Source organism: Uloborus diversus, chromosome 4 (assembly GCF_026930045.1).
Source record: "Uloborus diversus isolate 005 chromosome 4, Udiv.v.3.1, whole genome shotgun sequence".
Lineage (NCBI taxonomy): Eukaryota > Metazoa > Arthropoda > Arachnida > Araneae > Uloboridae > Uloborus > Uloborus diversus.
The window spans coordinates 78,052,625-78,124,713 of NC_072734.1; the positions used below are offsets into that span (position 1 = coordinate 78,052,625).

The 72,089-nt window shown below is 33.6% G+C and overlaps 1 protein-coding gene across 2 annotated transcripts; it reads right to left on the reverse strand.

The window, feature by feature from the left end:
• Window positions 1-4,685: 4,685 nt before the first annotated feature.
• Window positions 4,686-40,019, reverse strand: LOC129220163 (vesicle-associated membrane protein 1-like). Of its 2 annotated transcripts, none has more exons than XM_054854517.1 (7): window positions 39,896-40,019; window positions 27,595-27,727; window positions 24,292-24,370; window positions 17,119-17,198; window positions 9,595-9,646; window positions 5,566-5,676; window positions 4,686-4,820 (listed from the first exon to the last, which is right to left on the reverse strand). In XM_054854517.1, coding segments are annotated over exons 1-6 (363 nt in total). In that variant the 5' UTR covers window positions 39,898-40,019; the 3' UTR covers window positions 4,686-4,820; window positions 5,566-5,659. The 2 variants fall into 2 exon arrangements, with proteins under 2 accessions (XP_054710492.1, XP_054710493.1); XM_054854518.1 differs by having other exon boundaries at window positions 4,711-4,820; window positions 5,562-5,676.
• Window positions 40,020-72,089: the final 32,070 nt, after the last annotated feature.

Genomic DNA, 72,089 nt, shown 5'->3' on the forward strand with positions numbered 1-72,089 from the left:
TTGTTCAGCATCTGAGCACTTCCATGCTCTGATGGAAAGGTTCCTTCTTCCTCCAAAACATTTAATTCCAAATTAGTGAATTATAACATTTTTTTCCCATGGTAAGATTGAATGAAAGCACTTACCTGCTATTTTAATCAATTATAAAAATTAAATTAGAGCAGGGAATGAACAAAACATTGAAACTTTATAGACAAATCAGTCTGCAAAAGCATACTTGCAACCAGAAATTGTTACATCATTTTACCACCCGAATTAGCACAAAGTGTTTAATGCAAAAATACTTAAAAACTTCTTGCAGTTCAGTAAATGCAATAATTCCTTGATGAATTTTAAATGTTTCACTCATAAGTTTAAAGATTGTATAAATAAAAGGACAAAATTGATAGTGTAAAGAAATAAAAAATCATGTTTTCCTTTAAAAAAGTCAATATACTAATTTTAATTAATAACATTTTCCAGAAGAAAACAAACTAACAAAATAAAAACAAGTACAATCTGATAGCGGAAAATGAACAAAAGATAAGTCTTTTGAACATTAAATGTGCACAATTAGTGTCATATCATAAAACCTGAGATTCTATATAAAACTTCCAAGCTACAAAATTTTCCACTAGGAGAATTTCAGAAATTATCTCCTAACAAGAACAAACATGGCACAAATTATGACAAGGTGTCAAATTACCTAAATTAGGGACAAATGTAGTTGCTCTGGCTTAAAGTATGCAAATTATAAGGCATAAAAACTAAACACTCTGTTATCAAAATAAATAAAAAGCTAAATTTTTCCACCAAAAGTTACTATTCAATTTCCTTTTGAAAAGTACGTTTTTATTGGAAAGAGCTTTCAAACAGTAAAATTTTTATAATAACTTTTCAGGTAATAGAGGGATTTATTAGAAATAAAAATAATCATCCTCGCTATCACTTTCCTAGCCAACTGCATTAGTTTTCTCATAACTTACAAAAATTACAAGAAGAGAAATATATCAATTTCTATGCAGGGAAGGCATTTTGACAAATTTTCTTATTTTTAACACGCTTTTGTTAGATTCACTTGTATGTATGCATATATGTGTCGGAATCTTGCAATTCAATTATCATTAACTTCCTCTGATCGGATTCTTTTGAAATTTTGTATGTAACCGCAGACCCGATGATAATCACTATTCTGTAAGAAAATTGATTAGTTAACTATTAATTACTAGTTTATTTCAATGTTAATCAACATTTTCCCAGAAACCCTCTAATGTGAGGACGAAAAAAAGCTGGCACAAACTAGAATTTCATGTTCTTGTCTCAGAGATATGAGTCTCAAATAGTTACGCAGCTAATTGTGTTTTCTTTATAATTTTTAGATAACATATCCATGCATAAAATATGTTATGTTAAGCCTAGGAAAACACGTGCATACATAGATTTATATGTACATTAGACATATAATCGAACACTCATACACTTAAATGAACTCGCACATACTATCAGTAAAGAAAGAATCACAACAAATAAATAAAGTAAATTAAAAACTAACAAACATGCAGGCTACAAACACACATGATGAATTTTACATCACTAAGTTCTTACGAAAGAACAAATTTACATGATGTTTTCACAAAAACAAAAAGCTACATCACATCTAAAATACGAGGCGTGTTTCTAAAGTAAGTTCCGTTTTTATATAAAAAAAGAACGAGTACAGATAGAGCTAAGTAATTTAGTGCACAAAAATCTACCACCCTTACGCTATTTTTCGACATTGCTCCCGTGATTTTCCAAGCATTTGTCATAGCGTGGTGCAGGTTTTTGTATACCTATTCGTAAAAAGTTACTGCCCGTTTAGTCAACCATGAGGACTCTTACAGGGCTTTGGCTGGAGCGTTTTTGAACATCCTCTGGTCTGCCCTCACCTCGCTCGCAGCATCTTTCATTTGTTTCGGCATCTAAAGTCTTTCCTAGGTGGTCTGTGGCACAACAGCAATAATGAGCTCAGAGAACATGTTATCCCATGGCTGACTACACAGGCGGCAATTTTCTATGAATAGGTATACAAAAACCTGTACCTCGCTATGACAAATGCTTGGAAAATCACGGGAGCAATGTCAAAAAATAGCGTAAGGATGGTAGATTTTTGTGCAATAAATTTCTTTGCTCTATCTGTACTCGTTCTTTTTTTATATCAAAACGGAACTTATTTTAAAAACACGCCTCGTAAGTAAAAGAACAGCCAAATTTGTCCCAAACTTAAGTTTGTCATTTTTAAATTATGCCAGAGATGAAAAGCAATGAGTCCTCAACCCCCCCCCTTCAAGTAAATTATTAAGTTTTATTTAAACTCATAAAACAATTATTACATTTTTTAAAAATGTAATATTATAATATGTGTCAAATAAAACTTCAAGAAATTTAAATTCTCAAATAATTCAAAAATGTAAAAGAAAATCACCTCTGGCAAACACTTCTAGTTCTCATTTTATTATGTATAAATGTTAAGAACACTTCATATTTATACATAAGAATGCAAATGAATCAATGGACATAATTCTAAATAATTGCAAAGTGCTACCACTGCACTAAATATTCTTTTCAGAGCTTTAAGTGAATAATTAACATTTTAAAGTTGCATTTAACAATACTCAATATACATTTATACCTAGTTAAAAAAAAAAAAAAAAAACAGAAAATAAGAAACATTTTCACAAATGTAATAAAAGATAAAGAGGAAGGATTTTTAAAATTTAATAATTTGACTTACTGAAAAAGTAAATTATATGAATATTTATGAATAGGTGGATTTTTAAATCACATTACAGAATGTTTAATGTGGTCCCTAAATTCCCAGAAGTTCATTTAAAAATAAATACATATAAAGGATCCAAAGCAATAGGAGCCACACTAAAACTCACAAAATTTTCTGTTTCATATTTAGATTCTTGTTATACAGTCTCGCCCATTTTCATGAAATCAAAGGGGCCAAATGAAAAAATTTCATTATAGTCATAATTTCTAATAAAAAGTTAAATAGCACACAGTGAAACATAAAGAGGAAATTGAAGCTATTATGTTATAGTCATAAATTCACTATATATGGCTTCAATGAAAAACTGGCATGAATCTCCTGCAAACCAACAAAGTATACATATTAAAAGCAAAACTTCTTTCAAATTAACTGATGATGATGTCCCAGTTTCGTAAATGAGCTTTCAAAAATTTTCTTTCTCAGCTGAGAGTGTTCTTCAAAAAAACTTCCCAATTGTAACTGATGAATATTTTTTCAGTGGTAGTACTCCAAACGCTGTTAAAACATGGTGAAGAGAATGGCACCAATGACAATTTTTAAAATACATTTACAAATGAAGTAGCACTATTAATACAACTTCTATATAAGAGTATACTGTAATTTCTAATTAAGCACAAAACTGCATGACTCTCGTGTGCACTTCATCCACTTTTATGGCATACAAGATACAATCACAACACATAAAGCACTTCAATATTTTTCCTACAGCTAAAACAATACTAAACATCTAAACTTTAATTCAAAGACAGTCTCATTAATATATACATGATATTACAATTGTAACCAATGTTTAATTTTAAAACTCTAATGTTTAGGTATTAACCTCTTCAGATCAACTCTATTTGAAAGGGTAAACAAAATAAAGGGTCAAAAACCAGCAGCACAAAATGGCTGCCTTTCTGAACATTATTAAAAAGACGATTTAACAAGAGAGGAGTCTAAAAATTATCTTTTCTGATTAATGATTAGAGCTCGGATTATATGTGAATGAATATGTAATTGCATAAAAACAGCATTTTTAAAAAAATAACTGCAGTTGAATGTGTTTTTCACTATTTCTTTTTTATAAAAGAAGGATTACAAAAAACTATTTTGTTCTTCATTAATTACAAAAAATCGGGCAACCTATGGGTTTTTCTTGGGTAGTCTGATTTTTCGGGCATATTTTTAATTTGCAGGCAATTTTTAGTTCATATTACATTTTAAAATTAAAACTTATCATCAAAAATAATGGACGAACATTAGTATTTTTATTCAAATGTGAAAACTTATTTGTGTGAATAAAATTTTTTTAGCGCAGTTTAAAAAAAAATTTTAGCTCATATTTTGATTATATTACCGTGCATATAATCCAGGCTCTATTAATGGTATATAAAATTTGAATGCTATTTTTTTAGTTTAAATTTTCAAAGTTATGAACATAATTTGCAACACTGTCTCTCATTTTTCAAAATCGATACAAACATGACATTTTGATACTTTAAAGACTTTTTCAAATCCTAACCTTTCTGGAAAAATATAAAAATACACATTTCTATGAATATCATCAACTACAGCACTTGGGAAAATTTTTATTGCATCCGAGAAATCAAAGTTTTCTTTTATAGAAATGACTTTTTTTTCTCAGGGGTCTTTTTTTAAGTAAGCTTTCAGAAGAGGTTAATTAAATACAAATGCATTTATTTTAGCATTTGCAATTGCTCAATCTCATCTTGAAGAAAAATAATTTCAAGATTTTTGTGTATTTCAATATTTTGGTAGCTAAAATGAGACTTGAAGTGTGCAAATGAAACTGGTATCTTGTCTGCCAAAAAACTGGAACAGTGCTTGTTTTTAGAATGTTTGTCCTCTTGGTAATTTCTAGTGTTGCTCAAAAAAGTAAAACTGGCTCAAAGATTGAACACCAATAATCATGCAAATACTGAAGATTTGGAAAGTCTTGAGCACATGTGCAAGCTTGCGAGGGTTGAAGGTTGGACTACTATGTCTTGAATCTAACTACAGTACTTTGAATAAAAGTAATCTGCAAAGAGATAAAATTTCACATCAGTCATGGGGCTTGTATTTCTTATAAGTATAAATTAATCTTGCATTTCTTAATATTTCTTTCTAAAAATTAAAGATTTCTTTTTTCTAAAAGATAAAGATTTCTTTTTTCTAAAAAATAAAGATTTCTGTCCGAAATTGTAATAAAAGGTTGGTAGGTCAATTTACCTTAAGAAATGAGCAAAGGCAAGTGTGCTAAGTCAGTATAGTGCAAATAAAGACATTCTTTTTTTTTTTTTTGCAGCATGAACAATGTGAAAGGAAAATTCAAGCTACATAAAATAAACAACCCTTCAAGCAAAGAAGCAGTCTTTGTAAGTAAATTTTGCTGTAAATTAAGGTTTAAAAATACTTTGACGTGGAGGGAAAAAAAAACAAATAATCCAAGGCAGTGTATAAATCCAAATCTCATTAAACATTTTTAACAGATAATCCCCAGATAATGTACAAAAAACTACAGTACTTAATTTTGCATAGCAAAAATGATATATTTTTTCTTCATTTATCAACTTTTCCAAAATTTTCGTTAGCTTTTCAAAATTCACAGACATTTCCCTGATCGATAAAATTCCTCAACTTCCTGGCTCTGTTGTTACCCCTGTTATCATAATTTCTATTGTAATTGTTATTAACCAATTTAGGAATGTATTTAAAATAAATAAAATAAATGTATAAAAAGAAAAATGTAGAAAATGTTAAATAAGAAGAAAAAACATACCTACTTTTTCTAGTTCAAAGTCCCATTGTAGATAATATTACAAATTTTGTAAAGGTGAAACCACGAGAGACAGCAAGGAAATAAAATTTTTGCAGGCATCACATGTAAAGATAGGCTAAAAGAAAATAAAGAAACAATATTCAATAATTTAAGCATTAAATACAAACAGGCCCGTGTCCAGATTTTCATAAAGGGAGGGGTTTTAATCTTACCATTAGGGGGGGGGGAGAATTCAACCCCCTTACAGCTTTTAGTTTTACGACAAATTGCTGATCCCAGTATGGCGTTTATTCACATGTAAGGACTGCTGTATTCTTGAAGGATACCTCTAGCTGTACAAGTTACCAAAGTATTCCTTCGTTTCACAGATTCGCTTTAATCAAACATTGCTTGCTTCTTTTTAATTAAATCTGTTTACTATGTAGTATATTGCAATGAGTATTAAAAACTCTTCACAAATTCTTTTATAATATAGAATGTATATCAGGTTGTTATGTTCTGAAATAATGCTTAATAAACTAAACAAGAAAGAACTCTTTGCAGATGCAAATTACATAGCCAAGCACAATCACTAACGCATCTTCATAGATGTAACATATGTCAAATTCACCATAAGCTCCTTACAATAAGCAATATTCTTTCTTTGCATTGTTAGATCATTCAGCGGTTTATCCGCCATACTTTTTCCGAAATATTACATCAGTTTGTAAGGCTTTAGCAGTTGTAAATCGCAAAAACCTTAGAGATAAAATTAAAATAAAATAAAAACGCTGAACGCAAACTTTCTCATTAAAGTAAATTTAAGTCAAATATACATTTTCTTCATTTGGCTTATTTTTTCAACAAGGGAGGGGTTTAACCCCTAAAACCCTCCCCTTGGACACGGCACTGAATACAAATGTAAATACAGTTATGTAGTTAACCTTGTTAAACATAGAATGTTAAACATAGTAAACATCTTTCCTATTTTTTTAACTGTAACATTGTAGGTCTTAAGGTATAAGTATGAATCTTCTATTAATATTTTAAATATTTATAGAACAGGAAGCACACAAAATATCCCTGCCGAGATACATCACCAAATGCCAACAAATATCTTCAATTGTTAATAGATAATCACACATAATATCCCTGATGAGATACATCACCAGCAGTAATAAGCATCTACATTTTCTACTAGTTCTTTTTATTTTTAAATCTGTAGATCATGCTCTGTCAAATTTTTTAGTTTATTGCTTTTAAATAATTCAACTGTTCTTCTACTGGTTTTTGTATCCACTGCTGTTAGTTTTAGTTGAACCTTACATAATACATAAATTTAAATGAGTATAAGTGTTCCTTTTTAAAAAATATAAAAAATTGTAAAATTAGAAGGGAAAAAAAAATAAGCTTCAGCTCATTTCAGTACACTTTATTATTCTGCTACAGATTTTTTGGGACAATTTGTTTGAGATATTTGAAGAAACGACATCAGAAAGTCAAAAAGTTAATAAAAGTAAACACAAAATACAATGCAAAAAGTTGAAATTTTACTACTTGTAAGAATACAATAGAAAAGTGTTTACCAAGTTTATATGCAATTAAATATCACATTTGAAGTCAGAGATAAGATAGATAACAACTATCTTATTATTTAGGGTTTAAGAGGTAATCTATGTATATATATATTAAAAAAGAGTAATGTGAAAGAAATTGTGAAAGGAAGTCTGTGGCGGGCCTGTGTCCAGGAGACCCCATAAGCACCTACAGCCTTGAAATTTGGTGCAAAATTCCTTCGAGCCCTGGAGGTTTGCACCTGGGGTTTTTTATTTTAAATTTTGAATGCGTTTAATTAAATTTTCAAGCCAAAGTTTCCTGAAAATTTAAAGGGATGAAAGATGTTCCAAAAAGATTTTTTTCTGCATAAAATAAACTTTTTTCCAACTTTCTCATTAATTAGAACAGCATGTTAAAGGGTTTCTATTTTAATGTGAAATGTTTAGGCTCAACTCAATTCAAGCCCTTAGCTAAAGCGCAAAATATATTACAAGAGACCACAAACTTTAAAGCGACTTTTTAAACGTACAAAACCGTGGTTCTGCAATGCTCAGGAGCCTCTTAGAACCCAATGTTATGCGCGTTAGTACAAGTTAGTTTAAAATCCGGGAAAGGGTGCTTTTTGTTCCAAACGGAACTTGTAACACGTTTTCAATCTGCTTCTTTCTAACTGACGATTAAAATTTGCATGAATCAAATAAGATTGCGAAGCAATATTCAGAGGTCGGCGAGCAGGGGGGCCGAGCCCATTTGTAAATTTTTTAAAAAAAATGTGTCATGCACTGATTTTCTTTTCATATATACTTGAATGATCAAAAACTATTCATGATCCAAAAATGTTAAAAAGTCATTTTTGAAAAGTTTACTAATTTTGTATGCTTTTCATTTTCCCTAATATTTGTTTCAATGCTTGTACAAAACAGGACAGATTTAGCAAAAGCAGCTAACCCAAGAATTTAAGCTATGATGCTTTTGAAAAGAACAGTTGTAAACAGTCAAAGTTAAGGTAAATTTGCTTTCTGTGGCTTGAAATTTAAATAAAAATTGATTAATAACATTCCAAGTACATTTTATTGAAAACTTTACACTCTAAATCTTTATATTGTTACAAATTTTGATTACATAGACAAAACTTATCAGATAAAATACATGATAGAATTGGAGATGTTCAACTCAAATGCAATATTAAAAGATATCTAATTTGCTGAAACAATAAGAACCAGAGATAAAACTGCAAAATAAAGTTCTAAGACAAAAAAATGATCACGGTTAATGTTATCATTCGCTTAATGTTATCAGAATCACGAAGTCCCGGAACACTTGTATGTTAACACACATTAAAAAAGTCGGATATTGTAATCAGCGTCTTCGTTTATTGTTATCAATTTTTCATAAACTTTCAATTTTTTCCCCGTTTTTGTTCCTCAATTAACAGAAATACATAGGCAAACCCTGATGAGACTAACTTTCTGTGTAGCATTTTGTGGTTTTCAATAGCAGTTCAAAATTTTTCTAGGAATGAAGCTACAGAAAGTTCGCCCCCAGTGACCACAGACTCCCCTTAAGAAAACTTTCTTTTGCAACTAAAAAATTTCAGTTGCTGGACATGTTGCAGGCATTGATGTAGGACCTCCATTGTTGCCATTACTTTGTAAACTATTAAAGAATTGTGTCAAGATTAAAAAAGAAGCGAAGTTAAATTAAATTTTAAACAACAAGCAAAACCATGCTAGGAAAGATAGAAAGGCTGAATTTGCTTTGAAACTGGTTTACGAATGTCAGGGAAAACGGTCATATTTTACTTCACCTATTACTATGTGATTAAAAATTGTATAATTTAGCTTTAACTTTTTATAATTCAGATATTTCCATTTGGTTAATTCAATAATTTATAACTTCAAAACTGCGTTCAGTTGAGTCATTGTGATTTTAATTTAAGGTTGCCAAAAGAAATGCACCTTAATTGGAAAAGAATCATTATTTTGTGTCTCCTGGATTCTTTTTGGTTATTGTTATCAAATTATATTTGCCCCAAAGTGATCACATTAAGCAACGCCTACTGTAAATTTTTTTTTTTTTTTGTTATTTTGGGAAGAGAAAATTAATTTTGCACAGCAGTCTTAGAATGGCTTACTTTTTTTTTTTAAAGCACAAGAGAAAATGGACCTCCCTCCCCCCAAAGAAAAATGCCTTTGAACTCAATAATAAAAATAAATAAAGATACAAAGATAAAAATATCAGCTTTTATTTCACCCCATTAAAAATTGCTTTGAGGACAAGGAACTCTTTGGATTCTGACAGTTTTAAGGATGTAGTTAATATACATCATGAACAATCAACTACAAATCTACATGAACAGTTAAAACTTAAGAAAGTAGAGTCAATATGCATTTTTTTCAATTCTTAAAAACATATAAATGAATTTATAATTCACTAATGAGCTATATGAAAAACTACTTCAACAAATATAATGAAATTTTAGTCACAAAATACATACCTCCAATAACACCAACAATGACCACTCCAATTACAACCATGATGATAATCATCTGCAAATTTAGGTAAGAGACAAATTAGATACCTTAAGAACAAATTGTGAAAGGTAATAAAATGTAATAAAAAGCCAACATGGCAAATTACAAAATTTTCAATCATATTACTCAAAGCAGTAAAAATATAAATACGTAGTTCTGGTAGAGAAAATCAAGCTAAATTAAATAAAAACCCCTTTGTACTCAAGTGGCGCAATCAAAATTTCAGCTTCAAAAAGGGCAGATACTTTTTTTTCTTTTATCCCTTTAAAATTTTGTGTGTATATATCAGAAATAAAAATTACAACCATGAGGCTAATAATCTGAAAATGTGGTAAGAGACAAATGAGCTAAAACTTAAGAACGTAGTGTCATAGGTACAAAAGTGTAATCAACATGGAAAATTTTTGAATCATATTACTCAAAGCATCAGCAATATTGTCGCCTTAGAACAAGAGTAAGACATCGAAGCCTAAAAATAACAATAAGATATCCTACTTTTCCTCTGATGCTACGATATGTACTTGCAGTGGAGAAAAAGTAAGCCATTATCCTTAAGTAACAGTAAAACCTATATACTCAAGTGACACGATTTAAATTTTAGCTCAAGCGTCAAACAAGGGTTTACTTTAAAATTCAAACAAGGCAATATATTTAATTTTACTTTTATCCTTTTGAAATTTATTCTGGTAGACATTAGGGCATAGTGGTAAGGCATTGGCCTCTAACACCCAAAGGTGTAGATTTGAACCTGGCTCTAGTTGATGGAGTTTTGGATGCAAAAAATTGATAGCATCCCTGTCCTATGATTATGTGGCATGTATAAGATCCCTCGAATATTGGCTTGGCATTGAATACTCTTGACATAATTAAAGTCCTAGTTCAGTCTTGCACCGTAAGAGCTCAAGTTCTACCATCTGATTGCAAAACTGGGCATCAAAATTCTTACGGTAATGGCATTCACCAATAGTGGTGCCTCATAAAAGAATGGTTAACAGTCTCTGGAGAATGCAATAGGTCTTTAAATGGTTAGTAGCCACTGTGCAGTGCCATTGAAAACAACAACAGTCCTCAGAAAATAAAATTCAGCGGTCTAAAGAAGACCATCTATGTTCTAAAAAATTTCAAATATAAATCAGGGGTGATTGTGATACCATGAAAAAATACCTGAACTTTTTTTCCAAAAAGAAAAAGTCTTTTGATGGGCATATATATATACACATTACATGTATGTACACATTTTTTATATACATAATATTTGTTGGGGCTAAAACTCGAAGTTTTAATTGGACTTAATACGTCCATGTGCATGGAGGGAATTAAATTCTTTTAGTTTTTCTCATTTCTTAAAATTTTACAAAGAATCTTTTATTTTCCTCCACTGTATCTGAATCCTTAACCATTAATTACATTCATTTACTAAAAGTGCATAAAGATTTCAGAATTAAATAAGTTTGGGGCAAAAGGGGCAGCATGTATTATGATCACTGTGCAATAGGGCTGGGCGATATCCAAATTTTAATACCACGATATATCGCTCTCCAAATATCGATATTTTCGATATATAGAGATCGTTAAATTCAACATTTTATGGGGGGGGGGACTGCAAAACCTGTTACATAAGCATCTGCAACAGAGAAAAGCTATAGGCTATCTTGGTGAATAAATATTTTATCAATTTATTCTAATAATATAGCTACAGCAAGGATTTTCATGTGTTTGTGTCGGGGGGGGGGGAATCATGAGGCAGATTATACAACAAACTTTTGAAAAAATTAATTTAGAATAATTTAAGTCTCTTTATTAGTGGGTAGCAATTCTTGAGGGAAAAGGGGGCTTGGTAAAATTGAGGGCTGCCAACGTAGTCGGGGGAATGGGCACCCCTAGTTACATCATCTGCATATTAAGATATGCAACAGAGAAACGCTACTAGACATCTTGAAAAGAAAATATTAAGGGGAAAAATATCAAGAAACCCTCCTTCCTCTTCTTATCTAGCCTTTATTCCATCTCCCACCCCAGCTGTTCTTCAATAAATACCATAGAGATTGCAAAACATGACGGTAGCTTACGCTTTATACCAAATGAAACGTCTTCAATTTGGACTTTCGGCGTTTCATTAAACATCGACCTAAATTTTACAAAAGTGGGTTTTTCTGAAAATATAGGAGTTCTGGTATTTTGGAAGATGAAGATACCGGAAACCAAGATGAAAATACCGAAACACAATCACCCCTGAATAAATGTAAGACAAAGGTAAAAAATCCGACAAACACACCTCATAACTTCTTTTTATGTATATTAAACTATATAGATATAGTTAATAACTAAAAATTGAATTCAATTGCTGTCAATTGTTGTATTAATTGACAATAATTAATTTTTAAATAACTTTGGCAAAATAAATAATTATAATGTCACAGAAAAAACACTAAAATGGTACTACAGTAAAACCTGTAAAGTTGACCATCTGTCTAAGTTGACCGCTATTTTCAGGCATGGAATTAGATCTATATCATATAATTCAACCTCTATAAGTTGACCACTAAAATAGTGCACCACAAGTGGTCAACTTACAGGTTTCACTGTACTTCTTTAGGATAATTCACTTCAGTTCTCTTTTTGGCACATCATACATTGTATTTTAGTATGATTGATGCTATGACCTCTTATAGTCAAACACTGGAGTATTTTTAATCACCACTGTGGCGATTGGTACCATAAATTTTTGGTCGCTGTTTAAAATTTCTGGTAGCTAATTGGGGAGTAGAGACAGCAAATCCACACCTTGGTGTATTTATAATCATGACTTTTAGCTTTTCAAGTAACCGAAGTCAAATCTTACAAGCAATTCCTGGACAATAATGGAGTCTGATCTATTGCTACCCAACGGTTGCAATCTCAGCCAGCAATGGGCTTCAACAAGAGTGTACTATATCTCGTGCTATGCTGTGATAAACCCTCAAAAAAAGTGGTACCTATGTCGTCCAAAATACTCTTAGTATTCATCTGAATTATTTAATCAAGGTTAGTTTCAAATGGGTGATTCCGTTTTTTCATTGCTGCAATAAGAACCTTCTTGATGGATAGCCTGGTATTTGTTGCTTTTGCTTGAATTGATCTAAATAATTAATCTAAGCCAGATAAAGCTCACTAGATAGGTTTTAAGCACATGTAAAGAAATAATTTCATATTATACTAGTGGTACCCGCACGGCTTTGCCCGTAATAGAAAAATTAAAAGGTTTTTTGGTTCGCCTGTATATTTACAAATAATGTATGGTGAATTTTCTCGCTAATTGGCTTGTATCCATGTTACGGTTTCACGTTATGATAATTTCGTATCTCACCAATTCGCTTATGCCCATGTTACGGTTCCACGTTATGATAATTTTGCAATTTACTCGTCCATCTTATGATATTTTTGTTCTTAAAATTGGAATAGAAAAAGAACCACATTGAATTTTCGAAAAATCGCTTCCAGATGCACACCCCCATGCTACAAACTTTGTGCCAAATTTCATGAAAATCGGCCAAACGGTCCAGGCGCTATGCCTCACAGAGATCCAGACATCCTCCGGACAGAGAGACGTTCAGCTTTATTATTAGTAAAGATAAAGAAAAAGCAAATGTTTTAAGCTGCTTGGTGTCAGAATGCGTTTGATTTATCTATTGCTCATTGAGCAGTTGTTTGCAGCGCCAGATTTCCAATTATTCAAATATCCCCAAAAATAGTTCCCTGAATCAGCAAAAGTCACTCAATCCTCCCCCCCCCCCTCCCGATGTAAAATAAACATTCTTCAACTAAAGTGACTAAACACTCTTTAAAAACCAAAAACAATTCTTTGCAATTTAAAATATTTCGCCAGATAAACAATAAATTACATTAACAGTAGCTTTAAAATGTAAATAAATAATCCTGCAAATCTATTGTTTATGGCCAAAGTCGCCAAGCCACCACGTTACTGTAATCCAACCGATCAGTGAGCGAAGCGAACTCCGACCGATTATCGGTCCGATCTTATGACCGAAAACTTTTAAATCCCACTCTTTCGCTAAGCATTTATCTCACTTACTATCTTTTCTGGCGTACTTGAATGATTTTCATATATTGCCTAATTTGTTGTTTCCACCCAAGATTAAAATCTTACACTGCACTGATCTTTTGTGTACATCTGGACGGAAATTTTTTTTTATTCTTTAAATTCCACCATCTTTTACTTTAATAATGTACTAATTAGTTTAAAAATCCTTAAAGACTTCTTCCAGCGGAGCAAAAACTCAGACGGAATTGAGCCGAGAAACAAATGTGGATAGGTACAGTACTTTCTGAGTATTTGGTTATTAAAAGACACGTTTTGCGTGAACTTTCCAGAAAACAGCTGCTTTTTGAAAAGGAGAAATAAAACGGTCTGATCACTTTGCAATGTCAACCTCAAAATAAGATGTTAATAGATCAAGCATTTCACACTATCAACTATGTTTATTAAAACAATAATGTCAATTGGAGTTGAAAGCTTGTATAGTACATGGAGTATGATTTCTGAAAGGATTTTTCTCCAAATATACAGTAAAGATTGCAATATGTTTGAATTCACTTTCTATAGATCATAAATAGGAAACACGGATAAGTAAAATATTTTAGGAAACACATTGTTGCTCACGTATATGAAATGTGATTTAGCAACCCTTGCTAATGACTGGGTGACAACTGTTGACACAAACCCTAGTTATAACAGGTCATGGATTAATAGTTACTTTTAAAAGATCAAAATGCAACCATTCATAAGAATGTACTAATTAAACAATCTTTTGGTACAACTTACAATGGATAAAATGTATAGCTACACAAAAACAAATCTTTTACGTCTAAAGTTAATTATTCCTTAAAGAAATCAATCATTGATTAAAATCCCCCCCCCCCCGGTGACCCTTCCTAATAAAACCCACATTATTAATACATATTTAAAAAAGGCACTTTTCTGTTACAGGCACTCTAGTGCTTGCAGCTTCTGTTACTAGCAGCTTTAATGGTGCCTGGTGACTTTCTAAGTTGATGAAAACAGAAAAATAGCAGTTTTCATTGATGTTTTCTCATTATTGTTTAATTTAACATTAAGATGGAACATTCATCGTTTTTTAATGGGTTGATATATTTATTTGGTAGATTGCTTTAGATTTTAATGGAGCTTTTAATTTTGTTTGATTTAGTAGGTGTTTTATTTTAATAAATAAAACTCTTCACATACTTAAACAGCTTGTTTCCCTTACCTATATAGCACATTATTTTACTTTTTAATAGCTTAATTAACTAAATGAGCTTTTTTTATTTTAGGCTCTGTTTAAGATCTTGTTTTGTTTAAGAGTCCACCAAATGAACAAAATAATGTATTGTATTGCCAAACAAGTAGTTTCTATGTAACATTCACCAAAGCAATTCGCCTTAATTTGATCAAGAATGTGTTCAAAGCGGAGACAAATGGTGTAGTGTTAAGAGCTCTTGCTGTCGAAACAATAGAATCCTGTTACCCCAGAGAGAAATGGTTGAGAATATATACTGATGGCTCTAAAGTGAATGGATGTGTTAATAATGGTGCTGGTGTTTACTGTGAACTTTTTTCCTTTTACACCCCCATTGGCAACCATAGATCAGCTTTCAATGGCGAGATTGCTGCCATTTGCCAGGCCCTGTCACAGCTCCAGCCTCATTTAGACTCTTTTTCAAAAGCAGTTGTATTAACGGACTCAAAGGCTGCACTCCAAGCTATCAATACACCTAACCACTCCCAAACTTTAACCACCGATAATTGTTTGAAGCTCCTTAACCAGATTGCCAGAAATAATAAGACAGTTGTTCTTCAGTGAATTCCGGCCCACTGTGGAATCCAAGGTAATGAGATGGCCGATTTTTTGGCCAAAAAGGGAGCATCGGTTCTTCAGAGAACCAATCTTAAGCTTCCATTTAGTAACATCAAAAGCTTAATAAAGAAAATCTTTAAAGACACTTTTCACGAAGAACTCGAAAATCGCAACAGCAATAAACCATGGTTTGAGCTGATTCTGAATGTCCCTAATTGGCCTAGGATGAAATCTGTCGCCATGTTTCGTTTATTATCTGGCCATGATTGCCTACGAAAACATCTCTGTCATATCAACGTGGTTCTTGACCCTTTCTGCACTTTCTGTGATCTCCACGAAGTAATGGACATGCCTCATTTGTCCAGATGTCCTGCTCTCCCTCGGACATCCATCTGGGAACGCTATTGGATTGCTTGTTTTCATTTATAGTTTTGTTGTTATCCTTTTGATATTCAACTGTCTTTAAATGTGCCATTGGAAATAAAAACATTCACCAAACCAAACATGGAGACAATAAATGAACTGAGCAAGTAAATTAAGATAAAAATGTTTAAAAAACCCTGACAGAGTTGCAAATGAAGAATCAAGAGGAAAATATGAAAATCTTTTTAAAAGCCTTATACTATTAAAAATCAATTACAAGTATCTTATTCCTTAACAAATATAAACTGGCAACAAATAAACATTTTAAATCATTGTGCTCTCTTTCCTTGTAGGCCAACAATGAATTCGGTTACCAACCACGTGAATAAATGCTTAGCCATATATAAAATCGGTTTCAAAAAAAAAAAATTTGGAATTTGAATTCTACATAACATGGAAGTTCCAAACATATTCTATCAGACGCAGAAAAAATTACTCTTTATTTTGGCACTAAATTTTTAAGTATTTAAATATGTTTGCACTGCATAAATCCTTTTACAGGTTTTCAATTAATATTTTTGTTAATTAATGTCATCTGATGATTCAACCCAGCTAAGAACACTCTCGATCAACTCTCCTTTCACACAAAAAAAAATAAATAAATAAATAAAAATCGGTCCATCCTTTTAGACGCTAGAGTGCCACAGATAGATACACATATACAAAGGCACGTCAAACTTATAACCTCCTTCCTTTGTGTGTCGGGAGTTAAAAATAATTGCCAAGATTAAAAATGCACCTAGAATGAAATACCTAAAATACTTTGAAGTTAGAAAGAAAAGGGGGGAAAATCCATTAAAAAGAATAAAAAAGTCATAACACTCTTTTTTTGCACACTGAATCATGCGAACATTGCAAACTTGATTCAATGTTGAATATGTTAATGTACTGCATGTTTTCAACTACATTTGGCTTAATTTCAAATATCTAGCTAATTTAAAAACCATGGGAAGATCATCTTTGACTAGCGAAGCAATGATACGCTGGTAAGGAGCTGCTTTACAAAAATTTATGAGAATACAAACAATTCTAATGAAAATTTATTTGCTTCATTCATTTCTGAAACATTAATGTTTATATCCATCCGGAATATAGCAAATAAACACTTATTTGAGAGAGATTATTGAGATATTTTGAACCATAAAATTTTACTTAAGTTTTTGAAATCTTATCAATACAAACTATGACATTTATGAGTAGTTGCTTTACCTTGCAATTTTTCCACCAGAACTTCCTTTTCAATTTTCCTGCCTGTTGCTCAAACTGTGAAGCCCCTTGTTGAAGCGCTTCTGTAAAATAAGCAAGAAAAAAAAAACTTAAGTAAAATAAATTAATTAAAGATTACGCTGAAATGTAAGATATGAATCAATTCATTAACAGCTGTGGTTCCTAACCGGCAGTTCGTAAGTGTTTCAGGTGTGGTCCACAGGAGAGTTTGGTGACTACTTATATAATCAGGTGACTGTACTGTTAATTACAATAGTTTCTTAATAAACAAGAGCTTGTTTTGGAAAAATTGTATTTAATCACCTTTGTACATGGTTACAACTGGTAACATGTAAGAAATAATGAGTTGGGTGGTCTGTAGTAATTCATTTTCTTCCAAGGCTAAAGCTTATTTCAAAATTTTAAAATACATTAATAAGCGTGGATTTCATCATGTCAGCCAATTAGAAGCCAAGATGGCCAAGTTTAGAAAAACAAGTAAAAAAAATTAATGGGATACATAATAACTCAAAATTTTTAGGTTTATCAAGTTAATCAGAAAAGTTTATGATGATTATTCTATTTTTTTTAAGACATGGCTTTAAAAACATGATTAAAAACTTGCTACAGAATAAAAAAATTATGTCACCTAAATTTACAAAAGAATTCTCAAGACTGTGGTAAAATCATTCTGATGGAAAATTAATCAAACAAAAACTTGAGAAGGATTTTTGAAAACTCCATTACACTTCAGCAGCATTAAAATTGGAGTTTTAACTTTTACATTCCTACTAATTTAAATTTTACATTCCTACATCAATATCCTTCCGGACAATATACTCCATTGTCATCACAGTAACTTTTTACACACAAATGGATAACACGATAAACAATTGACTCAATATTCTATATTTTCCTCCATTCAAAAAAATTATTGCACAACTACCAATCATTGCACTTGCATGCATAATATCCCGAAAATTGAAAGCTGATTAATTTGGAAAAAAAGTAATTAAAAAATTTGATCACAAATTATATTTAAAAAAATGTAAATCTAGAAAAGGAATTCGATTAAAATACTTTCCTTAACAAATGGCATTGCAAAGAATTATTTAAGCTGCAACATAATATATGCATTATTTAATTTCTTAAGTAATTAAATAAATACGTATATAAATTTCAAGCATCAGTAATTTGAAATTTTTTAAAATACAGGCAATTTGCAATAACTCGAATCTAAAGGGACCAACAAAAAACTGCGACTTATCGGAAGTTAGACTTACCGCTAGTTTCGGTTTTCAACATTTTAATATTAAAAACCATCGAATATTTTAATTAATATGTACATATAACAGACAAAATTACAGAACGTAAACAAGTTTTTAAACACAATATGCATAGTTTAATCAAAAATATTGGGGGGGAAAAATCAAAAGCATGGTTTTGATTTCAATAATGCTGGAACCATTTGATTAGAGCTGATTCTACTTCAGGAAAGGTGCACATCTTCATTCGTTTCAAATTCGGATTCATGAATTCTACCGTTTTAGAAGTTCTCTCTTTTTCTTTTAATATTGTTGACAGAGTACTTGCTTAGACATCTTTTTAAGAGTAAAGAAAAGTCACTCTGTCTCTCAGGAACTTATTAACAAATGATCAAACTAAATAATGAAGGGGACGCATCCTAACTTAGTAGTCCAGTCAATGAGTGCTCAAAACAGGGGTGTAGCATGCACCGAATATGCGATAATTTTTGACTTCAGAATATTATTAGGGGTAGTTAGTAAGTAAATATACTAAAAGTTCTCACCCCTAGGGGGTGAGCAAATTTTGAGTTTTTTGAGAAAATGTCAGAAACAGTGGAAAAAAAAATCGTTTAAAATAAAAATTCCAGCAAAATTTCCACACATAGTTGTCAAATTTCCAATCATTTTCCGGGTATATGTTATGAAAAATAGATGATTTTCGGAAAAATTCTGTCTTTTTGTCAGACATTTGCTCTTAGTGCCTCCCAAGATCAGTATTCATGAAAACTCTCAATTACAAAGTTGTAGAGCGTGAAATTTCCTTCAAGTTGATATGCTCCTTTCTGGGTATGTGTTATGAAAAATCGATGATTTTTGAAAAAACTCTCTTTTTGTCAAACATTTGCTCCTAGCGCCTCTCAGGACCAGGGCGGTCATTCCAAGCTCCTTAGCTTGCGAGATCGAGATTCACGCTCACGTGATCGGTTGTGACGTAGAAATGTCGCAAAATAGTATTCTAATCTACTCGAACGTAGCCGCAAGCTAAGTTTGATTAGATTAAAATGCTATTTTGCGACACTTCTACGTCACAACCGATCACATGAGCGAAAAACTCGATCTCGCAAGCTGACGAGCTTGGAATGACCGCCCAGTACTCATGAAAATTGTCAACCACAAAGTTATAGAGCTTTACATTTCCTTCAATTTGATATGCTATTTTGTTATGTTTTAATCAACAATCAAAAGTTACAGAACTACAAACATGCACTTTCAGAGCGAAAAATGGAACACTTGCCATTCAAATTTTAAACCTACTTGAAAGGATTGCGCACATCCCCTTTTCTCAATGAATTCAACGATTGGATTACTTCGACACAAATGATGTTGGAAGGGGGGGGGGGGGGAGGTCGTGAAATTGTGCCAAAGGGGGAAGAAAAGAGTAAGAAGTGTGACATCAAGCATTTTTTAATACGAATATGATTATAAAAATTAGTTTATGAAAAGTACTTTGTGACAAATGGGGAGGGGGACAGAAATGTTGCAAAAAGTGTAACGTCATTTATGGACAGCCCCTTACCAAGAAATCGGATGGAGATTAGCAGAACTATGTATATGCAGTATGAATTACCTCCATACACATAACATTGTTTAACGAAAGTGAACTGAGGAAGTGCAGAAAGCCAGCACTTTCTCAGTAAAATATTTGTTAGAAGTAATTAATAAGTAAACATATTGAAAGTCCCCGACCCTAGGGGGGGAGTCAAATTTTGTGGTTTTCGATTATTTCTCGGAAACAGCAGGAAAAATGTGTTCCGAATAAAAGTGAAAGTTTACTAAATTTATTGTGAAATTGTTTTCATACATATATGTCACATTTCCAATGGTTTTTTAGGTATGCTTTCTTGAAAACCAATATACTTTTAGAAAAAAAAATCTCGTTCTTATTGTCTCAGAGTGTCTGTACCAAGGGATCTTTCTTGTGCAGCAATCATATGACAAGGACCCTGATGGTTTTCTGTGTCTTGAAAAATCCATCAACAGAACACTTGAACTGCAAATTCAAACCTGATACCAAAGAAAAACGAAGCCTATGCCCAATCACTGCGACACCCAGCTGACAAGCAATCAAAAACTATGAAGTTCTAGCATGTACTCAATTTGGATATTCTTATTGAAATGAATATTTGACGCTACAGCATGATAACGAAAATTTTAATAATAGAAATAAGGTAAATGTAGCTGACCGGCAGCACCTTTTTGTAATTTTAATTTGTATTACATTATTACTAATCAAATTTTGAAAGTGTTTATATGAAATATGGACTGACAGTAATTAGGAAATGAAAATAGTTTTAAGGTGACATCTTGGTTTTATTCTGAGGTGGAAGGGTCATGTCACCAGCAGTGGAAAAGTTATTTTAAGAAATTGGCAATGTATTGATGTCATTAATGTCTCCTTCGTCCCAGATAAATATTTCGATTTCGTTGTTGCTACTGCCCTTGCAATGCAGGCTTGCGACACAGTAGTTTAAAGGTGATTTTCTACAAGTGACCTTCCGGTCACTTGTAGAAAAGCAATCAAAATCATCTTCAAGATTCCGTCAGGAGCAACATCTGTCCAAGAGTTTCAGAACGAGTTGGTTATTCTTCCGTTCCCAAACCCCTAATTTGGTATTTCACCATTAAGTTCCTAGCTACGGGTGTACCTGGTGGTACGGCAGAGTTAGAGATCAGTCTTGATGTTTGCAGCTACTTTGATAAATGATCTGTAATAGAACTCGTTGAAGTACTTTTCTGTGGCTAGAGCACCATACCATGAGAGATACATATGACCCCAGGAGCCTCAATGGATTCAGGGGAAGAACTGTTGATTTTAGATTTCTGGTACATTTTGACATGAAGAGTGTGATGATAAGTTGGGGATTTGGCTATCAAGAGAACAACCAGGAGGACTTCCTCTCAAATGATAGCTACCGAAGAATTTTGCCATCTGATGATAGCCGTCTTTGCAATATCAATGTCAACATCACCTAAAGCTCCGAGCGTATTTGTATCGTTTTTCAGCAGCTTCATCATTAGCGGATTTGTCAGCTGACTGTTATTATGAAAGTTGGACAAAAACCTTCTTGTTTGACAGTTGTTTCAATTTTTCTAACTGACATTAATGTTCATATGGCTTATACAGTCGTCTCTTTTTGCCAAACAGTTTTGTGGACTAGGTATCCTCAGTAACAACAGTATGTATAGTGCTGACTTTCTGCACATCCTCAGTCTACTAATTCATGCTGCATATACGTAATTTTGCAAATTTTCATCCGATTCCTTGGTAAAGGGCTGTCTATATTATATACATAAATAATGTCACATTAAAACATTTTTACACTACTCCCCTCCCCCCCCCCCCCCTTTGTCACAAATCAGTTTTACAAGCTACTTTTCATAAACACATTTGTATTAAAAGATGCTTGAATTCACACTTCTTACTCTTTCCTTCCCCTTTGTCACAAAGTCACAATTTCACGACCTCCTCCCCTCTTTAAACATCATTTGTGTCGTAGTAATCCAAATACTTTTTTGTTGTCCATCAGGATTGTTGAATTCATTGAGGAAAGAGGAAGTGGGCGATCCTTTTGAGTCAGTTTGAAATTTGTAAATGGCAAATGTTTTATTTTTCGCCATGAAAGTGCGTGTTCGAAATTCTGTAACTTTTGATTGGTTAAATAAAATATAACAAAATAGCATATCAAATTAAAGGAAATTTAAAGCTCTAGAACTTTGTCATTGACAATTTTCATGAATACTGATCCTGGGAGGCACTAGGAGCAAATGTTTGACAAAAAGAGAATTTTTCCGAAAATCATCGATTTTTCATAACATATACCCAGAAAATTATTAGAAATTTGACAAATATGTGTAGAAACAGTTTTGTAGGAAGTTTATTAGCTTAAATTTTTGTTTTAAAAGCATTTTTTCCACCGTTTCCGACATTATCTCGAAACGCCCAAAATTTTCTTCCCCCTCCCTCCTACCTTTAGCTAACCCCATAGGGACAGAGACTTTTAGTATGTTTACTTACTAACTACCCCTAACAATGTTCTAAAGTCAAAAATTATCGCACATTAAATGCACACTACAATGTGTTCATTGACTGGACTATAGGTCAGCCTTTGAATAAACGTACAATCAGTTGTTGCAACAGTTTGATTGCTTAAAAGCAAATTTGTAGTCCAGCAACATGTCAAAGTGTAAACAGTACAACAAAAGAAAACAAGCCCAATTCATTTACGCATGTCTAACGCCTTTATCGCACATTGGCTCAACAGGTGCTTTTCTTGCTTTAGAGGTTTATTGTGCAGGAATTGCAAGTGAAGATGAATTAATTTTTCTCTCATAATCACTTGTTTGTTTCTTTTTTTTTTACTCTTTCAAAATGAATTTCAAGTCATTTTTGAAAAACTTTGAGTTAAAGGAAATTAACTTCGAGCTATTGAGAATAATTAGCATGGAAATAAGGACAAAGGAATCAGGACTTGATAAAAACTTCAAGTTATCGCAAATTGATTATATTATTATGCATCAGGATCCCCAGTATTCTAGGGGATCAATATTATGCCCATTTGGTGCGCTAGTTTCATACGTATTTATTTCGCTTTCGATTTTCTCCTCTATTAAGGAATTATTATTTTTGTAAGTGCTGGCTGGTTTTTCTAAAAATTTGAACAATTTCCCATTTTTTGTAGGCTGTTTTGGTGACACATCTTTTGTGTCCTTGGCTTCTGATTCAATGCAAATGTTATGAGTCTTTGTTATACTTTATTTCTTCCTAGATAATTTCATTTATTTTATTTTTTGTGCATGAATCGTACCAGTTGCATTTGAACCTTGGGTCAAAAATGAAGCCACTTCAAATACTTCCGATTCTTCATAGTGACTCATTCTAGAAGTTATTGCTGACAACAGTTTTTTTACTGTCGTATTCGAGTATTGCAAATTTTTGGTCAGGAGGTCTTCAAGATGGTGCTTGAACACTCTTAAAGCAATATAATTGGAAAGCACTTTAAAAAGTAAAAATGAGCATAATAAGTTTTGCTATGATTTCCAGGCATTTTTCCCCACATGCATAAGCATTTTAAAATATTTTTATTTTCAGTTTTTAAAGAACACTGAAGTGCTTTTATTTCTTCAAAAAACATGAATGTAAAACAAACTAAAATGCAAAAGGCATATATTGACAATATTCTAAGCACAAAACGATAGTTAACATGTAAAAATAATTCATAGATGTTAAAACAAATGTTTTTAAAATCTTTAAATGCAAACTTTTTTCTCTTATGTACCTATTAAAAATTATCAGCACTAAACTATAAAGCATAAATTTAAGATTAAATTAGATGTTAAAATATTTTGAAAAATCATTTACCAACTTGGGGACGCATTCCTGTCAATGACATCTACAAGGTACAAAATCCACAAACTACTTAAAATGCGGCTTGTTTATGACCCTTCGCTAACGAGCACTTAACAGCAGGGCCTTTGTAAGTTTCTATTGAAGTTTTATCTTTTCCTCAGTCCAGATCCCATCGTCTGCATAGCATTGTAGAGACGCAACTTGAAAGTTTTCACTTTCAGCAAGTCGGGATTACAAGAATACGGAACAAAATTACGATTATCTAAACTTAGATTAGAATTACGATTATGCAAGAAACGATTAAAATTATGATTACAAGATTATGAGTGTCCCATTGACAGATTATGATTACAATTACACAAAAATGTAATCGATTACGCAGATTACGATTACATAATCGGCGATTACTTCAAGCCTGTTACGCATTTAAATATAGGAAAACTTTATGCCAGTTGCATACAAAACTATGCATATTTAGCAGCATTTGCCAATAAAATTATATGCAAATGGGTCGCATCTTACCTGCTCTGTCATCTAGTTCTGATAGTTTCTGATCTCTTTCCAAGACTTTTTCAACATTTGTACGCATAATATCTACAACCTAAGAACAATAATATAATATAGTTTTTTTTTTTAATCAATTATTATAATACAAAAAATGTAATTTTTTCATTAGAAAGCAAAAATAATTACATTGACAATATATAAACATTGACAGATGAAAATTATAGAGGCTTAACTGCAAAACTAGGGATACTAAGGGATGAATATATTTAGGGACAAAAATTTGAATATAAAAAGGATTTTTTCAATCCAAGTAAGAATTTCTTAAATTAAGCTTGAATACAACCTGAAATTCAGAAAATGAGATAACCATTTTTGCTTTTTTAAGTTAGAAAAGAAATCTACAGCATTTACATTTGAGAAAAAAATTTAAAAGAGGCGTAAGTTTATTTTCTCTTGTAAGTGATAATAAATATTCTTTTGAGCAGGTAATAATTAAGGAAATTCAAAGAAAAATCAATAAAGTTTTTCTGAATTTTTTGGGGGAAAAAGTTTTTAAAAAAAAGTAAAAACAAAATTAAAATGTTTAAAAAATGATCAAACTTGTGGTTTAAAAAAGAGAAACCACTAGAGTGAAGTCATGAAAGTCAAAGAGCAAAGCAGCGAGGGACCCTGCAAATAAAACATGGCTAAGTACAGGTTGATTCATAAATTGGGCGAATCCTTCCATGCAGGCATTTTTGCAAATAGTCATGTCTAGTGATTGGACGAAAACAAGCCATTCCAACAGCCCAAGGAAACGAGTTGGGGATTTAATTACTTCTATTGAGCAGGGAAATATAGGATATTATAATTACAATTATGATTATAATCCTCTTGAAAAAAGTAATTGCAATAACAGCAACAATTTCGATTTTGATTACGATTGCAGCAATGATATATACTCTCATTTGCAGTAACAACGGCATAATTGAAATTTCGATTTTCCCTTTTATGTTATAGAGAATTTTAATGATGATTGCATCTCTTGTACAGTATAGTATTGACTTGAAGATTTTTACTGTTATAATGTTTTTTTTTAAAATCTATTTTGAATTATGGTGTTGTTGCAAGAAAGAAGCAAATGATGGTGCATTCAAAAACTTAAAATATATTCCTTGCATCACATTTCATTGATTGTATAGTATATACAGGCATAAGCCCCTACACTCATATCCAAATTATACCCAAATGTATATGCAGATCATATTGTATTCAATTTAATTGTTTTTTATTATTTTATATTTTAAAAAAATTTTAAAGTAGCAATTTTTGAAAATTGTATAGTATATTTCCACATTAGGTTTGTAACTATTTGATATAACATCAGTAAATATAGTACAATTATTCAAAAAAAAACTTGTTTCAAAAAAATGTTTTTTTTTTTTTTTATGCAGAACATTCACAACAGAACATAATATGCAGATTAGTGTAAGTAAAATGTATGACAGGGTTCATACTCAAATTTGAAAATTAAAGGTAAGGAGTTTTAAGGAGTTTTGCAGGAGTTCATTTTACTTTTTAAGGACTAATTTCTTGTTTGAAGATGCATTTTTTAAAACGTATTTCAGATAACATATGTACAACTCTAATATTACTTATTTTTGCTTTCATACAATACATTGAGCGCACAAACATACTAAATTTATAGCAAAATATGCATTCACTGCTTCTTACACTTGAGCAATCTCGGAATCAAATTCAAATAGAGGGGGGGGGGGTAACCATTGAAATATGTTTTATTTTGAAAATAAATAAAAAATAAGTGATAATGATTGAAAATTAGTATTTTCTCAAAAACAAAACAGGTACTAACAACTTCCTAACAAAAAAAAAAGACTTAAAAAAAAATTGCTAAAATAAGAACTAAAATAAGCCGACTAAAAGTAGCAGAGGCCAAAATAACTTCCAACTGTCAAAATAATTGAAATATTTACAGGAAAGGCAGGAAAAGGGCAAACTTCAAATACAACAAACAATTTTTGATGAAGCTTGTGTTTGGTTTTGGCATAGAAACATAAGGTTACTCATTCGAGATTGAAATATTGAAAAATCAATTTAAATATTAGGGAACCTTTTGAAAAAATTTTACAAATTATTTTAATTTTCAAAATAGATCAAAATCTCGTTGATCATTTCAAAACTTTTGTGTGACTCTAGGCTGATAAACATAGAAAACTGACAAATTTTAAGAATTTTTCTTCTAAAAGGTATGAAAATTATTATTCTAGGAAATAGTGGTACCACTGTTTAAGTATTAAGTTGCTCTTTCATCCATTGTGTAAAATATGCCGTGGTAATTTTGGTGTAAGAAAGGTGAGTGACACAAAACACAACTGGAAATAGGTATAGAAAATATGAAAAAGACAGATATAGATTAATTAATACCGCTGCCAAATTTATTTAAACATTCGCCGTAGGTGCAAACTTGGCGTATAAACAGGGGGGGGGGGCGTGGATTTTTTAAAAATTCAACGGACTTCCTTTAAATTCTTAGCATGGGCATCGCCGTGTAGTATAAAACAAACTTAAGTTTAAATTGCATGTGTTATTCCTTTGACAAGGATAATAAAAAAATCTCATATACCACAGTTTAGATCTCATGTAACCAAAAATAAAGGCAATACACAAAGTTTGTTTGTGGTTGAATAATCACTGAAACACAAATGCAAATTTGCTCTTTTTTAAAACATTCCTTGTCTTTCACTATTTTTCCATAAAAATATTTAAAAAAAAAGAAGATCTAAAACTGTTCCATGACTTTGTTGAGCGGAACTTGGTAGTACCTTTGACATCATTGTACTTACTCCACTAATGCAATTTTTCGGCGACACTTTGCCGCGCCTGTTTGTCTGCCATTGACGGATGAAAGTGGTATACATGCCCAATTGTGAGCATTTGGAAAGAGTTTACTGTCTGAGGCACCCAAAGGGCAGGATTCATTTTATGATCCGAATTTACAAATGGCCATTGAAGAGCAACCTTGCAGTATTGTTCCAGTGTTGCTATTCAAGTCTTACTCTATACAATAGTAGAAATGCAGCTTATATTTTTTCACTTTCAGCAAGTCAAGATTACACGGTTAAATTACGATTTAATTTAGATTAGTTTACGATTACGCAAGAAAAGCTTGCTTAAGATTTTGATTACAATTACGAGAGTATTCCTTTGACAAATCATGATTATACAAAAACGCAATCAACTACACAGATTACTTCAAGCCGGATACACATACACAGCTATAAAATTCAACTAATAATGAATGAAGATAAATGGACGTACTTCATTCACTTGGGCTTGAGTCTGTTGTATCCTTCTGGATGCAGCTTGATGCTGTGGATTAGGTGGTTTAGGTTCTTCACCAGTAGGTGCCCCTTCTTGCCCCTCTGCTGGGGGTGCCGCTTCTGGTGCAGACCTTTTAAATGAAACTAGTGTAAAAGGTCTGATAAAATACAATGTTGGATTGGCTTTTATAAGAACTCTACAGTTGCAGCAAACTTAATCTGGCGGCATTGTAAAAGTTACGCAGATCCTAATCACAGCATTACAATGCTGACATGCTAGGTTTGTTCAACTATAGTGATCATTAATTAAAGGGTAGAACATAAACTTGATATGGTTTATGGAATTGGTCTATAGAGTTTTAACAATGAGAAAATCTATTATTAAACCCAAAAACTGCTAGCACAGTCAACATAGATAACTGGAAATCACAAGGGAGCACTTTTTACTCCTGAGTCCCCCATACAGCTAGACCTAAATTCTCTGTATTATACATTTTGTGAGTCGTAAGAAGTTCCTAAAGCCTTCTTAAGAGTTCGGGACTAAATAAAATTTTTTAGATAAAGGAATGATTGAATTATTAGGCTTCAAGATATCTTGAGTTAAGTGTATTTGGATTTTTATTGGTGTAAAACAGAGTTTCCCAAACTGTGATCCGAGGACCCCATGGGATCCCCCTCTCCCCCGAGGGGTCCGATAGTCCAGCTAAAACGTTAAATAAAATTGAGATTGAAGGACGAGTAACAATATTTTACTTCAAAAAAAAAAAGCACATTTGTGAAGAATGAAAAGGTTCTTGCTTAAGTACAAGCAGGATGCAGCAGCCCCCCCCCCCAGGAACTCTCAGAAGTAAACACACTACACATTAATTAATTTTGTGTACATGACGAAGTTCATATTGTTATAAAACTATATTAAGTAAAATTTGAATATTGAGGCATATTTTTACAGCTGGGATATTATACTTTAAATAAAACTTCTGCTCCAAAATTTTCAAGACTAAATTTAGTAGTCAACATTCAAGAGTTCAAGCAAATACTGAAATAGATCAAATGCTATAGTTTGCAGTCGACATTAATAATTAAAGAGTACCAATGTTTTATAAATTTGTTGCATAATATGCGTGTTTATTCAGAAAAATCATTTGAAGTGAAAGTAAACATTTGATGCTTGAGATTTTCATACAGTCACCAAATTTTGGGCAATCACTCTTTCATTCTGGCAAAATCGTCAAGGCCTAAAATAATTAGTGGTCAAAATACATTGATATTATTAGCACGCTTCATACTGCATTGAACCCGCACCTGCTGAACTAGGTCGATGTAGTTAATATGTGGTGAACTGATGAACAAGAGGGGTGAGCAAGGTTGTAGCACTGATATAAGTGGAATTAGTTGATTTTTTTTTTTTTTTGTATTAACGGTAAGCTCACTTTTTTGCTATTTTATTACATTTAAAGCGTTAATAATGCATGCCAGGGGCTGGTGACCCATAGCGAGCAGAGGGCATTACAACGCTTCCAGGTCGGTTTGCATGAACCATAGATAATAATTAAAATCCTGATGCGCTATAAAAATACAGCTGATATGAAACACTGGCACACTTAAACTAGGCTAACAATGTTTTGTTCACTAACTTCAAAAGTACAAATTTTATAAGTAAACTTGTTGTAGAAATTTGATGATAACATTTTTATTCCTAATTGAATTTTAAATCGAATTTTATTTCTATAGCTCAAAATAATAATGTTAAAAATAAAAACCAGACAAGAGTTCTGAAAAATATACAGAACAATGAATAGATAAATTTTAAGGAAAAAAAGTTTTAAAATATATTTGAAAAAAAAAAAAAAAAGATTTAACTGTGTCAAATCATTTTTTCACGCAGGTGTGTGTGTGTGGGGGGGGGGGGGGTCCGTGAAGTAATTTTTTCGAAGAGAATCTGCAGAGGTCTGAAGTTTAGGAACCACTGGTCTAAAAGACAGGTGTTAAGTTAGAGTTACCACCAGAGAAGATAATTTTTTTAAATGACACAACTTTTTCCAGGCATAAAAAATGCCTCCAGAATACAGTAGAAAAACTGCATTTATTTTAGTATGGTAAGAATGGCCAAAATTTACTCACAATTACTCACATCACGAAGGTCATTGTTTTAGTGACGGTAGCAGATTTTACTATATTGTTAAGAGGAAAATATGAAGAATAGATAAGATACTATTGTCCCAAACTAACTTGTTAAAATACTTTCTTGGGAGAAAAAAAATGACACTGTGGAGCTACTATTCATATTGAACTTAGTTTAAGAGATATTATGGGAAATAGTATTAAAAATAGTCACAGGTTTTGAAATGCTAAGAGTAAATGTTTGACGGATAGCCACATCCAATTCAATTAAGCATAGATGCAATTTATGCGTCCAGAACAAAAAGAGTTCATGCAAAATCCTTTCATTTAGTACTATTCTATGAAACTCCAAAAATTAATAATTTCAAGTTGGAAGACTTGAAAATACTTTGTTTGAAACAATCCCCAATGACAAGGTATACAAGGGTGTTCCGAAAAATAAAGATAGAAAGGTTTGCATTCCTTTAAAAAAAATTTAATTTATAAAACGTCAGTTACTTCTCATTAACTGGATTATTTATTATTTTTTGACATTACCCCCGTTATCCAAACATTTGCTAAGTTAAGCTTTTCTATTTCAGTCATAGAAGTTTGCCCTCTATTGTCAGAACCACATTTCAACTTCATCTTTAATCTCATCATCATCATGAAATGATTTTCCACCAAGATGTGACTTCAGATAAAGGAATAAATGGAAGTCGCTGGGTGCAAGGTCCAGGCTGTATGGCGGATAGTCCAATCCTTCCCATTTGAATTGTTTGAGTTTAGTGCATTCCCCTGCGTTTGTTTTGAATTGCCCTTCGAAGACGTGTCAAATTCTGGCAATATGCAGCAGCATTAATTGTTGTTCCGGAAGGCATAAATTTGACCAGAAGAATGCCTTGTCTGTCTTAAAAAACAGAAGCCATGATTTTTTTCGCTGAAATCGAAGTTTTGAATTTTTTGGCTATTGGTGAATTTGAATAGCGCCATTGCATTGATTCCAGCTTGGATTCAGGTGTATGGTGATAACCCCACGTCTCGTCATCTGTCACAATGTGAACAAGGAACCCATCAACTGCTTCTGCATAACGTGTGAGGAAGTCAAGTTCAAAGCCAATCCTTTTCTTTTTGTGTTCTTCCATTAGCATTTTCGGAACCCAGCGTGCACACAATTTCTTGTACCCTAACTTGACAGTCACAACTTCATAAAGAGTTGTCATTGACACTTTCAGTATGATCTGATGCAATGCTTTCAATTTGAGACATCTAATTGCACGAATTGCTTCCTCCATTCTCCGAAGAAGGGCATCAGAGATCACAGATGGCCGACCTGTTCTTTGTTCGTCATTGCCTGAACATCGGTCCTACTTTCAGAGAAATGACGACACATTTCGTTACATTTTGTTGATTCATAATGTCCCCATAAATAATTTCTTTGTGAATATTTGCTGTGATGACCTTTTGCATGAAGAAAACGTATGACAGAGCACACTTAGCATCTGGCTGAATTCTGAATCGACGCAGGCATTTTAAACACGACCTACTCCAACCAGAATCAACATTGCAATGCTGATTGAGCACGAGGAGAAAGCTAAAGGTTCAAAGTTAACACCTATGTTGCCAACTTGCTCTCCAAAACTTTTCTTTTCCTCTGGCATACGGTGTATCTTTACTTTTCGAAATGCCCTCGTATAAAATTGTAAACAGTTCTACTTCATTCTATTTTTTGTTCTCTCCATTAACTCTGATAAGGACATAGTTTGATTATATTCTTTATAATTAAGAGTTTTAGAGAATAGTAGAACAGCCCAGAGCAATTCGGTTGGAATGGCTGGCCATTATTCCCAGCCAGAAAATAAGGACTTCTCATTGTTGTAAATGCCGCAGTGGCTTGGTATCCACTGGAGCACGGATGCTCAACCAGTGGTGCTACACAAGGAAATATTTCTTAAGTAAATAATAATAACCAGAAATCCATGACAGCCTATGAGAGCAAAGGCCTACTGTGCCCATCTCACATCTTTGGGCTTTGAGGTGCTAGGCAGATGTTCCGGTTAGGTGGTTAGCCGAACGAGGAACCCTTAGGGTTTAATTCCCAAGCACGCTTTGTACTCATTTTATCGACCCACTGAAGGGATGAACGGCCGAGTTGACCATGCCCGACCCGGAAATAGAACCCAGGCCTGTGGTGTGAGAGCACGCAATGCTACCATTGAACCACTGGGCTTCAATAATAACCAGAGGCCGACAAAAATTGTAAAATCTCAGGAACCAGGAAACAATTTTAGATGCCTGACATAATAACAAGAAGTAATATGCACATATTATTTTTTGTAGTTTAGAGTAGTGGTTCCTAACTTTTTTATTTGTGTGAATTACCAGTTTTGAAAAAAATCTTCTAAATGTTCTTCTTTTTTCTGTTTTTAAATAGACTTGAAAGTTAAAAATTTTACTCAATTGTCAATCGACTTTCATTTTAGTTGTAGTTTTCATTATTAATTAGTAAACTAAAGACTTTATCCAGGACTTTTTTGTTTTCAGTAAAAATATTAAGCACTCTTCGGTCACAAGGTTGAAAAGTGGGGCATAGATAAAAGGTTGGAAATATGAGACTTTCTGCTACACTGCATGCTTTTACAAAATAAAAAAATAGAAATTGAAAAAATAATAATAATGCTTCAACTATCAATTCTTGTATTAGAAAATTTTAAGCTTGCTCATGTAATCTAAAAAACAAAATATATCCAGTAGAGTCTTTCGTACAAATAAATACAAATATACAAATACAAATGTGACGACCAGCAACAGGCTCTGGGCCCAGCTAGGCTGGTCCCAGTCAATTAATTAGTCCCCAATGAAGATCAATGGCCCTCTTAAAGCTATCCACCCCCTAGCTCATTACCATCTCTTCCGGTAAGCTATTCCAAGTGCTTACGACCCTGCTAAAGTAGTAGTTTTTCCTGATTTCCAAGTTAGCCTGAGATTTAAATAGCTTAAAACAATGACCCCTTGTCCTGCTTTCCCCGCAAAAATTTAATCCATTTACATCTGTCATTTTGATAAATTTAAATAACTGAATCATGTCCCCTCTGACTCTCCTTTGCTCCAGGCTATACATGTTAAGCCTATTAAGTCTGGTATCATAATCTAAATCTGAGAGTCCCCTTATTAATTTAGTTACCCTTCTTTGAACCCTTTCCAATACAAAAATATCTTTTTTCAGATAAGGCGACCAAAACTGAAAAGCATACTCCAAATGAGGTCATACTAAACTCCTATATAAAGGCAGAAGAACTTTCTTAGATTTGTTTGAAATAGGTCTATTGATGAACCCAAGCATTTTGTTGGCTTTGTTACTAGCAATACTGCACTGTTGACTAAACTTAAAGTCCTGATTTATAAAGACACCCAGATCCATAACATTTTCTGCCTGATTTATGACTGAACCCTGTAAACGATATCTCATACGCTTATTTCCATGACCTAAGTGTAGCACTTGACATTTCCCTACATTAACTGACATACCCCATTTATCTGCCCACTTAGTAATATGATCTAAATCCTCTTGCAGCTGTTTTACTTGTTCTTCATTTTCGACAATCCCCATAACTTTTACATCGTCAGCAAAACAATTCATGCTTCTAGAAATATTTTCATTGATGTCATTCATAAATATAATAAACAAAAGAGGCCCTAAAACTGATCCCTGAGGAACCCCACTTAAAACATCACTCCAATTAGAATGATTTCCTCTCACAACTACTCTTTGCTTCCTACCAGTAAGCCAATTTCTAACCCAAAGTAAAGTTTTTCCTCCTATTCCAATGTCAGCTAACTTGCTGAGAAGAGCAACATGCGGTACCTTGTCAAAAGCTTTTTGAAAATCAATATAAACAACATCCACACATTTTTTGTTATCTAAAGCTGAGGTAACCTTGTCGTAGAAATGCAATAAATTAGTAGTACAGGATTTACCTTTCCTGAAACCATACTGCAAACTAGTCAACAGACCATTAGTCTCTAAGAACTTCATGATCTTAATTTTGATCAAAGTTTCGAAAATCTTACAAATCACCGAAGTCAAACTTACAAGTCTATAATTCCCAGCAATACCTTTAGACCCCTTCTTGAAGAGTGGCATTATGTTAGCCAGTTTCCAGTCCTCTGGCACCATCCCCGAGTTATAAGAAGCATTGAAAATATTCAAAATAACATCCACTAATTCCTCTGCACATTCAACTAAAATTTTTGGATAAATATTATCTGGTCCCAGAGCTTTAGTTGCTTTAATCTTTCTCAAATGAAATAAAACCTCCTCCCTGGAAAATACAAAATCCTCAAGCTGTATAATAGCTTGTGTCTTGTTAGTGTCAACTGTTGAGATACAGTTATCGTTAAACACACTGGAAAAAAGTTATTTAGAACATTTGCAATATCCCTTTCGTTTTAGATTAAATTTCCATACTCATCAACCAAAGGCCCAATTTGACTGTTTCGAGCTTTCCCAGAATTAGCGTAAGCAAAAAACCTCTTAGGGTTCCCATCAATGTCATCTGCCAGCCTTTGCTCCAATTCTCTTTTCTGAATCCGTACCAAATACTTAAAATTTCGCCTTGCCTTAACATACTGGAGCCTCTCCGCACTCTGACCAGTTTCTTTAAACTTACGAAAAGTGGCTTGCTTATAATTAAGAGCTTCTTTAGTCTCCCTGGAGAACCACATGGGCCAAATTTTGGTACTAACACCTTTTCTTCTAAATGGAACATAGTCCCCAACCGTTTTAGCAAGTTATCCTTAAATTCTGTCCACTGCTGATCTACGTCGCTATTTTCCAATCCTGACGAAAAACCTCTTTCAAGGCTCTGCCTAAGTGCAGCAAAATCAGTGTTTCTGAAATTGGGCACAAACCTAAAATTATCATCTTTGCACACTTCAAATTTAACCCGGAACCTAATGCTGTTATGATCACTATCTCCAATATGCTCTCCTACACACAACCCCTGAACAAAACTACCTATGTCACAAAAAACTAGATCCAAAATCGCCTCCTCTCGAGTTCCCTGAGTTACAACTTGATCTAAGAAACAGTTCACCAATTACTTTTAAAAATTCCTCTTCTTTGCCATTACCAGGATAAAAATTATTCCAATCAATACCCGGAAAATTAAAATCCCCCATTATGATAACGGATCCCTTACTGGACATGTCACTAATAATACGGTACATCTGTTCATCTTGTCCCTGGTTTGAATTAGGTGGCCTATAAATGTTTCCAAAGCGTAGCTTTTTGCCCTTACTGCTCATCAACTCCAGCCAAACCATATCAGTATCAGTAGGCTTATCATTTATGACCAATTCATTGCAAAAAAATTGTCTCTAACATAAAATAAAACCTCTTTTACCTACTCTATCCTGTCTGAACAAATTATACCCAGCAATATGTAATAACTCTGCATCAGATTCGGTAGCCCATGTCTCTGTAATTCCAATAACATCCAACTTCTCATCCATAACTATGCTTTTCAATTCAACCATCTTGTTCCTAATACTGTGAGCATTGGTATAGAAAACTTTAAGCATGCCTAAGTTGCTTTTATTTAACACCCTGAAATTTCCTAAATTACAATTGTTAACATTACTACTCGTATTCTATGTATTACTACTCTTGTTCGTCACTTTATTTTCATTTCTAGCAATACCCAAAAAAATTTCATTCTCTCGATACCTGATGCTTGAACCATGCCCCCCATTCCAACTTAGTTTTTTGACTCCGAAGCCTTTAAAATGAATCCACTAACCATTTTGACCCCTGTAGAGCTCAGATGCAGGCCATCCCTAGCAATCCAATCCCGTTTACAATGACTCCATACATCAATGAACCTGATACTGTGCTTTTCGCAAATTGACTTCAGTAGCAAGTTCATACACCTTGCACGTTGATTTAGCCAGCTCCTATGCACTTCATACCTGGGAAGCAAACCAACCACTTGGACATTCGTCGAAAAGCTGGTTGCTTTATCCAACAGGGATTCCCATTCCCTAGAAAACTCCTCATTTTTACTGTGGCCTACATCATTTGTTCCCACCCACAAAGTAACCATGTCCTCCTTATTCAATACTCCCTTCTTTTCAGCAACCATATTAACGTCTTTTACCCGAGCCCCTGGTAAACAACACCTAGCCACCTTACGCTTTACTCTCCCAACTGTGTTACCCACCTCCCTTACCATAGAGTCCCCCAAAATTACACCCTTAGTTTCCCAATCTAACTCCTCATTTGAAACTTCCCCCTGAATCTCTGGAACATTTGTACCCTCTACAACTGGCCTACACCCTAATGCTAACTGGGCTTCCAAAACTAGCATCTTAAGTCTTAAGAGTTCAGCACATTTGTACAAGTAGAAGTGAGAAACTTTTTTTTTTTGAAACTCACTAAAGTTATTGAGCAATCACGATTGCTTATTGTTCTCACTTGACTGTTTTTGACGTTCCTTTGATTTATCCCACCGCCACCCTCCGCACCATCACCCTCCTCACGATGCTGCACCTCTTGCGAAAACCGTCTCCAGGTTGCATCCATGTCCTACACACACGCGCATACATACACAACTACACCTACACATACACACACGCATACATACAGACACCCACACATTCACACACAGAAACATACACACACACATACACACAACTACCCACACATTCATGCCTGCACACAGACACAAACACATATGCCTACACACATACACCCCACATACACATTCATACACACAACTACCCACACACTTATGCCAGCACGTACACACAAACACACACATACCCCGTACACAAACATAACCCCACACACAAACACACACACCTACATACACACACTCGTGATTGCGAAAAACATAACTTGAATTCAAGATGTCAAAATTCAAATTAATTTTTTTTATTAATGTTCTTTATCATAAAAATAGACGGAGACTCACCTTACTATATGGGAGCCGAGCTGGAGCATCAAAAATGTTTTTGACCATACAATTTACAATATTCAAAACTTTTAAATTTTTGATATAAGTCTTGTATCAAGTTAGAGACGTACCGAGTAGCATTTCGGCCAAGTACCCGATCTTCCACTACTCGGGCGAGTACTGAGTTCTAATTACGTTTTAAGTAGAACCACCGACAGACACATGATGAATTTTGGACTCACTGGAATAGTAGCATAGCCTCAATGTCCATATAATAGTTTTTTTTTTTTTTTTAAATCCAGTTGAAATTTACTTATGCATTATTTAAAAGATTTTGTTTGTGTCAAAAATTTTACAACTAAGTTATTTTCAAAATTAAAAATAAACAAAAGGTATGATTAATCAAGTTGGAATTAAAATAAATTATGATCCATATATAACATAAATAATTTTTAAAAGCAAATAAATGAACGCTAAAAGCACAAATGTGCAGGAACACTGCAGAAACATGTTTCTGCGTTACAAGGAATGTCTTTTTCAGTGCATAAAGTGTGAGCTTTGTAAGCAAAGGTACTATTATATTTCTCATAAATAATTTTTGTTTGTAGCAAAAATCCATTTAATAATTAAACAAATAATATTTTCTATACTTACCTTTTTTGCCCCATTTAAAACACTAAAATAAAGATTTACTCGATTGAAGCATAACAAACTTCATTACTCTCAAAATTTAAGTTTGACTTATAAATGATTGCAGTACATTGCAGTCAATTCGCGATAACTTGAAGTCTGATTACTCGAATATTACTATAACTTGAAGTTTTTATCAAGTCCTGATCCCTTTTTTTTAATTCCATGCCAATTATTCTCAATATCTCAAAGTTAACTTCCTTTAACTCGAAGTTTTTTCAAAGACTGGAAATTTATTTTGAAAGAATGAAAAAAAAAAACAAGTGACTATGAGAGAAAAATTAATTCACTTGCAATTCCTGCGAGATAGACCTCTAAAGCAAGAAGAGCACCTGTTGAGTCAATGCGAAAAAGGAGTTACACTTGCGGAAACGAGTTAGCTTGTTTTCTTTTGTTGTACTGTACTGTTTACACCGGGACCGCTACGCGGACCCGGTTTACACTTTGACATGTTGCTGGACTACGAATTTGCTTTTAAGCAGTCAAGTCCTTTATTCAAAGTTAAGATGCGTTCCCCTTCATTCTTTAGTTAGATCATTTTGCTGATAAGTTCCTGAGACAGAGTGAGTTTTCTTTACTATTAAAGATCAAGTACTCTGTCAATGGTATCAAAAGAAAAAGAGGAACTTCTAAAGCAATAAAATCCGAATTTGAAACAAATGAAGATATGCACCTTTCCTGAAGTAGAATCAGCTCTATTCAAGTGGATCTGGCAGTATCAAAGTCAAAACCTTTGCTTTTGAATTTTTTCTCTCAATATTTTTGATTTAACTGTGCATACTCTCAAACACTTTTAAGTTCTGCAATTTTGTCTGTTATATGTACATATTGATTAAAATACTTGATGCTTTTTAATATTAAAATCCCAAAAACCAAAACTAGCGGCAAGTTAAACTTCCGATAAGTTTTTCGTCTGAAGTTTTAGATTTGAGTTATCGTGAATTGACTGTATATGATTGCCATTTTTTATTAACTGTAAAATCTGTCTTGAACAATATTCATTTTTTTACAACTACTCGGCATTGTTCGAGTAACTGATCAAAATTTGGCCGAGTACTGAGTACTCGGTACGTCCCCGCCCCCCTGTACATCAAATCACAGATTTAATTGTGACATAGCAAATTGCAGGATTAATGAGGTAGTGAGAAGCAAGGGGATGTAAGTGGCAAAATTAAAAATTTGGAGGTCAGTACACATGGTAGGTGAACCTCTCCTCTGTTTTGGGGCAAGAGATGGTACTAGTAGCCCTGGTAGTTGCTGCAATACAGCATGATTTAGAAAAAAATTCAATGAAACCCTTCTAGGACTTTCTTTAAACGCATTTTACTCAAAACTTGAAAGTGTCCACTTACATCCCTTTGCTTCTCACTGCCTCATATGCTTAAGGATAAAAGAAAAGATTACAATGTCAAATCACAAATTTGCAGGGAATCACAAATTAATATGAATGCTTGCATAACTGCTTGAAAAATACTAGCAGTTCTCTCCAAATTTGTATGATTTCACATTGTAATATTTTCTTTTACTTTTTATCACACAGATATTTCTTCAATGTTTCAGTTCTTTCATCAATGCAAAAACTTGAAAGCTTTAGAATATAAGTTAATTAGCATGAAGCTGACATATACTCACAATATTTACATTGCTAAAGATTTTTTGAATATAATAACCTTTAAACAAACATTTGAAAATTTATTTTTGCAATAAAATATCAGATATTACTAATCTCCAAAAACGATTAGCTTTATTGTGTTTTTAGAAAGTTCGATACCAAACCATACTTTACACTAAAGTTTCACTTGCATTTTAAATACCTACAACTACTTACACTTAAGAATCTGGAAAGATTAACACATAAAAAAATTTAAAATTTCCAAAACAGCAAAACGCTTCAAGTCATGACAAAGAATTTGATGCCTCTGAAATAATCCAGTAAAGGCCGAAAAAAGGACAGCATAGCAATGTATCAGAGGATAAATTTATCCAAATTAATATATGTACTTTAATAAAACTGCTGAACGGTTTGGCTTGTTTAAGATTAATAAGATCGAAGTGAAGGTAACTGAACAGTGAGTATATTTGTTTACAATTGTTGAACAGAAGGGAAAATGATAATTTCTCTCAAAAGAAAGTAAGATCAACATTTTAAAGTCAACTAATATATATTTCAGGTAATTTAGTACAATTATGGATACGAATATGTACAATTAGAACTACATGGAAGATCTTTTGAATGTATAAACCACATAAACAGAAATAACAGCAGGAACATTATTCTATCCAAAGGTCAAAGTTTTACTTTTCATTCCAAAATTTCGCATTATAAATCATGAAATACAAAAAACTTCAAAACTCTCTTACACACAAAACAAATACTATATGAAAGCTTTTGAAATTTCACAAATCTGCCGGCTTAATATAGTTTTAAGCGTATTGAGAAAACTTTAGCGAAGAGAAAATTTGGCAGCATAAAATATTAATTTCACCGATGGATTCATAATTCATCGCAACTGCAGAAAATCGTCGATCTAACTTCCGGTTGGAATAACTTACATGTTAATTTCTTCTACACAAAGTCTCTCTGTAACAATTTAAAAATGTGAAAATATTTTTTGAATGTATACACAAATAAGTTAAAGTGGGTTGCACTGCAGTCACCGACACGCAGTGACGTAATGAACGGTAGTAAATGAAAGTTGTAGTTATTTTGTTTCAACTGTCAAAGAATCGTTGGAGTGTTCTTTCTATGCAGTGATACATAACCAATATTGTACCGCAGCTTGAGTTTAGTTTTCCTTCATTCTGTTTTTGTTTGTTAAGAACGTAATTATCCGTGGAACAAACAAGAGATGTGGTCATTTGCGTTTTTTAATACATTATTTCTCATAAATATGGGGATCCCATCATCGACCAGCCGCCGTAAGCAAAAATATAGTTCGTTCATTGGGTCTGGGTCGCCAAAAGGACGATAACCTTAATAACTCCCAAATTGTTGGGGGGATGGGGGGGGGGGGAATTGATGACACAAAGGCGCACAATATTAAAAGCACTAAAAAAGAAAAAAAATCGAAAGCGCACAGGTTTCAGAGCGCATAAAACTGGAGGTCCATACGTTCAAGAAACATAGCGATAGGTTTGAAGGAACAAAAAAAAAAAAAAAAAAAAAAAACCACACACACACACAAAGACGCTCAGGTTCAAATGCGCAAAAGAGGCGGGGACGATGACGCACAGGTTTGAAGGAGAAAAAAAAAACAGGTACACAAGTTTGAGAGCACAAATAAAATAAAATAGAAAAAAAAAGTTCGAGATCGCAAAAAAAAGTGAACAGGTTCGACAGCAAAAAAAGAAAAAAGAAAAAAAAAACCGAAGACGCTTATGTTTGAGTGCGCAGGAAAATAAAGATGTCGCTTAAAAGCGAAAGAAAAAAAAAGAAGGCGCTCAGGTTTAAAAAGGCAAAAAAAAAAAGAAGGCACTCAGAATTAAAGAGGCAAATATATATATATATATATATATATATATATATATATATATATATATATATATATATATATATATATATATATATATATATATATATATATATATATATATATATATATATATTGAATTTTTGGCATCCTGAATTCAAATTGTGTTTTTCGCAATCACGAGCGTGTGTATGTATGCGTATGTGTGTTTGTGTAGGCGCATGTGAGTGTGTATGTATTCACATATGTGCGTACGTATTGTGCATGCAGTGCTGCGTGTGTACGCGCGCGTGTGTGTAGGCGTTCGTGTGTGTGTGTGTGTATGTAGGCGTGTGTATGTAGGCCTGTGTGTATGTACGCGTGTGAGAAGGCGTTCACGTGTGTCGCGTGTATGTGTGTGTGTATAACGCGTGTGTGAAGGGTAATGAAGCAGCCTGGAGACAGTGCTCGTTAGAGGAGCAGACATCATTTAACAGTCAAATGAACCCCCCCCCCCCCCGCATACCCGTCACAGAGGGTATTATCGTAGAAAACGGAAATTCGAATCTCGGATGGCCATTACATATGAATCTTTCTGACTTTAATTATATTCTTTCTAAAGTGAAATAAGGACCTTTGCTTTTTTAAAGTAAAATAAGAAATAACTATACTACCACAAATTGCAGGATGTCTTTTTATCAATTTGTTTACTTAATTTGAAATACGTGTCTGCAGTAAACTGCAATTAGTGCTACGTTACTAATTTCTTATTTTACTCTTCTTTCTGATTAAAAATGAGGTATTTTAAAAGCTTTAAATTTAGAAATGCAGTTTATTTTAAAAGTCTCCCCCCTCCCGATCCCTGCCTTCGATCAGAGTCGTAGCAACGTCTCGGGATAAGCGAAGATTCTGCGCAGCGCTCTTGTATCTCAAAATGAGATAGTTCCCTTTATTGTTTTCATTCGATAATGGTAGGTCGAGGAATTTCTGCTGGAGATTTTTCGAAATTTAAAATTTAGAAATGGACCTACGGGCTATCTTTTACGCTGTTTGGAGAAGGAAAGGACTTCGGGACTAACTTCGGAAATTTTTCGAAACTGAAATCCCATATACTCAATCGTAGCTCATCTTTGATGATGTAAGAGGAAGGAATAGGTTCGTAGTCTCAAAAATGAAGTTTTTGACAATTTTATGATGTTGGAGAACAGTGGAAGTCGGATTCGCTCTCCCGGAAAGTTTTCGATATTATTGCTTAAAATGCAATTTTAAACGATCTTTATTGATGCGGGTGATGAACATTCGAGGGCGCTAGCCTGAGAGCTTTTCGAAATTGAAGTAATAAAACCTCAATCACATCTTTCATGACGTGGAAAGAATGGGGTTCGGCCATTCTCCTCCCAAAAGTTTTCGAAATTGAAGACGCAAATACGCACCATTTTAGTACATCTTTAAGGACATTAGGAGAAGAAATGAGACTCCGCAACTCTTCCCCAGAAATATTTCGAAGTGCTAAAAACAAAATTTTAGACGATTTTAATGATGTTGAAGGAAGGTTGAAATCGAGGTGTTACCTCGGAAAAGTTTTAAAATTGAGGTCCTAAAAAGGAAATTTTAGACGACTGATGGGAGGGATGGATGTTCGGGGGTTCTCCCCTGGAAATGTTTTGAAATTAGAGTTCTAGATGTGCTCTTGTAGGTAGGTGATCTGCCAAAGCTGTAGCAAGAAATGAAGTTCGGGGAATTTCCTCCGAGAATATTTAGAAATTACAGTCATAAAAACGAAATTTTGGACCACCTTCAAAATGTTGGTGTGTGTGGGGGGGGAGGCGGAGACGCTCCACCTCAAATGTTTCGAAATTGAGATCCTGCAAACGAAATTGTTGGCTATCTTTGACAACATTAGGGAAAGGGATGTGGTTCAGGGGTGGCGCTAGGCGTCGACGACTGTCATCGGCTTCAACAGATAGGGCCTTGCAAAATTCTCAGAAGTTTTAAGAAATTTCCATGTTTTTAATTGAAGCTCTTATTAAATACAACAGAAAAGTAATCAAAAGTGAAGAACAGAGCCCCATACTTTCAGGGTGTTTTATCTTGCCAGTTCCCTTTTGGTCCACCACATCTGGTTTCATAGTTGTCTCAAATTCATTCAGTGAAGCATTAGCCTCTTACCAAAATAACATTAAGTTGTTTTAAACTTTACCGTAAAATAGAACATGACATGTTATTATGCTTTGTGAATATCTTTCAGACTGTGTGCAACATTGTACGATTGTATGAACTTCCACACAACTTATGAAAACGGAAAACTCTTTAATCTAAAACACATGTGGATAAAAATTGTTAAAGTAAACATTTGTGGTAAGGGTATAAAATTACATTCAACTGAGATTGCTTCATGCAAACTTATGCAGCATAATTCAAACTACAAAAAATTATTTTTATATTTTAAATTACTTTTTCGATTCAAGGTATTTCCCAAAACGACACGTGGTGCTGCAGTGAACATTGGGGTTGGAGACTCTCCAGGGAAATTTTTTCGAAAAGGAAGGTTAATTTATAGTAAAGAGACGAAAATCACAACGTAGACCAATGACACCATTGATGAATAATTGCGAGAAACTTCAAAGCTTACGCCGTTTCACACAACTAATAACCATATAGCTATGAAAACCAGTGGCATCTAAAAAGTTTTCTGGAGAAACTCAGAAACTATTGTTTATATTATTATTTATTATTATTGTTATTATAATTTCAATTGGAATCAAAGAGCTTGCTTGGTTTAAACTTTTTTTGAATATGTTTTTGGAAATTTGAAATTTTTTTTTTTTTTTTTTTGAATACTGTGCTTCTTTATTAATACAAGCTGTGTTTGTTTGTCTTTCAAAGTAAGGTTGTAATTTTTTGTTGTTAAAAATGTATTTCAGATACATCTAGACCACACATGTTCTGACCATTGCGTTATAAAACAGAGCGGGAACGTTGCTAATGTTGGTGTGAAAAGATAACAGGAACGCTACATACAGTGGCGGATCCAGATGATCCTGTTAGGAGGGGCGATTGAGCAATGCATTATGGGGGCTGACTAATGAAAATAAAATTAAAAAAAATTTTAAGAACTGAAGCATGTTTTTTTTTCGAATGACGTCATTCAAAGAGTTTGAATGAAAGTTATAAGTGTTTCGAGTACCACACACACATATACAAACAAGAATAAAAAATAGAAAAAAAAAAAAGGAATTTCTACTAATATTCTGGGTTTACTACCTAAAATTATGAAACAGCTCAACTTTTGATTTGTTTGAGGACTCGTGAAGTATTTAAGTATTTTTAGTAGTCATTTAGGTCCTCAATTGTATATTTTCCCCTATACAAGAAAGGTTAATGCATCAAGATGGCATCGCTTTTTACCAGTGTTTTCGTACCGAACATAATAAAATACTAAAATTGCATTTGGTAATAAAATTTTAAGATAGTTATGGTTTTGTTTGTTGATTGAGTTGTTTAATATTCGCACATAGGAGTATTTGCAGGTTCTCCCCTGAAATTTTTCGTTAGGAACGCATTTTTAGACTATTTGGTAGTTAATAAGAAGAAGGGGAGGCTTGGAGGTTCTCCGGAATTTTTTTGAAATGTAAGAGTATACTTTCGAAAGCACAATTGTTTGTTATCTTTGGATTCTTGAAGGGAAAGGATAAGATTCGGGAATTTTCCCCCAATATTTTTTTGACATTAGAGCTTCAAAAATACAGTTTTAGATATCTTTAGTGATGCTAAAAAACGGGGTTCGGCGGTTATCCCCCAGGAAAAAAAAAAATTGGAATTGGAGTCTTAAAAACGCAATCGTAAGCCACGTTTGGTGACGCAGCAAAAGACATAGGGTTCAGAACTTTTCCTCCGAAACTTTTCGATGTAAGAGTTTCAAAACCTCTGTTTTAGATGATCTTTGAATGATGTTGAAAGATGAAGAAAGAAGGACATAGGGGCTCCTCTCTGGAAATTTTTCGAAATTGTAGTGCTGAAAACGTAGTTGTAAGCCATCTTTTATGATGTAGAAGGAAGGAACAGAGTTTGGAACTTTCCATCTGAAAGTGTTCGAAATTGGAGCCTTGAAATGCGATGGTTGGCTATGTTTGGTAGCGTTAAGGGAAGGGATGGGGTCAGGAGCTATCCCTCAACTTTTGCATATTGAAGCTTCAAAAACGTAATGTTTGTTAATCTTCATTAATGATAGGGGAAGGGCTCGGGATCGGGGGCTCTCCTTTGGAATTTTTTCGGAATTGTAGTTCTAAAAACGTAATTAAAGGCCCTCATTAACAACATTTTCGAAATGTTTTCGATTCTGGCGATTTTTTTCGTAATTGAAGTTCCTAAAATTCAAAAGTTTTGACGATCTTTGATGACATTGGAGAGAGGGCGTTGAGAGACTCTCCCCTAGAAAATTTTTGGAATTAAAGTAGTAAATATACAGTTGCGGGTGTTTTTTGTGATCTATAGAGGGGAGGAGGGGTGGTAGAGGAAGGTTGACGACTTCTTACCGAAAATGTTTCGAATTTGCAAACCTTTTGGGAGGGAGGCGATCGCCCCAGTCGCCCCCCCCCCCTCCCCTGTGGATCCGCCATTGGCTGAATATGTGTATTTCATGGTCGTTGCTTCCTGCTCGAAATCAATGTAACTAACCCAAACGAAATGGATCTTCAAACGCCAAGTTCGAAACAAATGCACTAGACTAAAAAGCCATACTCAAATACCTTAGGCACCATCTTAAATTCCTTACAATTTTTAATTTTCTGGCAGGTCATCTTTTGTGAAATAAAAGTTGACTTTCAGAAAAAAAAAATTTAAATTATAGACAAATTATAAGCCTAAGCCAAGTGAGGATAAACCGTTAAGTTTGATTTAAAAGCTCTCAGCTCTGCAACTCAGCAAGTAAGTATTAAATAACTCAAAACAAAGGCTGGCGGTTTTAATTTGATTACAAAATCCTGTTCACAAAGGCATATTCTAAAGGGGAGGAAAAAGTTATGGATACATCCTCCTCCGAAAATCAGAAATTTTCCTTTTCTGACCACAGAAAAAGCCTAAAAGTGATTATACTATTGCCCTCCGAAACTTATATATCTCTCAGAAATTCAACCATATCCTCCTACGAAATATGTTTCTAGCTACACCACTGCCTTTTCTGATACTTATTTATTTAGCTTCTTAAGCAAAATTTTGTGAATGATATTATTATTATTATTATGACAAAATTGAAAAAAAAAAAAAAAAAAAGAAAGAAAGAAAGAAAGAAAGAAAAATTTTTCAGATACATACTGCATTTTGTTTTCCTACGGCAGTAAAACTCTTAAATATTGGGAATTAAAAATTACATATATTTTATTAGTTAAAAAAAGAAAATGATTTTTTTTCGTTTTCCATTTGATGCGGATTGAACTATATATAAGTATCATTAACATTACTTTGCAAACTTAGGGTTATTTTCATAAGAAATTCATGTTTTACTGGTGATAACTAAGTTTATTACTTCTTCTGATATTTACGACGCATGACTTCATGACTAATATTATCTTTTATTTTATTTCATCAGAAATCCACTTTACGTTCAAAACAGTTTTAGCTTGCATGAATGTCAATAGATGTCGCCACTCTTTAAAATGCTCGATAGTAGTGGGGCCCCCTCACTTTTTTGAGAAAATAATTTATAACATTTTATTTATTTTCCCTTTTTTTTTCTTTTCTCTTTGTGTCCCTGCTTGAAATTTTAAAAAAAAAAAAAAAAAGAAAAGAAAATGGATTGTACCATAATGTCCTGCGTATAATCTGCGGATTATCTGCTAAAAAAGTTTTTAAAAAAATAATGAGGTGCAGATTATCTGTGGTTTTTTCTCCCTCAACACCAACGCATTGAACCTCAATATTTGCTTTAGACCGTTGATCTAAGATATTTGTTGCAGGTTTCGCAAAAACAGTTATCCTGCCTGTATGTTGTTTATTTTACATACTTGAATGTTCTTCTTACGCGATTCAGGCTATGTAAAATAAGCAACATACAGTAAAAAAAAAAAAAAAAAAAAGAAGCCTTCATTTGCACAAGATTTGACCGTTTGTTCCTTTCAGTGGCGCACCCAAGGAGGGGGTCATGGTGCTTAAGCCCCTCCCAGAGATCAGATGAAATTCTGAAGTAGCCATAACCTCCTTGACCAAACCAAAGAGAATGGTAGAGAATGGCTAAAATTGCGTCTTTTGGCCTATAATTTTGGGGGTTTTACAAAAGATTTGAAAATTACTCCTCTTAAAATACGGCTGCTGTAAAACTCTTTTCCCAACAATCGACTTTTCTCTCCACAGAAAATTCAGCCTCTTTGTTTAAAAAGAAAGTATTTGTTGCAGCTTTCTTTATTCAATGTTTTTTCTTAATTTGAGCATAATTAAGTAGGTGTGTGTATTTTATGATTTGCAAATTTAAACTGATTTTGTAGAAGTGGTTCGATAAATAGAGAGAGAACGCACTGAGAACAGGAGAGCGCAATTTATTCTTCCCTGAAATTTTATTAAGTTGCTACATAATTAAAATAAAAACTGAGTAATAAAACATTACTGATACGAAATTTCTAAAAAAAAAAAAAAAAATCTACGTAAATCTAGGACAGGTAGAAAAAGCACTAATTTTGCCTCTTTCTTCACGTATCAGAGTTCCTTTGAAAAATTATAGCCCCTCCCAGAAAAAAATCCTGAGTGCGCCACTAGTTCCTTTCTTGACTCTTTGCCTTCAAGTAATTAGAGTACTAATGACAATTTAGGGAGGAATATACATACATTTTTTAGATTATTTTTTTTTTAGTTTTGAATATACCTTAAAAGTTATTACTTCTTCACGTTTTTAATTTAGTTGCTAAAATTGTATGTTAAATCAAAACGTATCTGAGAAACTCAATAGGACAGAAGAGATTTTAATTCGAAAAAAATAATGATGTTAGGGTAAATCTCAATTTCTTTTAAAAAGAAATCTTTGAATTAAAAATGTTCAATAGTTACAGCTAATTGGTCAACTAGTTGCCCCCCCCCCCCCCCCCCGCCCCATCCAAAAAACATTACGGAACATCTCAACTTTCATTTGAAAGTTTTCAATTTCGCAAAATTTCCAGGGAAAATCTCCGATTACTTTACAACATCGCTTAAAACTGCGTTCGAAAATTGCTTAAAATTGTGTTTTTGTAGCTTCAATTTCGAAAGATCGCTGTCTCTTATGTTACCAAATATGGTCCTACAATCACGTTTTTAAGACTTCATTTTCAGAAAATGTTCGGGCAAGGGTCCCCGATCCGCCTTCCTTTAGTATCATTAAAAAAATAGGTTTTTTAAACAACCACTAATGAAAAATTTAAATGGAATAGTCTCTGAGCTCCCCCACATAATATCATAAAATATTGTGCTTAAGCTTTTAGAACTTCAATTTTGAAAAAAAAATTCCAGGGAAGTGTTTCCCTTCCCGTAAAAATCTTCAAAGTTTGTCTACAATTGCGTTTTTGGAACTTCAAAAAATTGGAGAGGGGAGGAGGAATTGATTTCTATTTATTTTTCAAAAAAGAGAGAGGGGGGGGGGAGAAAAGATCGAGGGGGAGCTCCATCCCTTACCCTAACGTCAATAAATATGGCCTAAAACCGTGTTTTAAGGCTTGAATTTCCACGAGTGTACCACATGATCTGGCCTCCTCACTTTTTCAAGGCTCGAGCCGCCACTGATCGATTAGCACTATATCGACAGCCTCGTGAGCAGCTGTTATTGGGGCGAAGTGACCAGCCAGCACATCGGCCCGCGAGCCGGTGCACTCCCGAACCTGTGGCGCTTTCAATTTTTTTTTTTTTTTTTTTGTGCACTCAAACCAGTACACCTTTGTTTTTTTTTTTTTTTTTTTTTTTTCGCTTCCTTAAACCTGTGCGCCTTTGGGTTTCTATTTTATTTTTTGGTCCTCAAACTGGTGCACATGCAATTTTCTCCCTGTTTCTTTCTTTCTTCTTCTTCTTCTTCTTCTTTTTTTTTTTTTGTTGCGCCCTTGAACATGTGCACCTTTAATTTTTTTTCATCCTCGAACCTGTGTGTCTTCACTAAAAAAAGAAAAAGTCGCTCTAGAACATGTGTGCGCCTTTTTTTTGTGCCCTCGAACCTGTGCGCCCTTTAGGAGTCCAGCTTGGCGCCCTCTTGAGGGACTTTGTTCGCCTCTTACTGCCACAGAAAGACAATTTTTTAACTTACTTCTTGAACATTGTTTTTAAAGCGAGTAAACGTGGTAATCAAGGGCGATACAAAGGGGGAGGATCATGATGGTCATGGGGGTCATGACCCTCCCCCCTAAACTGTCGACGATAGTATCCTTCCAAACTGTGAACAAACACGCTTTGTGGAATAAAATGTTAAAAAATTTCAGTAGTATTTAAATTTCATTGATTATTTTTGAAAGTAAATATTTGAAATACTTCCTCTTTTTTCATTGCTTATTATGAAAGCATTTTGTAGCTTTTAGGGTTTCCAATCCCGAAATCCCGATTCCGAGTCCCGCGGGATCCCGCATGATATTTAGCAGGATTAAGAGCCAAATCCCGTAATTTTTTTTCCCATGTAAACGTTTAAAACTTTTGCCTCTCATAAAATGACTATTTTCACAAGCATCATCTGAAGTTTGAGGAACTTTCCTCTTATATCTGCAAGAAGAGCAAGAAAAACTTGGTGTCTCATGTGAGGAAAGGTGGATCTACCCTTTAAGAACACAATAAAAATTGAGTTTTTTTTTTCTGAGATTGAATTGGTATTCTCAGTCGAGGATTTAATTTTCATACGTTCAGCAATTGAGAAAATGCGTATAATTTAAAAACTTTTCGAAAGCAATCCGTAAAATTTAAAATCCAGAAAAATTACGCGTTAGAAAAAATAGGGAAAGTGTATGACAGATTGCAAAACCCGCTGGGGTAGCCTCATTGCAATATTGGAGAACTTCTATAAGCTTATAAGGAATGCACTCAAAACCTTTAACTTAAAGTGCACACTATTTTTCTAGAAAGAAGAAAGCTGTAAAATCTGACATTATTTATACATTCGGCACGACTCTAAAAGAGGCGACAGAAACTTGGATGAAACATAGAATGACTCGCATGACAGTGCATAAGTTAAGCTGCTCAAGTTTTTGAATGTCTCTTTCATGTGAGGGGTAAAATTAGTGAAATTATCCAAAAACTTTTACTGAGCCTACGACTTGATGAAACCAAGTAGTACCATGGAGGTAGGAGGTAGGAGCTATTCCTACATCCCATGAGTAGTACTCACCCCTTGCAGTAATGAACCAAATGCACTTATTCAATGACCAACTTTTTATGCAACAATAAGGGTATTCTTAATGCAAGTTAAACTGGTTACAGCAAAACATACTATGTCCATCTCAGGCAAGTTGAGCTCTGCTGCCTGACCGATTAAACGATTCCATTTGTTGAAATAGGGGTGAGGAAAACCGACTTAAGAACTCGCGGATTTAGTTTGGAGTATTATTCTCTGTTTGGCGAACAATATAATTCTGGTAAGAAATAGCAAGCGGTACAGGATTTTCAGGGGGTTAATTAAAATGGGTTGCAATAGTAGCCCAACTCTGCGCCTAACAATTCCTCCTCTTACTGATTGCTCTCCCTTGAAAAAAATGGACTTGCTCAAGGCCATAGCTCAACTTCTCAGAGGTGAACAGTACACAGCCATTATTTTTATCCGAAATTTGCAGTTCTTGGGCAAAAACCAAGCATAGGAGTAGAAAAATCTATTTTAGAAGATGATGAATGTAATGGGGATCTTTTGCAAAAGTGGAACCACAGCACGTGTTTTCGTCAAGAGCATTATTTTTTGAGCAAAAATACTTTCTCATCCTGTAGTAGCGATGCTTTGTAAAGATGCACTGGAATTTTTTAGGGCACACTTTTGCGTACCAAACAATAATTACTAATTGGAATTTGACTTTGTAGTGCTCTTCAAGTGGTGTACGGAATTCAAAAAAAACTACTAATTCACAAGTAACAAAAACAGTCCTTCCTAAAAAGCACAACTTTTTCTATTTTTGGAAGAATAAAGTCAATTCCGCGCACGGGACTAGCTCCTTACAATCCCGAAATCCAGCAGGACTGAAATCGGCGCGTTATTGGAAACCCTAGTAGCATTTATGTCTATTAGGGGCCTTATGGCCGATTTGGTGCATTTCATTGACACCCACGTAGTTTCGTAGCTTTAGGAATTTTTCGTACCCTAAATCGTAAGTTCGCTTACAGGAGGAAGGGGGGAGGGGCAACCTTTAGCATTATCCCCCAACTAAAATGGTAGTCTGTGATCCGCCTCTGGAAGTAATTTCCTCATTTTCAAAGTTTAGTTTGAAAATGATCGAAAATAGTGTATGTTTTTATCGCATATCGTCGCCTCAGAGCAAGACTAAGACATCTAACCCCAGAAATAAAACGAAGATATCCTACTGTTGCTCTGAGGCGACGATATGTCTTCTTATATTACTAATACTTTATAATACTGCCGTGTGCAGGTAAAGGGCAGTAACTGCAAATTTTTCATTTTTCATTTTTTTTTTTGCATTTTTGTCATCTATTGTACATTATCTTTTTTGTACAAGCTCGCTTATTTGGTTTCCGCTGAGAAAAAGACGCGAAAAAGACGTCTAGTTCCAACATTTCTCTATTGTTTGTATTGAATCCAAAAACGCGTTTCATCAAATATCTCGAAAACTCATTTCTGCAGATACTGCCGTTTACCTGCACACGACAGAATATTTGTTTGTAGTATATCTGTATTTTCTCAGCAATGCGTGTTATTTTCTAACAACTGTCATGTTGAATGAAACATTTTTGTGCAGCAAAAACAAATATGTAATATGTGATACTGATTAATTAACAAAAAATATATTAGAAATGCATAAAAGCAACATGTTTGTTAAGAAAACAAATAATGACTGAAACTGGGGTTGAAAGTATGCAGCGTTATAAAAAACTACTAAAATGCCACCAAGTTTGGAGTTTTTAGAAGCAAATACTGCAATTAATTAAAAAGTTCATTTATAAATGAATCCCGTTCTTCGTTCGTTAGCAGCAAAATATTCAGTTACAGAATCGGAAAACGTGTTTCTCTCTTTCAGGGCTTTTAAACAGTTCACATTCGATTGAAATCAGTCCAAGATTTAAAGGCGTTTATTTTCATTCGGATCGGAAGGTGCAACAAACTGAAATGGCAGTGTGTGAATTTAAATCAGGTGCAAATTGTAACTTGGATGACTTATTTCTGCAAACAAAGTAACATTTTTATATTGGAGGATGTTCATCTGGGGGGGGGGGGGGAGTCATGGCGCAGACTGCTCCATTAAACTTTTTAAAAAGGTTGTTTTGAGGGGTATTTCCCCTTTTTTTTGGAGGGGATCTTTGCGACATTTAGGGGTGATGCGCCCTTGCTCTTAGGGGGTAGGAACCCCTGTGTTTTTGTTGTAATCACACTTTGAACGTTTTCTATTTGGGTAAAGGAATCCAGACTTCAAAATCAATCCGGACGCAAAAAGACTTATCAGAATGTAATAAAATTTTGCACATGTTAGTTTGGGACCATTAAGCACCTTTTTAATAATCTGCCTCTTCAATTTCTTTTTTATTTTTGCTTTTTGAACCACTTTAACTTACATGACACTGTACAGCTTTAACAAACTGTGCAGGAACACCCACTAGAGGAGAGAGAAAAGGGGAGGGTTTACGTTTATTTTTGCATGTTTTCTGGTGAAATTCTGCAGTATTTAGGGGGAAGGGTGATGTGGACACTCCCGTTATAATGATTTTACTCAGAAAATGCAGTTGTCCACTTCACTTTCCACCATTGTATAAAAATAACAGCAAACAATCTCAAGAAATTCTCTTACAAATGACCTTGAACTTCTAAGATTGGCCTTGAATAAACAGTCAGGGAAAATGCAAGGCATTTTGAAAGTATCAAGTAACCCCCAGAGTAAAAGAAGAAGAACGGTGACACGTGGCTTTTAAGTATCACTCTCAGGAATAAAGTTACAGTGATATCACTTTACAGAACCATTCCATACAACTTCAGGACTTGTTTGTTCAGCTGTGAAAAAACTTAAAGAGGCGCTCGAAAATGAATTAGAACTTTTGAGATGGATTTTGAATGGGTTTTTCCCCTCGTTTCACAGAATAAGAGAAATAGCGTATGTTTTCAAAAATTATGCACCATAAAATATTTTTGCAACGTTTTTTATCACAAAATATAATTTATACTTTTGTGATCGTAAACTTTTTTAAACGTTTTGTTTTGTTCAGAGAGGCACTTAAGACGATGCTTTTTGTCTCGAAACAAAAATTGTTTCGAGATACGTGGCAATAAAATTTTATTGTTAATAATTTAAAAAAAAAAAAAAAATGGCTATTAAACATAATTTTCATGGCAAATATAATGCCTTCATGTGATAGACGATTACAAATTTGAAGAAAAAGTTTGAGAGAATAAAGGCGTCAATATCAAAACAAAAATACAGATTCCATGTTCGCTGTCTGAACGCATCATAAAATTTTGTACATTTTAACTGCAATAAAAGAAAGGAAGAAAACACTGCTGAACAAAAAAATAAATAAATAAAATAAAAAATAGTGTTATGAGGTGCAGAGTTAATGAAAAGAAGATGGATAAAGGCTTTAAAATAGTGATTTCGACCAATTATCTAAATAAATTATGAATTCATTGCATAAAATATGGGGGGGGGGGGATAAAAAATCGGCATTGATAATTTACTTAAAAAAATGTGCTTTTAAGATATTTTGTTTGATTTTGCTTTTTAGAAGAAAAAAAAATGTAGACAAATCCACATTATTTTCGTGAAACGTTTCTAAAATGTTTCACAGTGCATAATTATAAACAGAGTTTCCTTGTCTAAATGTCGTACGAACAATAATTTGTTCCTCTAATAATATCATGGTTTATCATCGTACGCAGTTATTCACAAAATTTGATTGTTTTGCAGCTGAGAAAGATACCGACAGAGATATGCCTAGGTTTTTTTTCTTTTTTCAAGACGTGAAATTACTAGACAATTTTTTAAAGGAATGAAATTTATTTTAATGATTTTTATTCAAATTGTACAAAAACAATAAAGACTATAGTAGAGATCAACGTTATAAAAAAAAAGGAAAGACTAAATATAAGTGGGGAAAAAAAAAACTTTGCACGGGTGAAATGAAAGATGGCAGAGAAAGAAGAAATTTGGAAATTTGTTTTGTGAAAAGCAAAAAAAAAAAAAAAAAAAAAAAAAAAAACAGTAAACCCTCATTAATCCGAACCCTATTAAACCGTACTTCGCTCAGGACAGCCATTAAACTGCGCATACGGTTTAAACAAAAGGTGGGTTAGCACAATAATGTATTTTTGTAGGCCGTATTTTGTATGTTTGTAATTTTCTCTTATGCAGTTTTATACTTTTATCTTTTGAATGCAAAACACAATTTTTACTGCGCACAGTAGTTGGTTTATGTTCCTGGTCTCAATTTAAAGGACCATTCCACCGTCACGTGCGGGACAAAAAAAAATACTTAAATTAAACTATTAATATTTTAATCAAACAGCGGTAAGCAATTTTTTAAGTATTTACATTTAATACAAAAATACTCCTATCACAGTTATATTTTTATTATACAATTTTGGCATTCAAAATTGAATTTATTTGCATGAGTCACACGCGGGACATCCAAAGTCAACCTCTTGTAACTTGCTTACGAATTAGTTAATATTTTACTCCATTAATATATTAATGTTTAAATAAATTTTAGATTTTGAGAGCAAAGGTTCCAATGTAAAGAAAAGATACCTCATTTGTTCAGAAACCATAGTTTAAACCATTGAAAAAAAAAATATTTATTGAGTCATTTATTCCAGGCCCCACAATGTATGCCCGTAAAAATTTTTAGGTCCAGAGATTTTCTCTTTAGAATCTTGATTTGTAGGTGTTCTAATGTGAGAATATCTTGGGTAGACATATTGAATCCTGCGCAAAATAATTTTGCAGGTCATCAAAGAAAGCGGCCATTTTGGTTCACTTGTTTATTACGTTTTTCGCAACGTGCGAACCTATAAATTTAATTTTAGTTTTGAACTGAGATTTTTGGGGCTTAGAAAGTAAATTAATATAATAATTACGTCATAAAAGTCACTCTGGCTATTTTCACAATTTTTACGTGCTCTGTGGGGTGCTTTCACTCCTCCCCCCTTCATTGACCATTCTTCAAGGTTATTTATCGTCTGCAATCAAAGTAATTGTCCTCGGGTAAAAATATGCCACAGTTACAAAAACTTTTTGTTTCATGTTTTTCTATGACAATAACTATTTAAGCAATGGTTCAATATTTCTAAACTGAGTTCAGAAAATTTTGGTGTGCAATTTAGGACATCTGAAGACAGTTTTAACAAACGAAAATGTATTATATGTCAAAATGAATCAAGAGAAAAATTATGTTCTGGACAAAACGAGTTCGTGAAGCTGTTGAAATACGCAAAGGCGCAATTTTGAAAAACACTGCTAGAAAATATAGTGTATCATTGCAGCAACCAGTTCTACAAGAAATACACATAAGGAAAAACGCTAAAAAACTGGTAGAAAAAAATGCACAGACAAGTTATTTTGAAAGTGAAAACAATGTTTTAGAAAAATCAGAAAGTAATGAAGGAGGTCCAAATCAAGACGTTTTTGACAGAGTAGCAGATCTTAACAGCGACATGAATGTTTCTGCTACGAATTTATATGCACATCCAAACTGTATAAGTTCTTTATATTGGAAAGTATGAGCGAGAAACCAATACACAGACTGCGCAACACCTATCCTCAAAATTTGAACTGTTTAAAAAGGCAAATGAAATATTATAGCCTCTTTTAAATGCTGGACAAGGATTTATTCATTCAGAAATAAAAGAATTAATGCTCAATGCTCAATGTAGATGAAAATGCATTGGTTTACTCGTATATTAATGAAATAAAACTATTTCTCGTAACAACGTATGATGAAAGGATTCTTTTCTGTGCTTCCGAAAGAAAAAATGAACCTTTGCTGTTTTTTTTCTAATCATTTATCTCCAAAAGTACTTGCTGCTGCTATTCGCTCACAAGAAGCTGTGAAGACTGCAGAGTGCATCTTGAGAAAATCATTATAAGATGTTGAATTTACACTACAAGAGAAGTTCTGCGATGTGAGTAAAGATGGTTCAGGATGCTCTTTGCTTAAAAGATGAGGAAAAAAAGTCAAATAATGATTCAATCGCTACGCACAAATATTGAAAGCTTGAAAACAGAGTTTGAAGTTTTTGTTAAGAGATGTAGTGACAAATCGGAATTGTGCAGGTATTGAGAAGTTGTCGTTCACTGGTATGACTTGTAAAAAACTTGATTATTGCTGATCGCGAAGAAAATAACAAATTATACGTTCAAACTGTTGAGTTACTGTTTCCAGTCTTTCGTAAATCTGACTCCATCATTTATCTACTATATGCAACATAGTACATAGAGAGGATAAAGACGCTAGAAAATGAGTGTCCCTACCAGTAGGGAAAATTTATTCAAGGTAATTTTGTTGTTAAAAAAAATGGTGAATTCAATGGTTGTGAAGCCAGACACAAAGTTGGAACAAACGATTCAACGGTCACAGAAAAGTGCAGGAGGAATTACAGAGAGACGAGAAAAATTATGTTGCCCAGTGGCATTTAGAATATCATGAAGTGATATGCAATGTGTTTCGTGGTCTTATTAATTTCAGTATCGGCAGTTTAAACAGGAGACATTTGTTTCAAAATTGTCTGACTTACTTTCGAAAGTCAACTTACCATGCTTTGATGCACACAGTTCTCCACGAAATACCACTTCTAAGCTAACTTTAAGAAGGGTGCAGAGACATGGAAATAGCCGAAGAAAGGGGAGAATGCATTAAAGATATTTTAGCTCATGACTTCTTTTCAACGAGCATATCATGTCATGGCTGTTCAACTACCAAGCTAGATATTAACGTTGCATAATTGCAGACATATCTGTTGCCAGAACATTTTCTATTTAGCAAAGTATCCCCGATGAAAACTGCCCTCGTTATCTATTCATGTCACAAATCCGCTAAATAATTATCAACAATGTTCAGCACGGATCCATTTCTGTAAGCTCTTATCATGAACTCCATATTGTGTTCGATAGTTATTTGCAGCATTCTGTGAAGTAATCTGAAAGGATGAGAAGAGAATCAACTAATGGCACAATAAACTTTGCTGCAATCGAGAGAAAAACACTAGTACCTATGCAGGTAGAAAAATTCTGGTCTTTAGTAACAAATAAGGAAAATTTACTGTAACTAGCACGCAAGAAAATAGAAGAAATGTTCAAAAATGCTACATTTTCAGCGATTGCTAGCGGTTTAACAGTTTATATAGAAGCTATCAGCAATATTTTTCATAGGAGATTTGAGACAGATTATTGAAGAACTTAATTAGAACAATTCATTAGAAGAAACGGATCTATGAATTGATCCACGCATAGACTGGGCTGATAAAAATGGTTCAAAAAGAGTGGTCGCGGCATCAAATGACACAGACGTCGTAGTGCAATAACATGCAATGCAAAAACAGATCGTAACATTTTTTTTAAAGTAACTAATCTTGTATTTTCCGTTTATTGTGTTGCTAAAGAAACATGCATGTAATAAACACGAGTTTAAGATGAGCATTCTGGATTATTTACTAATTTTTGTACACTTTTTAGTAACTAGAATATTCAACAACAAATGTCAGAGATATCTCCATGTAAAATTGTGAAAACAGTCAGAGCGGCTTTTATGACGTAATTAATACATTAATTGACTTTCTAAACTCCAAAAACTGCAGTTCAAAACTAAAAGTAAATTTGTCGGTACGCCCGTTTCGAAAAACGTGATGAGCAAGGGAACCAAAATGGCCGTTTTCTTTGATGGCCTGTAAAGTTATTTCGCGCAGGATTCAACATGTCTACCCAAGGTATTCTCACATTAGAACATCAACAGATCAAGATTCTAAAGAGAAATTCTCTGGGCCTAAAAAATTTTACGGGACTACATTGTGCGGACAGGACTAATTCCACGAAAAAAGCGGTCACATTGTCCCGCATATGACAGTTCATACATTTCATTGAAAAGTAATTATTTAAAAAAGTAATGAAGAAATCTTTTGCTTAAGGAATCACACATTCATTTGTAATTTGTTAAGCAATAAAAGTTTTATCATTACCCTTTTAAATTATAATTTTTCATGAAATATATGAGGCGTAACGCGCGGGACAAAATTACCTTCTCCCGTGGAATGGCCCTTATAGGTTATTTTGTTTAATCCGTACTTTCATTAATTCGAACGATCTGCATTCCCTATTGGTTCGGATTTATGAGGTGGTTCTCCTGTGTTATAAAAATACCAATAGCTTTTTTCCCTCAGTTTTTTGCGATGCTGAAATTTTATTTAAAATACAGATCTCGAAAATACGCTTAACTAAATTTTAGAGACGTATTTCCTATTTTTGATGCATGAAATATGTTTGTGGAAGCGCTAAAAATATCTCTGATACCTGATACGCATCACAATCTCTGCAATTTTCATGTCTACATAAATATCGGGATCGAAACACGCCGAACATTTTTCATAGTTATGTAGATCAACAGAGGTACCTCCCCCCCCCCTTCCGAAGTTCAATGGCGCAAATTCCCAGTTAAAATTTCCCTCAACCCTGTTTTCCTTTTTTTATTTTTTAGCTCGCTTTTTTATTTTGTTTATATTTTTAAATATTATTTATTTATTTATTTATTATCATTATTATTATTATTAATATTACTATTATTTCATTAGAAAAGTTCTGTGCTACGCCAGTGACATACACACATACATACTAAATAAATATATGAAATAAACTATAGACAGAATAAAATAAAATAAATAATTTAAATTTAAAGTAAATCAATAAATAAACTTAAATAAAAAAATGTAAAAATTTTAAAAAATTCACCCCTTCTCCACACCAAAGTTTGATGGCGCCACTTGCACTACAATCCCCCCCCCCCTGTGGGCACCCCTGTAGACCGAAAATTATGAGAAATGAACTGAAATGAGAAAGAAGAGACGCTCGCACTCAGAAATTATTTCATTTCATTTCAACCCGTTTTCATTGCTTTTCAGCAGACTTTCGTATTTCTACGTATCTTGCTTAACGTTTTAATCAGTTAGCGCAAACACTCTACGAAACTTTCACAGAAAGGGCTGAATGAATTTGTTTATGTCTGCAAATATTTAACCAGAGAAACAAATCGTTCGGATGAGCATTCTTATGCTAATTAGACACAATGTTTATTTAGTAAACCTGCTTTGTACGGACTATTCAATTAAGCGCTCTCTCGGAAAGATTTTAAACGCAGTTCAACACAAAAGGGGGAAAAAAGAAGGTTTTGAATAAAATAAGTAGAACAAAATAGTATAAGTCATATTTCGTTAAAATTTTTGTGTGGTGTCTGGTGATGTAAGTAGAATTTTCTCTTGGGGAAGGGGAAGGCGGGAGTTTGGTTTATAGCAGTGCTTTAATGAATGTATATAAATAAACTATGATTGGCGATATGGTTTAGGGCTAACTTAACTATGGTAAGGGCAAGGGCTCACCCCCTTAATATCGTGGAGATCCCTCTAAAAGCAAGATCTCCTCCCATGCTCCAAAAATGAGAAAAATACCCCTCAAAACGCCCACCTAAAAATTTCATTGGCGCAGTCTGCGCCATGACCCCCCCCCCCCAGGAAGTATTTGACAACCTTTAGTAAACTAACTAGCAAAAATACCCGGCGTTGCCTGGGTTAGCAATAATTATGAGAAACAATCGTTACTTGCATTTGTTTTCTGTTTTAAGTGAAAGAACTTAAAACACACCTTTTTGACGTGATTTAACATCTAGCTTCTTCCTTGCTCATAAAACTGAAGTAGCAGTAAGTAAAAAGAGCAAAATAGTATTCATTTAGAAACGAAAACACGAAATTTAAGCGTATACAAATTTGAAGAATTTCCGAAATATGACATTAAACTTCACATGTTTAAAAAGATTTATCAGTTAATTCTTTTTTTTTACATGGAGTCTTACCTTCTCTGTATGTCTATAGAAGAACGAACCGTTTAAAAAAATGTAGCCGCGCGCCCGTGATCCCCTGAAACTTGCTTTAGTTATTTTGGAAAATTTCAATTATTGTGGGTTCTTGGTGCGATTTAAAATGTTACCGAATTTGCGGGAATCGTTTTGGGATACCTTGGATAATGCTCCCCCTCCTTACTTTGTAAAACGGTATGTTACTAATTTTTGTTAAAGAGATATTGTCGCCATATGCTAAGATACTTTTGTCACCATAAAATGGCGCTAAACAATTTCATCCGAAATGTTTCCAAAAAAAGTGGTAAAATTTGGCGATGGTTTGAATTTGTGCACAAAGTCACATTAATGGAAGTTTTTGTGCTGTTTATGGATTTGCCTAATTTATTTGATGGATTATTTTACAGTAAAAAAATTTTTTTATTGATTCTTTGATTGACGATATTTTATTTAAATGGTGAAGGCTGACAAACATTATTACGTAGTCTTTGACTTCAAAAACCGTGACAGTTGAAAAAGATGTCAAATGCATCCGCTTCTGAAATCTTTCTGCATAAATTTTGGCGAGGTTTCTGCTGTTAGATTGGATAATGATTAAAAAATCCAATCAGCACAAATAATAAAAAAAACCCATTAATTACACTAAAGTTCCGTTTAAATGGAAAATAATCAACCAAATCTATGGTTTTTATTAGCCAATCTTGGGGAAAAACGTTACTTTAAGATTTGACTTGAGAAAAGCCTCAAACAGTCAGACGAAACACAAAAACATTCAACAATTCTAACTATGAACTGGGAGTTGAGATGATGCACTAAATAATGAATTGGGTTGAGGAAAGCCTTCGAACATGGAACAAAAAAAGCCCATAACTCGTTTTTCATACAACTTAGAACTTTCTAACAGATGCCATCTTCAGCATAAAAGTAAGCGCTTTCGATGGACACATAATTTTAATATGTGCACGTATTTTTTAACCGTCATATTGGGGCATTTATGCGAAAATTTGGACAAATTAGAATAAAAAAGGAACTATCAATCGGTTTTTTATCGAACTGGTCTACAAACCTCCCCAGTACCAAAAAGAACAAACGGTGAAAGTTTCAGCCAAATCTGCCGGGTAGTTTCTGAGATCTTAGGGAACAAATTTACCAAAGTCCATTTTTATATATATATAGAATATAGATTAGAGCGCTTGAAGGCATAGAAGAAAAACTAATTACACGAAGTTTACTTTACAATGTGTTTGAATTCAATGCTTGAAGGTTATTTTTCTAGTTTATTTCGAACGAAAAAATGGATAAAAATTGTTTTTTAAATTATTTGCAAGCAGAATGAGTACCATTAGCTTAACAATACCGCAAATTGTAGCTTTAAATTTGCTGTTTTTTCTGTACTCAGTTATGTTTTTAGGGAAAACGTAGGCTAAGTTTATTAAACTTATTTTGAGTGTTTTTTCTGCTAATTTGTCTTATTTTATGCATTTACTAATTTACAAAAAATCGGCTAGAAGTTGTAGCATAATTATAACCTTAAAAAATGAGTTAAAAAATGGTTTTTTAAAACAAGTTATTTTAGACAGAATATAATGGATCATTGTAACACACATAATAGTGAAAAGTAAGAGAATTAGAATAAAAAGTTAGTTATAGCAAACTGAACAAGAAAAAAAAAGCGCTTTTTTTTGTAAAAATTTCTACTATACGTATCCTCATATAAATAATAGCCAATGGTCGAGTAACCCGCGAGTTTCAGCAATGAAACGCTGCGGTATAATAATTTGATAATATGTTTTGGTAATGTTTAACATGCAGGGAAAGGCTTTATTGTGACAAGGCTGAACTCGATCCGGTAACTTAACTGTTTTACTGGTAAGATTGTGACATTTCAAGGGAATGAAGAAACAAAAAAAATGGTCAACAATGAACACTACCTACTGGAGTTCAGGAAAAATCCACTGGTGTTAGGGTTACAATTTCAACTATCAAAATATCGCCAAACGGGGAATTGTTTCGTTCAAATGTAGAAACAATTTTCACCCGTCATACCTTAACGGGCGATTTTCAAGTTTTAAATAGAAATAATAAAATAAACAATAAGTGTTCCGATGCTCATACTTATGTATCTAATTCGTAAAAATGATAGTTAATTTATCTGACAGACAAAAGGTTCTAATTTCGGGGTTGAAGCTACTTTGAAAAGAAGAGAGGTCTTTGGTGACGCGCTGTTCAAGTCTCATTACGTCCTTATTTCCTTCACTTCTAATGTTCGTTTCGCAAATGCTAGACAACCATTCTCACCCTGACAACCACACGAACAATGAAAGGTTGATTTTTTTTTTTTAAATCAGAAATTGAAAGAGCATAGTGGAACATGTTTTTGACACATAAATAATTTGCCCTTGTGCCACTCCCTCCATTATCGAAATATGAGGTCTTAAAGTTGAGCGACAATTTAAGAAAAGTCGCTAAACACTGGAAATGTAAGGCTCTGAACTCTGTGATGAAAATGTCAATTGCTTTGAATATTAACGAAGGTTTACAACGACTCTTTAAGTGTCCATTTCTAGCTAAATTTGGCTACTTTTCTTGAAATGTCGCCCGACTTTAAGACCACATATTCCAATAATGCGGAGACGAGATCAAATGATTAATGTGTCAAAAAAAATTGCTCTTCTACGCTCCTTCAATAGCAACTTATCTTTATTTCTGTTCATTTTTACCCTTAATGTATGGTTTTTTGGTCAGAAGTCCACCAGGAAGTAACTTTTCTCCAAGATACTCGGCACCAAAAGAGTTATCTCATTAACTACATCTGACGCTGGTGCACCATTGTCGAACTATAGTATTAACAAAAGAACTGAGAGAAAAATCTCGGGTTTTCGTTTTTTTGTTACTTTTTTCAATGCGCGAAAATACTTCTTGATATTTTTACAGGAGTGAAATACACGAAAACAGTGTTAACCATAAAGTTACTTAAAAAATGAATGTTTTAGTGAAGAAATGGAAAATGATTGGGAAAGAAGACATGTGTAATGTTTTAATTTTACACAATTAATACATATTTGACAGTTTGTAGTAAATTAAGAAAAAACACCTAACAATACATTCAAATATAGTATTTTAAAAAGTCCAATAATTTTTTTCTTCTGAGAAGTTTCTGCGATACCAAAACTTTATAAAAAGCCACAACGCATAAAAATGCGTTTGGTTAAATTTTTGAAACGTTTTTTCCGATTTTCAATGCGCGAAATACGCTAATAGAAGTTTTAAAAATATCCTTGACAACACTATTGTATTAAAAATTTATGTTGTTAAAATTTTTGATTTAAAAATAGACGACTGACTTATGTTTGCATTCCTGCAAAGGGTATAAAGTTACCTACTTATGTTAAAATCATACTGTAGTTTTAGGATACACTAGATAACGATTTTAAAATAAACACTAATGTTCAATCCACACAATGTAAATAAGTACAATTCTACACTAATCTTAAGAAATAACAGGGTTGTGCAGAACGTTTTCTCACTTGAAAAACGTGTAATATAAAAGGATTAGAAAACTTGAACTAATATTATAACAGCTGCAAATTAGTTTAATGCCTTTAAAAGCTGCGTAAATATTAAATGCATAGTTAAGACGGTAAACGTAGGAAGGAAAAAACTTATAACTATAACTTAAAAAAAAATGACTTAATATTTAATGAAGTATGCACACTAACGATAACCATAACAGCTAATTGATCCTTTCACGGTGAAGTGACTCAAGACTTTAACGAGAAATGAACATTTTTCAAAGAGAAGCAAATTTTCTTTTAATTAAGAAGAGTTTAAAAACGTGATTATTTTCGATGAACAAAATGAGGTCAATAGCTTATTTGCATTTCAACACTTCAACGGGGATTTTATCAAATCATTCGGGGAAATTAGTGGGCATTAGAACAAGTGAAAGTACTTAATTCAAACACAGACACATCTGGTGCTGACAAGTTATGTTAATGACCTAAATTATCGCCAAGGAAAACGGGTCGCAACGCCAACGTTTTCCGCCAACGTGCTAAGCGTCTGTTTTTACATGAAGATAAGAACTGTAGCATTAGTCAAATATAGTTCTTTGAAGAATTGGTTAAGACAAATGAATAAAAGAGCAATACCGTTATTTTCAAAAATGTAAAAGGATTTTAAGTAGAATATTCGATATTTTCAAAAAATACTTCAGCAAATAATTTATGTCTTGATGCATCAAATTACTTGATAATTTATTCTTTTGATAATAGATTCGAATTTATATTTACGTGGGAGGTCGAAAATGAGAAGTTTCATCGCAACTGATCCAATTTATTTCTTTTAATAATCACAGTTTTGACAAGAGCTATGATCTACTACGTTTTCTTTCGATATAAGAGAAAAAAAGTATCGTAAATTTTGTCACGGAAATTTTTAATATAACTCTTTGTTACCAATAGAAAATGCGGTTTTCTCTCGTTCGCTCTGTAGATTGATAGTCACATTATTCTAAAACAATATGCGCACAGTAAATTCTGGATTGTCCTGGAGCAGATCAACCGAGAAGTAAATTACCGAAAGATTAAAAGTTTTTTTTTTAATAGCAATAAAAAAACCCATCATTTAAAAATAAATTCATCAAACTCAACCCAATATGGAAACTAACGAACTGATGTGTGCCTCACATGACTTTCTTTTATTCTAATTTAATGCCTTTTCCCATTGTTGGTAATGTTAATGTTATTCAATAGTTTACTCTCTAAATATCCCCAAAAGTGGCCAAATTAAAACCAGATTTCAAAAAAAAAAAAAAAAAAAAACCCACCAAGTTTGTCACCAAGTTGGCGACAAAACTTGGCGACCAAAAGACTGGCGATATATCGCCAAGTGTCCGCCAAATTGTAACACCAATTGAGTTTACATCGAAATTAACAGTGGTTTCCCCCTAAAAAGGGGCAAAAGATCCTCTTAAGAAGATCCGAATGCACCAAAAGGGAAGGTGCACAACTAGGCCCCATTAGGAGTCTACGTACCAAATTTCTACTTTCTAGGACATACCGTTTTTGAGTTATGCGAGATACAGACACACATACACACATACGCACATATGCACATACATACGTACATACGGACGTCACGATAAAATTCGTTGTAATTAACTCGGGGGTTGTCAAAATGGACATTTCGGGTGTCTGTAGGTTCCTAGGCATATATCCACGTGTGGTCGGGTCGAAAAAAACGAGCTGATGTGTGCCTCACATGACTTCCTTTTACTCCAATTTAATGTCATTATTGGTAATTTTAATGTGATTCAATAGTTAACTCTCTAAATATCACCAATAGTGGCCAAACTGAAACCAGATTTAAAAATTAAAAAAATCGTCGCCAAGTTGGCGAAAAAACTTGGCGACCAAAAGCTTGGCGATACGTCACCAAGTGTTTACCAAATTATAACACCACTTAAGTTTGCATTGATATTAACAATGATTTCCCCCCAAAAAGGTGCAAAAGACCCCCTTAGGAACATCCGAAAGCAACCAAAAGGGGAGGTGCACAACTAGACCCCACTACGAGTCTATGTACCAAATTTCAACTTTCTAGGACATACCATTTTTGAGTTATGCGAGATACATACGCACATACGCACATATGCACATACGCACATACACACATACGCACATACATACAGACGTCACGAGAAAAGTCGTTGTAATTACCTCGGTGATGGTCAAAATGGATATTTCGCGTGTCTATACTTTCTTAGGCACTTTTCCGCATGTGGTCGAATCGAAAAAAAAAACTCAACATTCATTTGGGGGTGAGCAAAATGGAAATTAAGGGCGATTTTTGAGTGAAAATTTTTTCGCGAATACAATACTTCCTTTTTTGTAAAAGGAAGTAAAAAACTCTACATTCATTCGGGGGTGAGAAAAATGGAAATTAAGGCCAATTTCTGAGTGAAATTTTTTTAGCGAACACAATACTTCCTTTTTTGTAAAAGGAAAATGGATAAAAATGGTTAAAAATGGATTTTTTTTATAAATTGAAGCCATTGACGTTTCTATGACATAAACTCACGGTATATTCTTGTGATATGATTGCTGTATAGAGCGATGAGGAGAGTAATTTTTTTGTTCGTGTGTAGGATACGGTAGCACGTTTTTCTTGAGATTATACTTTCTTATAGGTCGTGCGATTGCCGAGGCACTATGTATATTATAGTAATAAAGATGTACAATGTTGATGCTGTCCTTATAAATACTGCAAGGTAACTTGATATTAAACAATATTTGATAAAATTGCTGAATAGGTGCTTCCAAATATACTAATTAAAACAACTGACATAGTTTTACATTAGAGCTCACAACTTTTTACGACGGAAACGAGACTTGTACTTTTGTACAATTTATGTTTTTGATGTCATTTTTCACCCTCCCTCTTTCACGGATTAAAGCTATAAACCTTACGCACCATTTATTAATTAACATTATTAATATCTTAAAAATATGTATATGTAGTTGTATAGCTGTAATAAACGAGATGGAGCTTCGTAAAATCACTCCCTGCAATCCTTAATATGTACGCATACTTGTTTAATTAAATTCTTATTTCTTCTTGACATAAGACTAATGATACCCGCACGGCTTTGCCTGTAATAGAAAAATCAAAAGGTCTTTTGGTTCGCCAGGATATTTACAAATAATGTATGGTGAATTTTCTCGCCAGTTGGCTTGTACCCATCTTACGGTTCCACGTTATGATAATTTCGTATCTCGCCAATTGGCTTGTGCCCATGTTACGGTTCCACGTTATGATAATTTCATAATTTACTCGTCCATCTTATAATATTTTTTTTTTCTTAAAATTGGAATAAAAAAAGAACCACATCGAATTTTCGAAAAATCGCTTCGAGGTGCACATCCTCATGCTACATACTAACATTGTGCCAAATTTCATAAAAAACGGCCGAGCGGTTTAGGCGCTATGCGCGTCACAGACATCCTACAGACATCCAGACATCCTCCGGACAGAGAGACTTTCAGCTTTATTATTAGTAAACAAAAGCACACTTGATTCACAATTTTAGACACTAGGGGTACGACATCGACATGGCGTTTTCAAATCATCGATATATTTTTTTAATTTTCGATGCTTTTTCTAGCATCGTTGTTTTGCTTCCGATATTTTTTCGATGTCGATGTGTTATAATTGGACCAAAAATATTCTTAAAAGATGTCTATATGTTTAATAATGATAAAAACCACAGATTCCAAATTCAGGTTTCAAGTTCATTTTCAAATTCAGATTAGCTGCTGAACCTTAATTACAATGTCAATCAGCAACAATGAAAATTTCCAATGTTTAAGATAGTCATATGAACATCCACTATTTAACTCATCCCTTTGTTTTAAACTACTTCATCGCAAACGAGCAATTCAGTCCTGTGTGATAAAAATAACCTATTTTTCCTTTTTACATCCATAAAGTAAAACCAAATAAGCTGACAATGTGTTGCACGCGGAGTTAAAGTTAAAATCATTAATTTTCTAGAGGTTATTGATTGGTTGGGAAGATTTATTGCGCGGGCAAAATTTCTGAGCACAAAAGACTTGAGGGAAACTGAAAAATTAATGGCTAGTCGTTCTAAAAGCTAAGTGTATTCCAATAGCACAGTCAAAACATGATAAGACGAAATCCCGAGCCAAAACTCTCAGTTTCTGAGGAAAAAAGAGAAGGTAAAGCATGTAGATACATCATTAGTTTAAAAAACCTATGAGAAATTCGTAGACTGAACATGGTACAATTCTGAGATGTAGTTTGAAGTACTTTAAATTGTTATAGAGTTTATGTCGAATTAGGAAAATAATATTTACAAGGTCTTCATAATTACACTTTCACTTTGAAATGGACATAAAAAGTAAAATTTCTGGACTTAATGGTACGGTGAAATCAGTGTAAGGTGACCACTTGCGGTGCATTACTTTGGTATTCAACTTAGACAGGTGGTTAACTTATAGAGGTTGATATAAATATATGATATAGGACAAATTGTGTACCTGATAAAAGTGGTCGACTTAGACAGGTGGTCATCTTACAAGGGTAGCCATCTTTACTTCGTTCACTGAAATAGTTTATAGGAAGTCATGGGATCTATTTTGCAGCAAAAAAAAAGAAAATGAAAAATAAAAAATAAAAAACTAACAACCAGTAGAACATCGGCAGTAGCGCAGCGAAGGGGGTGGGAAGGGGGGTTTAGGGGTGAACCCCCCCCCCCCCCGCCAGAGCCATTGGTTTTAAGAAAAATGCAAAAATATTCTTAAAAGATGTCTATGTGTTTAATAATGATAAAAACCAGATTCCAAATTCAGCTTTCAAATTCATTTCCAAATTCAGATTAGCTGCTGAAGCTTAATTACAATGTCAATCAGCTACAATGAAAATTCCCAATGTTTAATTGAACATCCACTATTTAACTCATCCCTTTGTTTTAAACTACCTATTTTATCGCAAATGAGCAATTCAATCCTGTGTGATAAAAATAATCTGTTTTTCCTTTTTATATACATCCATAAGCAATTGTGAAGCAAAATAAGACATAAACACATTGTTTTAAGGCGGTGACAACCAACAATTTGGCAGTGAACTGAAAGATTCGATTTACCGAGACATGTTTTAAAACATACCTCGTGAAACGCAAAAGGTTTTACACTAGCGAGGAGCCGGGGAGAACAGATTGCAATTCAACTTGCTTTCAGAAGTTGGTTAGAATTTTGCTGATAGTTTTATTTTACGGTGATTTCAATGTAGGAGTTTAAATATTAAGTGTTGATAATTCTATTTTTATATCGGAAAATTATCGTCCGGTTGAACTATTTCCAGATGACGCTGAAAGCGATACCATGTGACTTCTGGAGAAGAATAAAAAAAAAAAAAAAGGAATAGAGAGGATTCTTGAATGTATTTTGCTTTTGATGGAGTTCCTTTTTGACGACATTCTTTTCTTGATACCAGTGGCGTAGCTACAGTGTTTGCCGCCCGGTGCGGTTCCTCAATTAGCCGATCTTTCGTTGTGATTTGCCCAGCTAATACATTAAACTATCCAAGGTGTTAATTAATTTCTATATACTTGCAAAAGATAAAAAAAAGTGTGGGGGGAGGGCGGTAAAATGGAGAAAAAGTGTAAAATTTAAGTCAAAAATTGCAATTTTTGGTAATTTTTAGTGAAGTTAGGAGAAAAGGCAGGTTGGGTTTGTTTTCGATTTTTTTCGAAGTTCATCTTTTTTAATGTTTTTTGTTGACGTTAGGGGATCTGTGTGAGCACCAAAAGGAAATTTTCCGAAATCAAAATTTTAACATGCATCTCAGGCTACTTTGAAGAAGTTAAGGAAATCAGGAATGGTCGGATACTCAATTCAAAAAATTAGAGCTCTAAAATATGCAGTTTTAGGCTATCTTTGGCAACCCAATTGCATGCGTATTCTAACGCAGTTGTATGCGTTAGGGAAGAGAGGGAAACTGAAGTATCTTACTGAAATATTTTTAAAATGGAAATCAATTTTAAGGGCTTCTTTGGTGGTTTGGTGGGATGGGAAAGGTTCGGGTTCTTTCTTTGGAAATGTTTCGGCACCGAAGTTTCAAAAACACAATTCGAAGCTATCTTTGGTGATGTTAAGGGGTTCCCTAACTCTTAACGGCACCAAAACTGTTGTAAAGCTAAGCGGCTCTCTCCAGGAAAATTTCCATAATTAACGCCCGAATTTAGGCTTTGTTTGATAATGTTAGGAGGAATAGGGGGCAGAAAATGGGTTCCCTCCCAAAATCTTTCTACAGGTGAAGTTCATTTTAGGCTATTTTTCAGAAGGAAATGTTTGCGAGGTCTCCCACCCACGCAAATTTCTATGAATGGCATTTTGGGCTATCTTTGGGGACGTTAGGAAAAGGGTTGAGGAGTTCGGCGTCGGAATTTTTCCGAAATTGAAGATTTCAAAACGAAAGTTTAATATTTAGAGACATTAGGTGAGAGGGGGGAGGGCGATTAAATTATCTCTCTCGGAAAAATTTCGACACTGAAGTCCTAAAAGTGTATTTTAGGCTATATTTGATCACGTTAGGAGATCAAGGGTACTCAGCCTTTAAATGCTGTTTTCACAAACTGATATTGAAGTATCGATGTTTTAAAAGCGTAATTTTAGGCTATTTGTTGAGACTTTGGAAGAGAGGGTGGGAGTTTTCTCCGGGAAAGTTTTCAGAATTAAAGGCCTAAATATGTACTTGTTGGCTCTGTTTGCTACGTTAGAGGAAAAGGCAGGATTCAGGGTTCTGGACAGAAATCTTTAAACTTTCGACGTTTTAAAACATATTTCTGAGCTATCTTTGGTGATTTAAATTAATGATGGGGAAGGAATGAGATATTCGAGCGCTCTCTCGCCTAAAAACATTTTGAAGCTATCTTTCGCGATGTTAGACTACAGAGTGGGGATGGTAGAGGTTCCCAACGGGGATTACTTGAAACTGAATACACATTTTTAGACTGTTTGGCCAAATTGAGGGCCCAAACCAAATGTTGAAAAATGAAATTCGCTTATTTTCCATAGGGAAAATAGATTAACATGTGATCCAAAGTTTTCGGATAGATTTTCTACTCTCAAAAAGCGAGAAAACAGAAATCCTTTTTACTTCTTTTGAAGTAGGGAACTCTTTTAATGAATGAGAAATCAAAGCTAACTCTAAAAGATATGAAGCCGCCCTTGTGAAGAGCAATAAATTGTTTCGTGTACCATTTCACACATTCTCCTCTCTTTCTTACTCTCGTCACCATTTTTCCTGAATTAAAGAAAAAAGTTTTTGTTTCACGAGGAGGTTATCAAGAAACTCTCTTAAAATCCAGTATTATCTTTTTCTTATACAGAAAATTGGAAAATTAGTGTTTTCATTCTCTTGGAATTAACCTATAGAGTCTAAGCATTGGTTCCATGACTTTCCACTGTGGCCCCCTAAGAGAAAAAACAAGGAACTATACTGACATGCTATCAAGAAAATTACTTCAAGCTCTATATACTGCTTACTAGCTCTGTATCAAAGTAATTTAAATCTGGTAGTGATACAAAAGTCTTAGATTTCGAAGGTTTTTTTTTTTTTTTTTTTGCCTGCAGGAACGGATTAAAACCATAATTTCCTTATTTGGGATGCGTTTATTTTTTCCACATGAAAAGCGTCAATTTACTGCCCCTATAGAAAAGTGCCGCCCGGGGCGGACCGCAGCCTCCGTCCCACCCTAGCTCCGCCATTGCCTTATACACATGTTATACTCTTTTTCCTGATTGCAGAAATAATTAATATTTATCAGTCTAATATTTATAAATATTATGTTTGCTATTGTTGAATTTTAGTTATAAAATGGTTATGAAAAACAAGACTTCAAGAATTCGCAGTTCTGAAACTTAAATACTAGTAGGTAGATGTCTCATTGGATAGGTCATATCCTACATAAGTGGGTGGATCTTGATTTTACCTCTTTCAGCCACCACTAGCCAGAGACTGCAGCGCCACCTATAATTTATTTGAATTGCGATTAGTGTATGGCAAAGAACTGGATGCACATTTATAAGATTTCCGGATTTTGTGTTCTTGGTAAAGGCTCTGCAAATTAATCCAATTAGAGTGTTTCGTTTTTTCTAATTGCCTTTCTTCTTCTTGTTGTTTATCTCGTATGAATAGGGAAGAAAATAATTCTGCAAAATATAAAAACGAACATAACATTAGGATGAGTTTAACGAAGCACATTTATCATGGAAAATGTTCATTATTTTACGAAAGATTCGCAAGAACTAAACATTACTTTATATTTTCCTTAACTTGGCATTTGAAATCATAAACCCTCTCTATTGTTCTTTTCTTTAGGTGTAACTCTTTTAAAAGGAAATGGTTATTCTAAAAATCAACTATAACCATTTTTAGAAACCTCACAGCGATCTGCGTTCAAAAAATATCGGCAAAATTGAATTTCTAAACATGGGGAAAGAGGACAATATCTTCTTCTGCGACTGAAAATTTCATTTTAGCTTCTTATTGACGCTTCTGTGCCACTATTGACTGCGCGTACTCGG

Coding starts and splice junctions, on each gene's coding strand:
- LOC129220163 (XM_054854517.1), bottom strand. Junction 24,371..27,594: donor CTCAAGCCCAAGTGAATGAA/GTACGTCCATTT, acceptor TATTGTTCTTAG/GTTGTAGATATTATGCGTAC. Junction 9,647..17,118: donor TCTGGTGGAAAAATTGCAAG/GTAAAGCAACTA, acceptor CTAAATTTGCAG/ATGATTATCATCATGGTTGT.